Genomic DNA, 72,089 nt, shown 5'->3' with positions numbered 1-72,089 from the left:
TTGCTAAGTTCGGAAACTTTCTAGAGAAGGAGTTTATCTCGAAAGAAGTGAGTGGGAGGAAAGTAGAACTTGACGAGGTAACTGTACCTGCTCCCTTATTGGAAAGTAGTACATCACAGAAAACTGTTTCTCTGACACCTACGCCAGTTAGTGAGGAAGCTAATGATGATGATCATGAAACTTCAGAACAAGATACTACTGAACCTCGTAGATCAACCAGAGTGAGATCCGCGCCAGAGTGGTACGGTAATCCTGTTCTAGAAGTCATGCTACTAGATCATGATGAACCTACGAACTATGAAGAAGCGATGGTGAGCCCAGATTCCGCAAAATGGCTTGAAGCCATGAAATCAGAGATGGGATCCATGTATGAGAACAAAGTATGGACTTTGGTTGACTTGCCCGATGATCAGCAAGCAATTGAGAATAAATGGATCTTCAAGAAGAAGACTGACGCTGACGGTAATATTACTATCTACAAAGCTCGACTTGTCGCAAAAGGTTTTCGGCAAGTTCAAGGGATTGACTACGATGAGACCTTCTCACCCGTAGCGATGCTTAAGTCTGTCCGAATCATGTTAGCAATTGTCGCATTTTATGATTATGACATTTGGCAGATGGATGTCAAAACTGCATTCCTGAATGGATTTCTGGAAGAAGAGTTGTATATGATGCAACCAGAAGGTTTTGTCGATCCAAAGGGAGCTAACAAAGTGTGCAAGCTCCAGCGATCCATTTATGGACTGGTGCAAGCCTCTCGGAGTTGGAATAAACGCTTTGATAGTGTGATAAAAGCATTTGGTTTTATACAGACTTTTGGAGAAGCCTGTATTTACAAGAAAGTGAGTGGGAGCTCTGTAGCATTTCTGATATTATATGTGGATGACATATACTAATTGGAAATGATATAGAATTTCTGGATAGCATAAAGGGATACTTGAATAAGAGTTTTTCAATGAAAGACCTCGGTGAAGCTTCTTACATATTAGGCATTAAGATCTATAGAGATAGATCAAGACGCTTAATTGGACTTTCACAAACCACATACCTTGACAAAGTTTTGAAGAAGTTCAAAATGGATCAAGCAAAGAGAGGGTTCTTGCCTGTGTTACAAGGTGTGAAGTTGAGTAAGACTCAATGCCCGACCACTGTAGAAGATAGAGAGAATATGAAAGATGTTCCCTATGCTTCAGCCATAGGCTCTATCATGTATGCAATGCTGTGTACCAGACCTGATGTGTGCCTTGCTATAAGTCTAGCAGGGAGGTACCAAAGTAATCCAGGAGTGGATCACTGGACAGCGGTCAAGAACATCCTGAAATACCTGAAAAGGACTAAGGATATGTTTCTCATATATGGAGGTGACAAAGAGCTCATCGTAAAAGGTTACGTTGATGCAAGCTTTGACACTGATCCGGACGATTCTAAGTCGCAAACCGGATACGTGTTTACATTAAACGGTGGAGCTGTCAGTTGGTGCAGTTCTAAACAAAGTGTTGTAGCGGGATCTACATGTGAAGCGGAGTACATAGCTGCTTCGGAAGCAGCAAATGAAGGAGTCTGGATGAAGGAGTTCATATCCGATCTAGGTGTCATACCTAGTGCATCGGGTCCAATGAAAATCTTTTGTGACAATACTGGTGCAATTGCCTTAGCAAAGGAATCCAGATTTCACAAGAGAACCAAGCACATCAAAAGACGCTTCAATTCCATCTGGGATCTAGTCCAGGTGGGAGACATAGAGATTTGCAAGATACATACGGATCTGAATGTTGCAGACCCGTTGACTAAGCCTCTTCCACGAGCAAAGCATGATCAGCACCAAGGCTCCATGGGTGTTAGAATCATTACTGTGTAATCTAGATTATTGACTCTAGTGCAAGTGGGAGACTGAAGGAAATATGCCCTAGAGGCAATAATAAAGTTATTATATATTTCCTTATATCATGATAAATGTTTATTATTCATGCTAGAATTGTATTAACCGGAAACATAATACATGTGTGAATACATAGACAAACAGAGTGTCACTAGTATGCCTCTACTTGACTAGCTCGTTAATCAAAGATGGTTATGTTTCCTAACCATGAACAAGGAGTTGTTATTTGATTAACGAGATCACATCATTAGGTGAATGATCTGATTGACATGACCCAGTCCATTAGCTTAGCACCTGATTGTTTAGTATGTTGCTATTGCTTTCTTCATGACTTATACATGTTCCTATGACTATGAGATTATGCAACTCCCGTTTGCCGGAGGAACACTTTGTGTGCTACCAAACGTCACAACGTAAATGGGTGATTATAAAGGTGCTCTACAGGTGTCTCCAAAGGTACATGTTGGGTTGGCGTATTTCGAGATTAGGATTTGTCACTCCGATTGTCGGAGAGGTATCTCTGGGCCCTCTCGGTAATGCACATCACATAAGCCTTGCAAGCATTGCAACTAATGAGTTAGTTGCGAGATGATGTATTACGAAACGAGTAAAGAGACTTGCCGGTAACGAGATTGAACTAGCTATTGAGATACCGACGATCAAATCTCGGGCAAGTAACATACCGATGACAAAGGGAACAACGTATGTTGTTATGCGGTCTGACCGATAAAGATCTTCGTAGAATATGTAGGAGCCAATATGAGCATCTAGGTTCCGCTATTGGTTATTGACCGGAGACGTGTCTCGGTCATGTCTACATTGTTCTTGAACCCGTAGGGTCCGCACGCTTAAGGTTTCGAAGACAGTTATATTATGAGTTTATGAGTTTTGATGTACCGACGTTAGTTCGCAGTCCCGGATGTGATCACGGACATGACGAGGAGTCTCCAAATGGTCGAGACATAAAGATTGATATATTGGACGGCTATATTCGGACACCGGAAGTGTTCCGGGTGATTTCGGAGAAAACCGGAGAGCCGGAGGATTACCGGAACCCCCCGGGAGAAGTAATGGGCCATATGGGCCTTAGTGGAGAGAGAGAGGGGCTGCCAGAGGTGGGCCGCGCGCCTCCTTCCCCCTGGTCCGAATTGGACTAGGAGAGGGGGGGGGGCGGCGCCCCCCTTTCCCTCTCCCTCCCCACTTCTTTCCCCCTCCTAGTAGGAGTCCTACTACTAGGAGGAGGACTCCTCCTGGCGCGCCTATAGGGGCCGGCCGGCCTCCTCCCCTTGCTCCTTTATATACGGGAGCAGGGGGGCACCCCTAGACACAGAAGTTGATCTTCATGATCGTTCCTTAGCCGTGTGCGGTGCCCCCCTCCACCATATTCCACCTCGGTCATATTGTAGCGGTGCTTAGGCGAAGCCCTGCGACGGTAGAACATCAAGATCGTCACCACGCCGTCGTGCTGACGGAACACCTCCCCGACGCTTTGCTGGATCGGAGCCCGGGGATCGTCATCGAGCTGAACGTGTGCTAGAACTCAGAGGTGCCGTAGTTTCGGTGCTTGATCGGTCGGGCCGTGGAGACGTACGACTACATCAACCAAACGCTTCCGTTGTTGATCTACAAGGGTACGTAGATCACACTCTCCCCTCTCGTTGCTATGCATCACCATGATCTTGCATGTGCGTAGGAATTTTTTTGAAATTACTACGTTCCCCAACAAGTAGACCGACTCCTGCCTGCATCTACTACTATTACTCCACTCATCGACCGCTATCCAGCATGCATCTAGAGTATTAAGTTCATGGAAACAGAGTAACGCCTTAAGCAAGATGACATGACGTAGAGGGATAAATTCATGCAATATGATAAAAAAAACCATCTTGTTATCCTCGATGGCAACAATACAATACGTGCCTTGCTGCCCGTACTGTCACTAGGAAAGGACACCGCAAGATTGAACCCAAAGCTAAGCACTTCTCCCATTGCAAGAAAGATCAATCTAGTAGGCCAAACCAAACTGATAATTCGAAGAGACTTGCAAAGATAACCAATCATACATAAAAGAATTCAGAGAAGATTCAAATATTGTTCATAGATAATCTTGATCATAAACCCACAAATTCATTGGTCTCAACAAATACACCGCAAAAAGAAGATTGCATCGAATAGATCTCCACAAGAGAGGGGGAGAACATTGTATTGAGATCCAAAAAGAGAGAAGAAGCCATCTAGCTAATAAGTATGGACCCGAAGGTTTGAGGTAAACTACTCACACTTCATCGGAGAGGCTATGGTGTTGATGTAGAAGCCCTCCGTGATGGATGCCCTCTCCGGCGGAGCTCCGGAACAGGCCCCAAGATGGGATCTCATGGATACAGAAAGTTGCGGCAGTGGAATTACGGTTTTGGCTCCGTATCTGATCGTTTGGGGGTACGTAGGTATATATAGGAGGAAGAAGTACACCGGTGGAGCAACAGGGGGCCCACGAGGGTGGAGGGCGCACCTGGGGAGAGGCGCGCCCCCTACCTCGTGGCCTCCCTGTTGGTTGCTTGACGTTGGGTCCAAGTCTCCTGAGTCTTGTTCAGTGAGAAAATCACGTTCCCGAAGGTTTCATTCCGTTTGGACTCCGTTTGATATTCCTTTTCTTCGAAACCCTAAAATAGGCAAAAAAAACAGCAATTCTGGGCTGGGCCTCCGGTTAATAGGTTAGTCCCAGAAATAATATAAAAGTGGATAATAAAGCCCAATAATGTCCAAAACAGTAGATAATATAGCATGGAGCAATCAAAAATTATAGATACGTTGGAGACGTATCAAGCATCCCCAAGCTTAATTCCTGCTCGTCCTCGAGTAGGTCAATGATAAAAACGGAATTTTTGATGCGGAGTGCTACTTGGCATAATTTTAATGTAATTCTTCTTAATTGTGGTATGAATATTCAGATCCGAAAGATTCAAGACAAAAGTTTAATATTGACATAAAAATAATAATACTTCAAGCATACTAACAAAGCAATCATGTCTTCTCAAAATAACATGGCAAAAGGAAGTTATCCCTACAAAATCATATAGTCTGGCTATGCTCTATCTTCACCACACAAAATATTTAAATCATGCACAACCCCGATGACAAGCCAAACAATTGTTTCATACTTTTGACATTCTCAAACTTTTTCAATCTTCACGCAATACATGAGCGTAAGCCATGGATATAGCACTATATGTGGAATAGAATGGTGGTTTTGGAGAAGCCAAAAAGGAGGGAGAAGATAGTCTCACATCAACTAGGCGTATCAACGGGCTATGGAGATGCCCATCAATAGATATCAATGTGAGTGAGTAGGGATTGCCATGCAACGGATGCACTAGAGTCTAGAGCTATAAGTATATGAAAGCTCAACAAAAGAAACTAAGTGGGTGTGCATCCAACTTGCTTGCTCATGAAGACCTAGGGAATTTTGAAGCCCGTCATTGGAATATACAAGCCAAGTTCTATAATGAAAATTCCCACTAGTATATGAAAGTGGTAACATAGGAGACTCTCTATCATGAATATCATGGTGCTACTTTGAACCACAAGTGTGGTAAAGGATAGTAACATTGTCCCTTCTCTCCTTTTCTCTCATTTTTTTATTTGGGCCTTTTCTCTTTTTTTATGGCCTCTTTTCTTTCTTTTATTTTTCTTTTTCGTCCGGAGTCTCATCCCGACTTGTGGGGGAATCATACTCTCCATCATCCTTTCCTCACTGGGACAATGCTCTAATAATGATGATCATCACACTTTTATTTACTTACAACTCAACAATTACAACTCGATACTTAGAACAAAATATGACTCTATATGAATGCCTCCGGCGGTGTACCGGGATATGCAATGAATCAAGAGTGACATGTATGAAAGAATTATGAATGGTGGCTTTGCCACAAATACGATGTCAACTACATGATCATGCTAAGCAATATGACAATGATGGAGCGTGTCATAATAAACGGAATGGTGGAAAGTTGCATGGCAATATATCTCGGAATGGCTATGGAAATGCCATAATAGGTAGGTATGGTGGCTGCTTTGAGGAAGGTATATGGTGGGTGTATGATACCGGCGAAAGGTGCGCGGTATTAGAGATGCTAGCAATGGTGGAAGGAAGAAAAGTGAGTATAATCCATGGACTCAACATTAGTCATAAAGAACTCATATACTTATCGCAAAAATCTACAAGTTATCAAAGCAAAGTATTACGCGCATGCTCCTAGGGGGATAGATTGGTAGTAAAAGACCATCGCTCATCCCCGACCGCCACTCATAAGGAAGACAATCAAAAAATAAATCATGCTCCGACTTCATCACATAACGGTTCACCATACGTGCATGCTACGGGAATCACAAACTTTAACACAATTATTTCTCAAATTCACAACTACACAACTATCACAACTTTAATATCACCATCTTCATATCTCAAAACAATTATCAAGCATCAAACTTCTCATAGTATTCAACACACTCATAAGAAAGTTTTTACTATTCTTGCATACCAAGCATATTGTGATTATTTAAGCAAATTACTATGCTATTTAAGACTCTCAAAATAATATAAGTGAAGCATGAGAGATCAATAGTTTCTATAAAACAAATCCACCACCGTGCTCAAAAAAAGTATATAAATGAAGTACTAGAGCAAAACTATATAACTCAAAAGATATAAGCGAAGCACATAGAGTATTCTAACAAATTCCAAATCATGTATGGCTCTATCAAAAGGTGTGTACAGCAAGGATGATTGTGGTAAACTAAAAATCAAAGACTCAAATCATACAAGACGCTCCAAGCAAAACACATATCATGTGGTGAATAAAAATATAGCTCCAAGTAAAGTTACCGATAGAAGTAGACGAAAGAGGGGATGCCTTCCGGGGCATCCCCCAAGCTTTGGCTTTTAGGTGTCCTTAGATTATCTTGGGGGTGCCATGGGAATCCCCAAGCTTAGGCTCTTGCCACTCCTTGTTCCACAATCCATCAAATCTTTACCCAAAACTTAAAAACTTCACAACACAAAACTTAAAGTAGAAAATCTCCTGAGCTCCGTTAGCGAAAGAAAACAAAAGACCACTTCAAGGTATTGTAATGAACTAATTTTTTATTTATATTGGTGTTAAACCTACTATATTCCAACTTCTCTATGGTTTATAAATTATTTTACTAGCCATAGATTCATCAAAATAAGCAAACAACACACGAAAAACAGAATCTGTCAAAAACAGAATAGTCTGTAGTAATCTGTAGCTAGCACAAGATCTGGAACCCCAAAAGTTCTAAAATAAATTTCTGGACGTGAGGAATTATATATTAATCATATGCAAAAAGAATTAACTAAATATAACTTTCCAAATAAAAATGGCAGCAGTTCTCGTGAGCACTAAAGTTTCTGTTTTTTACAGCAAGATATCAAGACTTTCCCCAAGTCTTCCCAACGGTTCTACTTGGCACAAACACTAATTAAACACAAAAAACACAACCAAAACAGAGGATAGGTAAATTATTTATTACTAAACAGGAGCAAAAATCAAGGAATAAAAATAAAATTGGGTTGCCTCCCAACAAGCGCTATCGTTTAACGCCCCTAGCTAGGCATAAAAAGCAAGGATAGATCTAGGTATTGCCATCTTTGGTAGGCACTCCATAAGTGGCTCTCATAATAGATTCATAATGTAATTTAATTTTCTTTCTAGGAAAGTGTTCCATGCCTTTTGAGGGAATCCTGGATTAGGGGGTCTCCGGACAGCCGGACTATATCCTTTGGCCGGACTATTGGACTATGAAGATACGAAATTGAAGACTTCGTCCCGTGTCCGGATGGGACTCTACTTGGCGTGGAAGGCAAGCTAGGCAATACGGATATGTATATATCCTCCTTTGTAACCAACCTTGTGTAACCCTAGCCCCCTCCGGTGCCTATATAAACCAGAGGGTTTTAGTCCTTAGGACAACATACAATCATACCATAGGCTAGCTTCTAGGATTTAGCCTCTTTGATCTCGTGGTAGATCGACTCTTGTAATACTCATATCATCAAGAACAATCAAGTAGGACGTAGGGTATTACGTCCGTCAAGAGGGCCCGAACCTGGGTAAAACATCGTGTTCCCTGCCTCCTGTTACCATCCGCCTTAGACGCATAGTTCGGGACCCCCTACCCGAGATCCGCCGGTTTTGACACCGACATTGGTGCTTTCATTGAGAGTTCCACTGTGTCATCACCATAAGGCTTGATGGCTCCTTCGATCATCGCTAGCGATGCGGTCCAGGGTGAGGCTTTCCTCCCCGGACAGATCTTCATATTCAGCGGCTTTGCACCGCGGGCCAATTCGCTTGGCCATTTGGAGCAGATTGAGAGCTACGCCCCTGGCCATCAGGTCAGATTTGGAAAGTTGAACTACATGGCCGACATCCGCGGAGACTTGATCTTCGACAGATCCGGGCCCATGTCGGACGCATCGTACAGTCGTGACGAGCATGACGTAACTCTGCCGTCGGACGATGCTCGGGAGATCGCATCCGCAACTACTCCGTCCATCAATCCGGAGCAAGTCGCGCCATCCGAGGGCGGAGGGATGGACCCCGCCATGGAGGCCGCACTCTCAGTGGCGATAGAGCCGGATACCGACTTCACCCCTTACGAGAGCCGTGTCGCCGAACCACTGGATTCATCTCCGGCCACGGACTCCGAGCCGCTCACGTCCATGCCCGTCGAGTCCGACTAGGCGCCGATCATGGAGTTCACCTCCGTGGATATCTTTCAGCACTCACCTTTCGAAGATGTGCTAAATTCATTAAGGTCTCTCTCCCTGTCAGGAGAACCTTGGCCGAACTATGTCCGGCTAGAATGGGATGCGGACGACGAAGGAATTCGCTGCCCACCCACCACCCACTTACTAGCCACTGTCGACGACTTAACCGACATGCTCGACTTCGACTCTGAAGACTTCGACGGTATGGACGACGAAGTCGAAGACGAACAGGAACCACCGCCCTCAGGGCGCTGGACCGCCACCGCATCATATGATATATACATGGTGGACACCCCCAAAGAAGGCAATGGCGATGAGACAGCGGAGGATGACCCCTCCAAGAAGCAACCCAAGCGCCGACGTCAGCGGCGCCGCTCTAAGTCCCGCCACAACAAGAGCAGTGATACCGGCACAGGAGATAATAACACTCCGGATAGCGCCAAAGACAACAACAATCCCCTCCAACACGGTGTATAGTGATACGTCTCCAACGTATCTATAATTTTTGATTGCTCCATGCTATATTATCTATTGTTTTGGACTATATTGGGCTTTATTTTCCACTTTTATATTATTTCTGGGACTAACCTATTAACCGGAGGCCCAGCCCAGAATTGCTGTTTTTTGCCTATTTCAGTGTTTCGAAGAAACGAAATATCAAACGGAGTCCAAATGGAAAAAAACCTTCGGGAACGTGATTTTCTCACCGAACGTGATCCAGGAGACTTGGACCCTGCTCCAAGGAACAAAAGAGGCGGTCACGAGGATGGGGGCGCCCCCCCTAGGGCGCGCCTCCCTGCCTCGTGGGCCCCTCGGTGCTCCACCGACGTACTTCTTCCTCCTATATACACACACGTACCCCCAAATGATCAGAACAGGAGCCAAAAACCTAATTCCACCGCCGCAACTTTCTGTATCCACGAGATCCCATCTTGGGGCCTGTTCCGGAGCTCCGCCGAAAGAGGGCCGTCATCACGGAGGGCTTCTACATCATCATAGCCTCTCCGATGAAGTGTGAGTAGTTTACCTCAGACCTCCGGGTCCATAGTTAGTAGCTAGATGGCTTCTTCTCTCTCTTTGAATCTCAATACAAAGTTCTCCCCCTCTCTTGTGGAGATCTATTCGATGTAATCTTCTTTTTGCGGTGTGTTTGTTGAGACCGATGAATTGTGGGTTTATGATCAAGTCTATCTATGAATAATATTTGAATCTTCTCTGAATTCTTTTATGTATGATTGGTTATCTTTGCAAGTCTCTTTGAATTATCCATTTGGTTTTGCCAACTAGATTGGTAGTTCTTGCCATGGGAGAAGTGCTTAGCTTTGGGTTCGATCTTGCGGTGTCCTTTCCCAGTGACAGAAGGGGCAACACGGCACGTATTGCATCGTTGCCATCGAGGATAACAAGATGGGGTTTATTTCATATTGCATGAATTTATCTCTCTACATCATGTCATCTTGCTTAAGGCGTTACTCTGTTTTTAACTTAATACTCTAGATGCATGATGGATAGCGGTCGATGAGTGGAGTAATAGTAGTAGATGCAGAATCGTTTCGGTCTACTTGTCACGGACGTGATGCCTATATACATGATCATGCCTAGATATTCTCATAACTATGCTCAATTCTGTCAATTGCTCAACAATAATTTGTTCACCCACCGTAGAATACTTATGCTCTTGAGAGAAGCCACTAGTGAAACCTATGGCTCACGGGTCTATTCTCATCATATCAATCTCTATCACTTTAATCTTGCTTTGCTTTTTTACTTTGCCTTTACTTTTTACTTTGCATCTTTATACCAAAAATACCAAAAATGTTATATCTACCAGATCTCACTCTCGTAAGTGACCGTGAAGGGATTGACAACCCCTAATCGCGTTGGTTGCGAGTAGCTATCGTTTTGTGCAGGTACGAGGGACTTGAGCGTGGCCTCCTACTGGATTGATACCTTGGTTCTCAAAAACTGAGGGAAATACTTACGCTACTCTGCTGCATCATCCCTTCCTCTTCGGGGGAAACCAACGCAAGCTCAAGACGTAGCAAGAAGGATTTCTGGCGCCGTTGCCAGGGAGTCTACGCAAAAAGTCAACATACCAAGTACCCATCACAATCCCTATCTCTCGCATTACATTATTTGCCATTTGCCTCTCGTTTTCCTCTCCCCCACTTCACCCTTGCTGTTTTATTCGCCCTCTCTCTCTCTCTATCCTCCCTCTCTATTTGCCTATTTTTGCTCGCTTGCCTTTTTGTTTGCTCGTGTGTTAGATTGCTTGTTTGTCGCGATGGCTCAACCGAGATTTGGTGATCTCCACCTCAAAAGGTTAGAGGAGATCGAAACCAATGTTAGGAAGTTTATGGTTTTGCAATTTGAGCATAATAATTTCTTTAGAAACGAGCTTAAGGAACAAAAAAGTTTTATGAGTTATATGAATAAAGAGCTAGATGATATGTCTAAAGAATTTGATGGTATAAGATCCCAAATTGCTCGTCTAGAAAAAATGACTGCTGAAATTTCGGATATGCAAGCCACCTTAGTCAATAAGATGGCCGCTAAACCGAATGCCTATGAAAATCAAGATGAAGATCTAAAAGTTATTGATGTGTCTCCTATTAAATCTTTATTTTGCAATATGAATCTTGATGAAACTGAATATGATCTTCCTTTACCTAGAAGGCGTTCTAAAAATTCGGAGTATTTAGATCTTAATAATGAAATTGATGAAAGTGGGATTGAAAGAAATAAAAATCTAGATGTTGCTAAACCCACTATATTGGATTTAAAGGAATTTAATTATGAAAGTTGCTCTTTAATTGATTGTATTTCCTTGTTGCAATCCGTGCTAAATTCTCCACATGTTTATAGTCAAAATAAAGCCTTCACCGAACATATTGTTGATGCCTTGATGCAATCTTATGAAGAAAAACTTGAGTTGAAAGTTTCTATCCCTAGAAAACTCTATGGTGAGTGGGAACCAACTATTAAAATTAAAATTAAAGATCATGAGTTTTATGCTTTGTGTGATTCGGGTGCTAGTGTCTCCACTATCCCCAAAACTTTGTGTGATTTGCTAGATTTCCGCAATTTTGATGATTGCTCTCTAAACTTGCATCTTGCGGATTCTACTATTAAGAAACCTATGGGAAGGATTAATGATGTTCTTATTGTTGCAAATAGGAATTATGTGCCCGTAGATTTCATTGTTCTTGATATAGATTGCAATCCTCCTTGCCCTATTATTCTTGGTAGACCTTTCCTTAGAACGGTTGGTGCGATTATTGATATGAAGGAAGGGAATATTAGATTTCAATTTCCATTAAAAAAGGGCATGGAACACTTTCCAAGAAAGGAAATAAAATTACCATATGAAACTATCATGAGAGCCACTTATGGATTGCCTACCAAAGATGGCAATACTTAGATCTATCCTCGCTTTTATGCCTAGCTAGGGGCGTTAAACGATAGCGCTTGTTGGGAGGCAACCCAATTTTATTTTTATTCCTTGCTTTTTGCTCCTGATTAGTAATAAATAAATTATTTAGCCTCTGTTTTGGTTGTTTTTTTTGTGTTTAATTAGTGTTTGTGCCAAGTAGAACTATTGGGAAGACTTGGGGAAAGTCTTGTTGAACTTGCTGTAAAAAACAGAAACTTTAGCGCTCACGAGAACTGCTGTCATTTTTATTTGAAGTGTGATATTTAGTTAATTCTTTTTTCAGATGATTAACAGATAAATTACTCACGTCCAGCAATTTATTTTAGAATTTTTGGGGTTCCATATCTTGCGCTAGCTACAGATTACTACAGTCTGTTCTGTTTTTCGTGTGTTGTTTGCTTATTTTGATGAATCTATGGTTAGTAAAATAGTTTATAATCCATAGAGAAGTTGGAGTACAGTAGGTTTAACACCAATATAAATAAATAATGAGTTCATTACAGTACCTTGAAGTGGTCTTTTGTTATCTTTCGCTAACGGAGCTCACGAGTTTTCTATTTTGAGTTTTATGTTGTGAAGTTTTCATGTTTTGGGTGAATTCTTTTGATGGATTATGGAACAAGGAGTGGCAAGAGCCTAAGATTGGGGATGCCCATGGCACCCCAAGATAATCCAAGGACACCAAGAAGTCAAAGCTTGGGGATGCCCCGGAAGGCATCCCCTCTTTCGTCCACTTCCATCGGTAATTTACTTGGAGCTATATTTTTATTCACCAACATGATATGTGTTTTGCTTGGAGCGTCTTGTATTATTTGTGTCTTTATGTATTAGTATACCACAATCATCCTTGCTGTACACACCTTTTGAGAGAGCCATACATGAATTAAAATTTGATAGAATACTCTATGTGCTTCACTTATATCTTTTGAGCTAAGTAGTTTTGCTCTATGTGCTTCACTTATATCTTTTGAGCTAAGTAGTTTTGCTCTATGTGCTTCACTTATATCTTTTGAGCATTATAATTTTGCTCTATGTGCTTCACTTAGATCTTTTAGAGCACGGTGGTGGATTTTTTTAAAGAAACTATTGATCTCTCATGCTTCACTTAAATTATTTTGAGAGTCTCTTAATAGCATGGTAATTTGCTTAATAATAATATGCTTGGTATTCAAGATTTGTGAAACTTTCTTTTGAGTGTGTTGAATACTAAGAAAAGATTGAAGCATGATAATTGTTTTGAGATATGTTAGTGATAATATTAAAGTCATGCTAGTTGAGTAGTTGTGAATTTAAAGAATACTTGTGTTAAAGTTTGTGATTCCCGTAGCATGCACGTATGGTGAACCGTTATGTGATGAAGTCGGAGCATGATTTATTTATTGATTGTCTTCCTTATGAGTGGCGGTCGGGGACGAGCAATGGTCTTTTCCTACCAATCTATCCCCCTAGGAGCATGCGCGTAATACTTCGCTTTGATAACTTCTAGATTTTTGCAATAAGTATATGAGTTCTTTATGACTAATGTTGAGACCATGGATCATATGCACTCTCACCCTTCCACCTTTGCTAGCCTCTCTAATACCGCGCACTTTTCACCGGTATCATACACCTACCATATACCTTCCTCAAAACAGCCACCATACCTACCTATTATGGCATTTCCATAACCATTCCGAGATATATTGCCATGCAACTTTCCACCATCTAGTTCATCATGACACACTCCATCATTGTCATATTGCATATCCCGGTACACCGCCGGATGCATTCACATAGAGTCATATTTTGTTCTAAGTATCGAGTTGTAATTGTTGAGTTGTACGAAAAATAGAAGTGTGATGATCATCATTATTAGAGCATTGTCCCAGTGAGGAAAGGATGATGGAGACTATGATTCCCCCATAAGTCGGGATGAGACTTCGGACGAAAAATAAATAAAAGAGGCCAAAGAAGCCCAAATAAAAATAGGCCATAAAATAAAAAAGAGAAAAGGCCCAACTAAAAAAATGAGAGAAAAAGAGAGAAGGGACAATGTTACTATCCTCTTACCACACTTGTGCTTCAAAGTAGCACCATGATCTTCATAGTAGAGAGTCTCTCATGTTATCACTTTCATATACTAGTGGGAATTTTACATTATAGAACTTGGCTTGTATATTCCAATGATGGGCTTCCTCAAATTGCCCTAGGTCTTCATGAGCTAGCAAGTTGGATGCACACCCACTTAGTTTCTTTTTGAGCTTTCATATACTTATAGCTCTAGTGCATCCGTTGCATGGAAATCCCTACTCACTCACATTGATATCTATTGATGGGCATCTCCATAGCCCGTCGATATGCCTAGTTGATGTGAGACTATCTTCTCCTTTTTGTCTTCTCCACAACCACCATTCTATCCACCTATAGTGCTATATCCATGGCTCACGCTCATGTATTGCGTGAAGATTGAAAAAGCTTTGAAAAAGTTAGAGTATGAAACAATTGCTTGGCTTGTCATCGGGGTTGTGCATGATTTAAATACTTTGTGTGGTGAAGATAGAGCATAGCCAGACTATATGATTTTGTAGGTATAACTTTCTTTGGCCATGCTATTTTGAGAAGACATAATTGCTTTGTTAGTATGCTTGAAGTATTATTATTTTTATGTCAATATAAACTTTTGTCTTGAATCTTTTGAATCTGAATATTCATATCACAATTAAGAAGATTTGCATTGAAATTATGCCAAGTAGCACTCCGCATCAAAAATTCTCTTTTTATCATTTACCTACTCGAGGATGAGCAGGAATTAAGCTTGGGGATGCCTGATACGTCTCCAACGTATCTATAATTTTTGATTGCTCCATGCTATTATCTACTGTTTTGGACTATATTGGGCTTTATTTTCCACTTTTATATTATTTTTGGGACTAACCTATTAACCGGAGGCCCAACCCAGAATTACTGTTTTTTTGCCTATTTCAGTGTTTCGAAGAAACGGAATATCAAACGGAGTCCAAAACGAATAAAACCTTCGGGAACGTGATTTTCTCACCGAACGTGATCCAGGAGACTTGGACCCTGCTCCAAGGAACAAAAGAGGCGGTCACGAGGGTGGGGGCGCCCCCCCTAGGGCACGCCCCCTGCCTCGTGGGGCCCTCGGTGCTCCACCGAAGTACTTCTTCCTCCTATATATACACACGTACCCCCAAACGATCAGAACAGGAGCCAAAAACCTAATTCCACCGCCGCAACTTTCTGTATCCACGAGATCCCATCTTGGGGCCTGTTCCGGAGCTCCGCCGAAAGAGGGCCGTATCACGGAGGGCTTCTACATCATCATAGCCTCTCCGATGAAGTGTGAGTAGTTTACCTCAGACCGTCGGGTCCATAGTTAGTAGCTAGATGGCTTCTTCTCTCTCTTTGAATCTCAATACAAAGTTCTCCCCCTCTCTTATGGAAATCTATTCGATGTAATCTTCTTTTTGCGGTGTGTTTGTTGAGACCGATGAATTGTGGGTTTATGATCAAGTCTATCTATGAATAATATTTGAATCTTCTCTGAATTCTTTTATGTATGATTGGTTATCTTTGCAAGTCTTTTCGAATTATCCGTTTGGTTTGGCCAACTAGATTGGTAGTTCTTTCCATGGGAGAAGTGCTTAGCTTTGGGTTCGATCTTGCGGTGTCCTTTCCCAGTGACAGAAGGGGCAGCAAGGCACGTATTGCATCGTTGCCATCGAGGATAACAAGATGGGGTTTATTTCATATTGCATGAATTTATCTCTCTACATCATGTCATCTTGCTTAAGGCGTTACTCTGTTTTTAACTTAATACTCTAGATGCATGCTGGATAGCGGTCGATGAGTGGAGTAATAGTAGTAGATGCAGAATCGTTTCGGTCTACTTGTCACGGACGTGATGCCTATATACATGATCATGCCTAGATATTCTCATAACTATGCTCAATTCTGTCAATTGCTCAACAGTAATTTGTTCACCCACCGTAGAATACTTATGCTCTTGAGAGAAGCCACTAGTGAAACCTATGGCCCCCGGGTCTATTCTCATCATATCAATCTCTATCACTTTAATCTTGCTTTGCTTTTTTAATTTGCCTTTACTTTTTACTTTGCATCTTTATACCAAAAATACCAAAAATATTATATCTACCAGATCTCACTCTCGTAAGTGACCGTGAAGGGATTGACAACCCCTAATCGCGTTGGTTGCGAGTAGCTATCGTTTTGTGCAGGTACGAGGGACTTGAGCGTGGCCTCCTACTGGATTGATACCTTGGTTCTCAAAAACTGAGGGAAATACTTACGCTACTCCACTTCATCATCCCTTCCTCTTCGGGGAAAACCAACGCAAGCTCAAGACGTAGCATAGAGCTAGAGGACGAACAAGCTAGCCCTCCAGAACAGGCAGCAGATGGAGAACCAGAGGAGGACAATTACATGCCCCTTTCCGAAGACGAGGCAAGCCTCGGCGACGACGAGTTTATCGTGCCTGAGGACCCCGTCGAGCAAGAGCGCTTCAAGCGCCGGCTTATGGCCACGGCAAATAGCCTAAAGAAGAAACAACAACAGCTTCAAGTTGATCAAGACTTGCTAGCAGACAGGTGGACCGAAGTCCTTGCGGCCAAGGAGCATGAACTCGAGCGCCCATCCAAAAGTTACCCAAAACGCAGGTTGCTACCTCACCTCGAGGAGGAAGCATTGAAACCTCATTCACCAGTGTACGATGCGGCTGACCGGCCTCTACGCGGCCGAGCCAGAGAGGCGTCTCAGCCTAAAGTTCAGACCGCACCCCGTCGCCACTCAGTCAAAAATACTAAGGCCCGGGGCAACACAGAGGACCTGCAAGATATCTTGGACAGTAAGGCAAAAACTGCAAGGTCAATATACGGGACACGGGCACGTGCGCCCACACGGGACGATGATCGTCGCATCGGATACACCAAGAGTAAATCTGGCCGGGCCGAATACAACAGACAAGACTCATACGAACTATGTCGGGATATAGCTCAGCACAGAGGTGCCGCACACCCCCTATGCTTCACTAATGAAGTTATGAATCATGAATTCCTGGAGGGTTTCAAACACGTTAATATCGAATCATACGATGGCACAACAGATCCCGCTGTATGGATTGAGGATTTCCTCCTTCACATCCACATGGCTCGCGGTGATGATCTACATGCCATCAAGTACCTCCCACTAAAACTCAAAGGACTAGCTCGGCATTGGCTGAATAGCTTGCCAGCAGATTCCGTTGGCAGTTTGGAGGATCTGGAAGATGCATTTCTTAACAACTTCCAGGGCACTTATGTGCGGCCACCGGATGCTGATGACTTGAGCCACATAACCCAGTAGCCAGGGGAATCGGCCAGACAATTCTGGACACGGTTCCTGACTAAGAAAAATCAAATTGTAGACTGTCCAGATGCAGAGGCCCTAGCGGCATTCAAGCATAACATCCGTGACGAGTGGCTCGCCCGCCACCTCGGCCAGGAGAAGCCGAAATCTATGGCAGCCCTCACGACACTCATGACCCGCTTTTGCGCGGGCGAGGACAGCTGGCTGGCTTGCAGCAACAACACATCGAGGAATCCGGATACCTCGGATACCAAAGATGCTAATGGTAGGCAGCGTCATAATAGACCAAAGCGCCACAATAACGGTGATAACACCAAAGATACGGAAGTTAATGCCGGATTCAGAGGCTCTAGATCCGGTCAGCCAAAAAAGCCATTTAAAAGAAATACTCCGGCTTCATCCAGTCTGGATCGCATACTGGATTGCTCGTGTCAAATCCACGGCACTCCCGACAAGCCAGCCAATCACACCAACAGAGAATGCTGGGTGTTCAAGCAGGCCGGCAAGATAAATGTCGAGAACAAGGACAAGGGGCTGCATAGCGATGACGAGGAGGAGCCCCGGCCGCCGAACACAGGAGGACAGAAGGGGTTTCCTCCTCAAGTGAAGACGGTGAACATGATATACGCAACCCACATTTCCAAGAGGGAGCGGAAGCGTGCACTAAGGGACGTCTATGCGATGGAGCCCGTTGCCCCAAAGTTCAACCCATGGTCTGCTTGTCCGATCACCTTCGATCGCAAGGACCACCCCACTAGCACCCGTCATGGCGGATCCGCCGCACTGGTCCTAGACCCCATCATTGACGGATTTCGCCTCACTCGAGTCCTTATGGACGGCGGCAGCATCCCGAACCCGCTTTATCAGGATACAGTGCGAAAAATGGGTATCGATCCCTCAAGGATCAAACCCAGCAAAACCACCTTTAAAGGCGTCATCCCAGGTGTAGAGGCCCATTGCACAGGCTCAATCACACTGGAAGTGGTCTTCGGATCACCGGATAACTTCCGAAGTGAAGAGTTAATCTTCGACATCGTCCCGTTTCGCAGTGGCTATCATGCACTGCTCGAACGGACAGCATTTGCAAAATTCAATGCAGTGCCACATTACACATACCTCAAGCTCAAGATGTTAGGACCTCGCGGGGTCATAACAGTAAATGGAAACACAGAACGCTCGCTCCGTACGGCAGAGCACACCGCGGCCCTTGCAGTAGAGGCACAAAGTAGCTTGTTCAGGCAGACCACTCATTCGGCGTCACAGCCCCCGGACACCTTCAAGCGAGTCCGGAACAATCTGCAACATGATCGCCTAGCACGATCAGAGCTTGCCTAGCAATCCGGCCCCCGTCCTAGTCCCAGTGCAGCGATGAAATTCATGCCGCGTGTACATAACTACGCATTAAAAATACCATGGACATAGGCGGGGGCACAATCAGGACACGCCCCGCATTATGGCTTAACCACACCAGGGGTTGTATACCTTTGACATTCCTTTTCTCTTTAAGGGCCTAACTCTTTGGAAGCCCTTTCCGGCAGTCCGATTCCCGGACACATGCCGGAAACAACAACCAAGGCGGCAAGAAGCTAAGATGAACACGGGAACCGCCATGTGTTCTGTAGTAATACTTGATATACCCGCTTTTCACTATTTATGCGTAGCTTGCCTTGGGATAGGACATTTCAAATTGTCCTACTTTATGCTTATTGCACTACTTGTACTAGTACGCTTTGACGTATTATTCAAATAAAAATGCATATTATTAATCTGTCATTGCATTATTTAAGTTTTTCACTTTCTCTTATATGTCCATTTACGACATTCCGCACCTGCACGCTCGGGTACGGTCAGTATGCCAGGGGCTCTCGTTTACCCCGTAATACGGTGCAAGAAGTCCGAACACTTTCGACAGTGCGGCACCCCGAACTTATAGCATTATATGCATCAGCTTCGAATCCCGGCTCCCATGCTTTGGTACCTTACGTTCCGCTATATAGGCTAAAGTAGCGGTGGGAGAACTACTGCGATTGTGTCCCAGTTCTTCCGGACGAGCACCTCAGTAGAGAAAGCCAAAAACTGACTGTCATGATAAGGCGAGAGACTGGTCGCTGTTCGAGAGGTCTCAAGTCCTTAAAGACTTTTTCCGCTTCGGGTGAGGAGTCGGCCTTATCTGGCTTAGGCGTGTATAGCGCCCCAAATTCGGCCCTCCGAATACCAGGGGCTTCGCCAAAAATTTAAAATCATAGACTTCTATGGCTAAGTGAGAGTGATAAAGCATTATAGTCCGATTGCCTGGTTCGTTGTGCTGAACACCTCCCTGGAAGGACCCAAAATTGGGGTAAAGAGTGTTCAGATTTACCCCGAACACCCCAGTACTAGTTACATGGGGGTAGAAGCCGACGACTGGCCAACTCTTAGATTTTATAAACGGCCACACAGAAGGTAATATCTTAAATTAAGAAAGCATCGCATGGCGCAAAAGAACTCGTTTCATATTACAGGATCACATGGGCATGTTCATTCAAAAATTACATCCTTGGCACACTCATCTGCCACTAAGCGGGAACCCTTCAGGACGCTCTCATAGTAATTCTCGGGGCAGCAATGCTCCTTGCCCTCCGGCGGCCCCTCCTACACCAGCTTCACGGCGTCCAGCTTCGCCCATTGCACCTTCGCCCGGGCAAAAGCCCTGTGTGCACCTTTGATGCAGACGGACCACTTGATGACTTCAAGCCGTGGGCAGGCTTCCACCAGCCGCCTCACCGGACCGAAATAGTTGCCGAACAGGGGCTCGCCAGGCCACATCTGGACTATAAGGTCCCTCATGGCCTGTTCGGCCGCCTTGTGAAGTTCGACCAACTGCTTCAGCTGGTCGCTCAAGGACACGGGGTGTTCGGTCCCAGTATACTGAGACCAGAACAACTTCTCCATTGAGCTCCCCTCCTCAGCCCGGTAAAACTCCACGACATCCAGCACACTGCGGGGAAGATCTGCAAACGCTCGTGGAGAGCTCCGAACTCGGATAAGAAAAAGGAAAGTCTCCTTCACATGCTTGCTTTGCATATTGAATGCCTTACCCGCTGCTATCTTCTTCGCCGCATCAATCTCCTGGAGGGCCTTGTGGGCTTCGGCCTTGGCGCTCCGGACGCTTTCAAGCGCCTGCGCGAGCTCGAACTCTCGCGTCTTGGAGTCAAACTCCAAGGACTCGTGCTTTTTGGCGAGAGCCTCGAGCTCTTGCTGCACCTCACCCACTCGGGCTTCTTATTTATCCCGTTCAATGCGTTCTTTGGCCGCTTTGTCTTCGGCCTCGGACAACGCTTTCCTCAGGGTCTCCACCTCGGTCGTGGCCCCTGACAAATTCATGATGATCCTATTACTTTACACCCGAACTTCTTTTTAACTATATAAACAGGGGTATATCTTACCTTTGCTCTCTTCGAGCTGCCCCTTGGTAAGGCCGAGCTCGTCCTCGGACCGCTTAAGGGCCTGCTTCAGCGTAGAGACCTCCACAGTACGTGCGGCAGCGGCCAGCAGGGAAGCCTGCACATACACATAGACATACTCTAATTAGACTCCTGAGTTATCATTTGATCCTCTATTTGGCTTTTCTTTGCGAACGCCGAACAGAGCATTAGGGGCTACTATCTATGCGGTAATATTTTCTTAACTTTTGAATGCTTACCTCAAAGCCTGTTAGGAGGCTGGCGCAAGCTTCGGTCAGTCTGTTTTTGGCGGACTGAACCTTCTCGACCACTGCACTCATGATAGTGCGGTGCTCTTCTTTGATGGAAGCGCTGCGAAGCGCTTCCAGCAGGTTGTCCGGTGCCTCTGGTTGGACAGAGGACACCGGCACGGATGGTTGGCCCCCCTTGACGGGGGACCGCCTGCCGGAGTCCGGAACCATCAAAGGTTCCGGCGCAGTGTCCGACTGGGGCCCGAACTCGAAGCCCGTAGGAGCCTCGCTCCCTTGGTACCCAGGGTCCAGGAGGTCGCGTGAGGCACCCCCAGGATCACCTCCCCTTGGCCCGGTGCCTTTTGAGACAACACCTTGGTGTTGTCCGTAGGGCGAGGGGTGGAGGCCGTCGGAGGAGAACCGTTGTTCATATCCGATGAGCCCAAAGAGCCGCTCGACGAGGGTACGTCGAGATGAGCTCGGGCCGGACTGCATAATCATTCTAAGGAAAGGTCTACCAAAAATAATAGGACATGAAGGATTGCAATCTATGTCAAGAACGATAAAATCTACGGGCACATAATTCCTATTTGCAACAATAAGAACATCATTAATTCTTCCCATAGATTTCTTAATAGTGGAATCCGGAAGGTGCAAGTTTAGAGAGCAATCGTCAAAATCACGGAAACCTAACAAATCACACAAAGTCTTTAGAATCGTGGAAACACTAGCACCCAAATCACATAAAGCATAGAACTCATGGTCTTTAATCTTAATTTTAATAGTTGGTTCCCACTCATCATAAAGTTTTCTAGGGATAGAAACTTCCAACTCAAGTTTTTCTTCATAAGATTGCATCAAGGCATCAACAATATGTTTAGTAAACACTTTATTTTGACTATAAGCATGAGGAGAATTTAGAACAGATTGCAACAAGGAAATACAATCAATCAAAGAGCAATTTTCATAATTAAATTCCTTGAAATCCAAAATAGTGGGTTTAGCAACATCTAGGGTTTTAATTTCTTCAATCCGACTTTCATCAAATTTAGCATCAAGATCTAAAAACTCCGAATTTTTGGAACGCCTTCTAGGTAAAGGTGGATCATATTCAGTCCCATCATTATCAAGATTCATATTGCAAAACAAAGATTTAATAGGGGACACATCAATAACTTTTAGATCTTCATCTTTATTTTCATAGGAACTTGCACTCATCAATGGAAATTATCATGGCTTTGAGAGACTCATTGATATCATGCTTAGGAGGAATAGATCTAAGTTTCAAAGAATCAACATCAAGAGAAATTCTATCAACGTTCCTAGCCAACTCATCAATCTTAAGCAATTTTTCTTCAATCAAAGCATTGAATTTTTTTTTGCAAAGTAATAAATTCTTTAATATTAGATTCAAAATCAGAGGGCATCTTATTATAATTTCCATAAGAATTGTTGTAGGAATTACCATAATTATTAGAGGGATTACTAGGATAAGGCCTAGGATTAAAATTTCCTCTATACGCGTTGTTACCAAAATTGTTCCTACCAACAAAATTCATATCCATAGATTCATTATTATCCTCAATCAAAGTAGACAAGGGCATATCATTAGGATCAAAAGAAACACTTTTACTAGCAAATAATTTCATAAGTTCATCCATATTTCCACTCAAAACATTAATTTCTTCTATCGCATGCACCTTTTTATTAGTAGATCTTTTAGTATGCCATTGAGAATAATTAACCATAATATTATCTAGGAGTTTAGTAGCTTCTCCTAAAGTGATTTCCATAAAAGTGCCTCCCGCGGCCTAGCCTAAAGCAAAATTCAATCCGGCATAAAATTTTTGTATAATCATCCACAAATTCAAACCATGAGTAGGGCAATTACGTATCATTAATTTCATCCTCTCCCAAGCTTGTGCAACATGTTCGTGATCAAGTTGCTTAAAATTCATAATATCGTTTCTAAGGGAGATGATCTTAGCGGGAGGAAAATACTTAGAGATAAAAGCATCTTTGCACTTGTTCCAAGAATCAATACTATTTTTAGGCAAAGACGAAAACCAAGCTTTAGCACGATCTCTAAGCGAAAAAGGAAATAGCTTCAACTTAACAATATCATTGTCCACATCTTTCTTCGTTTGCATATCACACAAATCAACGAAGCTATTTAGATGTGTAGCGGCATCTTCACTAGGAAGGCTGGAAAACGGATCTTTCATGACAAGATTCAACAAAGCGGCATTAATTTCACAAGATTCAACATCGTAAGAGGAGCAATCGGAGTGCTAATAAAATCATTGTTGTTGGTATTGGTAAAGTCACATAATTTAGTGTTATCTTGAGCCATCGTGACAAGCAAGCAATCCAACATACAAGCAAACAAGAAGCAAGCGGGAAAAAACAGGCAAATAGAGAAAGAGAGGGAGGATAGAGAGAGAGAGAGGGCGAATAAAACTGCAAGGGTGAAGTGGGGGAGAGGAAAACGAGAGGCAAATGGCAAATAATGTCATGCGGGAGATAAGGGCTGTGATGGGTACTTGGTATGTTGACTTTTGCGTAGACTCCCGGGCAACGGCGCCAGAAATGGCTTGTTTTCGGGAGTCAAATCTTGACTTGCGCGAACCTCCCCGGCAACGGCGCCAGAAATTCTTCTTGCTACCTCTTGAGCACTGCGTTGGATTTCCTTGAAGAGGAAAGGATGATGCAGCAAAGTAGCGTAAGTATTTCCCTCAGTTTTTGAGAACCAAGGTATCAATCCAGTAGGAGGCTGCGCGCGAAGTCCCTCGTACCTGCACAAAACAAATAACTCCTCGCAACCAACGTGATAAGGGGTTGTCAATCCCTTCACGGTCACTTACGAGAGTGAGATCTGATAGATATGATAGAATAATATTTTTGGTATTTTTGTGATAAAGATGCAAAGTAAAATAAAAGCAAAGTAAAAAAGCAAAGGAAATAACTAAGTATTGGAAGATTAATATGATGAAGATAGACCCGGGGGCCATAGGTTTCACTAGTGGCTTCTCTCAAGAGCATAAGTATTTTACGGTGGGTGAACGAATTACTGTTGAGCAATTGACAGAATTGAGCATAGTTATGAGAATATCTAGGTATGATCATGTATATAGCCATCACGTCCGAGACAAGTAGACCGAATCCTGCCTGCATCTACTGCTATTACTCCACTCATCGACCGCTATCCAGCATGCATCTAGAGTATTAAGTTCATGGAAACAGAGTAACGCCTTAAGCAAGATGACATGATGTAGAGGGATAAATTCATGCAATATGATAAAAACCCCATCTTGTTATCCTTGATGGCAACAATACAATACGTGCCTTGCTGCCCCTACTATCACTGGGAAAGGACACCACAAGATTGAACCCAAAGCTAAGCACTTCTCCCATTGCAAGAAAGATCAATCTAGTAGGCCAAACCAAACTGATAATTCGAAGAGACTTGCAAAGATAACCAATCATACATAAAAGAATTCAGAGAAGATTCAAATATTGTTCATAGATAATCTTGATCATAAACCCACAATTCATCGGTCTCAACAAACACACCGCAAAAAGAATATTACATCGAATAGATCTCCACAAGAGAGGGGGAGAACATTGTATTGAGATCCAAAAAGAGAGAAGAAGCCATCTAGCTAATAACTATGGACCCGAAGGTCTGAGGTAAACTACTCACACTTCATCGGAGAGGCTATGGTGTTGATGTAGAAGCCCTCCGTGATGGATGCCCTCTTCGGTGGAGCTCCGGAACAACCCCCAAGATGGGATCTCGTGGATACAGAAAGTTACGGCGGTGGAATTAGGGTTTTGGCTCAGTATCTGATCGTTTGGGGGTACGTAGGTATATATAGGAGGAAGAAGTACGTCGGTGGAGCAACAGGGGGCCCACGAGGGTGGAGGGCACGCCTGGGGGTAGGCGCGCCCCCTACCTCGTGGCCTCCCTGTTGGTTGCTTGACGTAGGGTCCAAGTCTCCTGAGTCTTGTTCGGTGAGAAAATCACGTTCCCGAAGATTTCATTCCGTTTGGACTCCGTTTGATATTCCTTTTCTTCGAAACCCTAAAATAGGCAAAAAAATAGCATTCTGGGCCGGGCCTCCGGTTAATAGGTTAGTCCCAAAAATAATATAAAAGTGGATAATAAAGCCCAATAATGTCCAAAACAGTAGATAATATAGCATGGAGCAATAAAAAATTATAGATACATTGAAGACGTATCATAGCCTCGCCCGCAGTGGCGGGTCAACAAGTCTCCAGGTGGACTGACAGGGCTCCAGCGGGTCAAACGGGGGTTCAGCACAGCGCGAGGCGGATTCCGAGGCGAGAGCAGCAGTGGTAGAGGTGACTCAGAGTGACAGCGGTAAGGCCGGGCCGCAGTTGACGACGCGAGGCAGGTGACTCGTAGCTAGATGGAAAAGGTTTGAAAACAGTCGGATGATTTCCTGGTTTGTCAGCCGCCTCGCGCGCCGTCTGATCGGACGCAATCATGTGGCACCAAGCGCGCTCGGAGCGCTCCCATCCTAGTTACTACTCCCTCCGTCCGTGGAGTACGTAGCATATAGCCTGCTCGCATAAAGGTACGTGGTCCCGTTTTTTTTCTTTTTACATCACACTTAGTAGTGCTTTGCCAGGTATCAACATATATGATGCTGCAAATAATCTCAAAATAATATATTTTTTAAACAAAAATCTTAAGATGAAGCACTTAGCAAGCATCAAACAAGGATTCCAACACCATTTTCTTGACACTGGTCATGGATATTTGTTGGATTTGGTACTAGCAAGTTCAAGGAGTCATGGTTGCTTTGGATATAGCAATGTTTAGAGTAGCGTCCTTGATGCCGTGGCTGTTCAAGCATCCCCATCACAACAATTGTGGAGCAGCTGGGTTGCCGTTGTAGTATTGTTGAAGTAGTCGTGCCATTGTCGTCGGAGCAGCACCACGGCCGGTAAGCATGCCATCACAACATCATCGAAGTACGCTGTTGTCGTTGTAGTATCGTCGAAGTAGTCGGACCATTGTCGTCGGACCACCGCTATGGCAGGTAAGCATGCCATTGCAACATCATCAAAGTACGTCATCGCAGCATCACCATGGTCGTTGAAGCACGCCATCGCAGCATCGTCGTGACCATTTGAAGCATGCCACCGTCACAGTTGGTTACTGCATCGTCGTGGCTGTCGAAGGACCCGTTGCAGCCGCTGAAGCATGACGTCGCAACATCGTCGAAGCGGTCGGGTTGCCATGTAGCATCGCCACGGCTGTCGAAGCACGCCACCGCAACATCATTGAAGTAGTCAGGTTGTCGTTGTAGCTTGCCGCAACCGTCAAAGCACACCGCGGTCGTCAAATCATGCCACCACAACATCATTGAAGTAGTCAGGTTGTCGTTGTAGCTTGCCGCAACCGTCAAAGCACACCACGGTCGTCAAATCATGCCATCGCAACATCATTGAAGTAGTCAGGTTGTTGTCGTCGTAACTTGCCTCAACCGTCAAAGCACACCGCGGTCGTCAAATCATGCCATCGCAACATCATCGAAATAGTCGGGCTGCTAGGGCAACATCGTCGAAGTAGTCGGGTTGTCGTTGTGGCATTGTGGCGGCCGGCGAAGCACAGAGCCGTTGTGCCATCCCCGCAGCCGTCGAAGCACGACGTCGCAACATCATTGAACCAGCCAGGTTGCCATCGTAGCATCGTCGTGGCTATCGAAGCACCTGCCGCATCCATCGAAGCACGCCATCGCGACATCATTAAAGTAGCCAGGTTGTCGTCATAGCATCACCGCAACCGTCAAAGCACACCCCGGTCGTCAAAGCAAGTCGTCGCAACATCGTTGAAGCAGTTGGGTTGTTGGCGTAACATCATCGAAGTAGTCGGGTTGTCGTCACAGCATAGTCCCGGTTGCCGAAGCACAGAGCCGTCGTGCCATCCCCGCGGCCCTCGAAGCATGTCGACGCAACATCGTCACGTTTCGGCAACCTTGAGGCAACACAAAGACGCTCCCATAACACCGGCTTTCGGCACGCCTCGCATCACGACGGCGGCCCCCTCGTAGCACGGGACCACACGAGTCGATACTGCAGACCAGATACGCTATGTTGCAAGGTCAACCACCGTTGTTTCTGTTTGTTGCAAAGTCGGCCGTGCGACGCTGGAAAGCTGGTTCCATCTAGTACAGAAGAAATCTGAAAACATGGCTTTTCTAGTCTATTTGTTGTTGCGACTGTTAAAAAAGGTATTTTAGTTTAATGATGCTTTTGCAACAGTCTATGTGATTAATAGTAAATATTGAATTATTTTTCATTGTTTTTCCCGTATTTTTTTGTTGTTACAATAGCTGCTATGTTTAATTGCAAAAATACGACCAAGTTTTTGTTTTCTTCTACTTTTTCCATCAATCCGTGAAATGCAATCAAGTGAAACCCTGCAAAGTGAAATGCAATCAAGATGTGAGACATACATGGCTACAGACTTGGCAACATTGACTAGAGCAAGGTGCATGTAAAGTGTTGCTGCGACCAGTCACGACCAGAAGAAAGAAAATAAGGACTGGCCAGTATGCTCGGTGGAAAGCGACACATGCATGTAAGTTCCCACGGACAGATCCAACGGATCAATCTAACGGTGGTTCAGACGGCTGATCTTACACACATATAAGTCGGATGATTCCTAGCACGCGCCACTAGATGCAATGACGGCTTGCAGCCGCAGGTTTGACTTAGAATAGACCGGCGGGCGGCGTATAAAATACTTTCAAAGAATTTCCTGTAAGCGTCGTATTCTTCTTGTTTCATTTGCCTTCAGCATGCAAGGAGCAAAAGTAGTGCTCGGTAAATTGATTTTTGGTCTTCACGTGGTTGTTGATGCTGATGCCTACATGAATTTGCACTAGTTTGCTTGTGTCATCCGTCATAATACTACTAGTATAATGGAACACGGCGGCTCAGGCGGATTGCAGCTTGTGTCCGTCACGCACACGTAATATGCAGCAGATTTGACCCATGACTTGATGTGTTGATAATAACAGTTTATCTCGATGCTCACGTCGGTCGCAGCAGAGATCTGTTTCTCGGCGGAAACTTGCGTTTGGACCGATTCCGTGGTGTACAACACACTGCCCAAACAAAGAAAATTCTCTAAACTCCTGTCAGACTTAGCGATTTGCGGCGATGCAGAGGCAAAAACTGATCTTCGGTTGGATTCGATGGATCGCCGAGGTCGGGTTCGGTATAAACAGCCTCATATGTGATATATGTGAGTTGTTTGGTTGTCGATCGCCGAAGGCAGTTTGGTTGCCGTAGTGAATAGTAGTTGTATTGCATAGACATCTCAACCCAGCCTGGCTGCCTGGCTATAGAAAAACAGCCTCATATGTGATATATGTGAGTTGTTTGGTTGCCTGTATATGGACTTCCTGTATTAAGGGATCAACTTTGGCACGTTGTTTGGTTGCCTGCATTGTCTCAACGCATGCAACTACACGTTGTTTGGTTGCCCGCATGGGGTATGATTAAGAGCTAGCACTTGCACTTAGCACACAGGGTTAAGAGATAGCAGAGAAAGTGGGAGAAGAAATGCAGTGTGCATCGGACCATGGCGACTGCGGTGGATAGTGGTCGTGGCGACGTGGCCGATATGACATGCATGGAGTTGTGGACGAGCGACCCCATCGGCGGCACGGTGAGCGACACCGTCGACGAACTAGTCGCGGTGCTCGCGCAAAGACAGTGGACAGAGGAGGAGAATGCAGTGCTCGCGCCATGGTATCGTCCGTGTAGTAGGACGAGAGAGGAGGCCGAGATGATCGACGCCGGAACGACTCCAGTGTAGTGGGACGAGAGAGAGGAGGCCGAGATGATCGACCCCGTCGGTGGCAGAGAACAGAGGAGAAGAACTTCGTTAGTGTGTGCGCCATGACGGCTGAACTGCAGTAGGATCATGGAGAGAAGGTCGAGATGAACGACGGCGACGATGACACTACTGCAGCAAGATGCGAGAGAGGAGACCGAGAGAAACCACGCCGACTAGAGAAATAATTAAGCAGTGTCTTAAATCACAGTACACATATCCATATGTACATCCATGAGAAATATATAGATCTTCTCGTCTACGATCGTCGAAACAGGAAACTTGCAACACGAATGTTGTGCAGAACGGCGAGATTAGGCTGTTGGTCAAAGGAAATTTCAAACAATCGATCGTGTGCGACAAATTTGATAAAATTTGTCCAAAACAGCTCCAAACGGGAACAAGAGATTGAGGATGTACGGTCGACGAAACTACAAACCGATCGCCTGAATGGAACCGTAGCATCGATGTGCATCTTTTTCATGTAGAGCTTACCTCGAATCGAAGCACCGTTGTGTAGATTAGAGGGACATGGAAAAGAGGAGATTAGAGAGGAGCTTATTGGAGGTTGAAGAAGACACCACGTAAACAGCTCGCATCCCTCCCATTTCTCCTCGTGCAAGGGCCCGCTCGCTGCGCTTCCGCTTGGCCTGGCTTCAGAGAAACTGCCGATTCCTGGGTTTCCAGCGAGCCAGGCCCAGCGGTACTTTAAGAAGCGTGCGATGCAGGCCCAATAGTATATGCAAGCTACCAAACAAGCCGGATCCTTCCTGCGCGGGCATGGTTGGACATTATGCGGGCAACCAAACACGCCCTAAATTGTTCTCATCTCAAAATCACGTATATGCCGTTTCGACTGCTTGCCATGGAGACGGCGTAAACTCTTCTAAATTGGTTCTTCTTCATTCAAAAAATTGCAAACTTCTCGATCCCTAAGAAAGATCCCTTCAAAAACTCATCATCACCGTGCGCGGGCCCCATGGTGGGCGCCAACTGTCATGGATTTGTCACGACAGATGTCCTCGCTGAAAGGACTTAGTCGTGAGGCCAACACATCTATGTGGTAGCTTCAGAGGGGTTGGTCGGGATGAGAGACGCAAGGCGGATCAACACACAAGACAAGGATTTAGATAGCTTCGGGCCCTGGGAAATATCATCCGGTAATAGCTCTACATGCTGTTTGTGGCTAACTCTCATTATACTCATGAGGGAGTCGTCGTATAAGCCGGATCCCCTTTAGTTGTGTCTAGCCTTAGAGATTATTTTTTTTGTCCCTCTTGGGGTGCCCTGCCCCTCCTTATATATGTTGAAGGGGCGGTTTACATGACTAGTCCTAGTAGGATTAGGATTACTCTATTACAAGTGGAGTCCTAGTCTTGCTTCCTTTGTAGGAGAATATTCCTTATGTCTTTCCTCTTAATCCGGCCCACTATCATATGAACCGGCCTACTGGGCCTTGGGCCTTGTCGTCCGTCTGACCCGTCTGCCGGGTCACCAGTGAGTCGTAATGTTTAGGCGGGTTGCCGTAAACCGCCAGGTCCGGGTGGGTCACCAGTGAGTCGCTAAGTCCAGCCGGGTCTCTGGTGAGTCGCCAAGTCTGGCCGGGTCATACCGCGGGGTATATCCCCGACAGATTATGAGGAAGAATCTGATCATGAGGAAGCTGAGGAATCTGAGGAGTCGAACTCTGGTGTGGCGAGCTTAGCCCTTGCTACTGAGTTCTTCAGCAAGTCCATCTTCAACCCTGAAGAAAATGGAAACTCCTCCAACACTGAGGGCTCTGATGATGACTATGCTCCCACTTATTGCTTTATGGCAAAAGGTGCAAAGGTAACCTCACATGCAGCTTGCTATGATACTTCTAGTGAAGATGACTCTGAGTGTGAATCCAAACCTAGTTATAAAAAACTTGCTAAAATCGCATCTGAGCAACAAAATTCTATGGAAAAGATTAAAAAACTGCTAGACAAAAGCGTTGATCCGTTGGATGAAGAAATGGATCGTGGTCAAACTTTGTCTATAGACCTTAGACATCTTCCTACAACGTATGACGAACTTCAAAGTAGTCATGTGTCCCTCTCAGCTGAACATGAGAAGTTGTCTTATGAATTTCTTGAAAGGAAGCAAGCTCTCGAGAAGCTGAGAGGGTCCCATGATGATCTTGAAAAAGAAAATGATTCATTGTTCGCACAATAGATCAGTACCACTCTGGAAGAATTTGTTGCACCTTGCTTAAAATGTCTAGAACATGAAAATGCAAATTCTTCAGCTGAATGTTCAAATGCTTTAGTTACTGCAATACCTTCAACTATCTTTGTGGTATCAATTTCCTGATATGAGGAAACCACAAGTGTTACTATGAAAATGCAGGGTTAAAGGAATTGTATGTCACATACATGTACAAAAGCCTTAAAGGGCATCAAACCCTTTGTGATGTGCTAAAGAAGCAGGTAAGAACCCTAGGAAAGAGGGTATTGCTTTTGAGAGAAAGCTTAATGCTGATGGATCGTACTGGAAACATGAGCAGTATCCCAAAACCACCTGGGTTGCAGCAAAAGGACCTCCTGTAGATCCATCAACTTTATCTGGTTACAACTGTGATACTTCATATTCCTCAGATGAGTCATTTGACTCTACTTGCAAACTGTTAAAAAACCAAAATGGTGAAGTATTTGCCAGATTTGTTGGTACTAACTGCAAGAATGGCCCCCCAGCGAAGAAAATTTGGGTGCCAAAAGGCCTTCTAGAAAATCTTCAGGTGAATGTCGTCATGACACCATAGATAAAGAAGACAAATCCCAAGGCGAGTTCTTCACATGGACCAAAGTCATCAAATGGTCGCAAACCCACTTATGGTCGTGCTAATGCTTTTGTTTCATAGGGAACAATCATCAGTTTGATGAATATGTGCATTATTCTTTGAACCACTATGTTCAAAAATCCTCGAAGAATTTCTCTACATATTCATTTGAATACACTAACCCCCCTGTGAAGAGAAATGTGTATTCTTCAATGCCTAGATTCTCAATCAATGCGCTTTGATACATTGCTTCTCAGCCACCCATACAGATGTGGGTGGTTAAGAAGAACAACTAATCTCTTCTACAGGCTCAGGTCTTCAGACAAATATGACTGTCTGATGAAATTGTTGAAGACCTAACAAATGATTGTTGGGATGCAAGCTAATCATGATGAAATGAATTCCTCATCTCTCACGTCCCACATGCTACTGAAATTACTATCACTTGATAAAAATCTCTGGCAAATTTGATTATCGTATTCTTCACTCTGAAGTATATGAATTTGTAGGTCAGACTAATACTTCTACATGATGAAACACCCAAAGCCACTAAATGTATTCTGGATAGTGGTTGCACGAATCACATGACTAGTGATAGGAATTTACTCATCGATGCTCCTCTTACTTGTCTCATCTGAATCATATCACATACACCGACAAAGAGAAAAACAAGGTATTGGGTCTAGGTAAGGTGATACAGATGCAAAAATTGATGCTGTCGAATCCCTTGGATACAACCTCATGTCTGTCTCAATGCTTTGTGATCTTGATATGATTGTCATATTTGGAAAATATAGATGCATTGTGTTGTTGGATTCTGACAAATCCAAATTCTTTGAAGGCATTAGGAGAGGTGACTTGTACATTGTATATTTATCTATAGGTCCTCAGCCTGCCACATGTATATCGGCAAAAACTTCAGAATGTTGGCTATGGTATCGATGACTTGGACAAGCTAGCATGAGGAATTTCAGCACTCCCGTCAAGAAAAAGCATATCATTGGTGTCGAGGGCGTCAAATTCATGAAGGATAATCTTTGTGGTGCTTGTGAGTCTGGGAAGATGACGTGATCCAAGCACCCCTCGAAGACAATCATGACCACCACTCGGCCCTTTGGATTACTCCTTGTGGATTTGTTTGGCCCTACTCATTCTGCCACACTAACCAATGCAACATCACTCTATGGACCTGTCATAGTTGATGATTACTCTTGTTACACCTGGGTGCATATCATCATGTTTAAGACTGAAGTGCAGGATGTCTTGAGACAATTCTAAAATCTGGCCATGACAAATTATGGTGTCAAGATCAAGCACATCAGGAGCGACAAAAATGGCACCGAGTTCAAGAACACAAATCTTGATGACTATCTTGACGAACTTGGTATCACTCACGAGCTATCTGCTTCCTATACGCCTCAACAGGATGGAGACGTGGAGAGTAAGAACAGAATACCCATCGACATGGCTCGCACTATGCTTGATGAGTACAAGACTCCTCGTCGTAGGTGGCCTAAAGCAATTGATACCGCATGTCACATCATTAACTGGGTATTGTTGGGGAATGTAGCATGCAATTTCAAAAAAAATTCCTACAATCACACAAGATCTATCTAGGAGATGCATAGCAACAAGAGGGGGGAGAGTGTGTCCATGTACCCTCGTAGACCGAAAGCGTAAGCGTTAGGTTAACGCGGTTGATGTAGTCGAATGTCTTCACGATCCAACCGATCCAAGTACTGAATGTACGGCACCTCCGTGTTCAGCACACGTTCAACTCGATGACGTCCCTCAAACTCTTGATCCAGTATAGGGTCGATGGAGAGTTCCGTCAGCACGACGGTGTGGTGACGGTGATGGTGATGTGATCCACGCAGGGCTTCGCCTAAGCACTACAACGCTATGACCGGAGGAGTAAACTACGGAGGGGGGCACCGCACACGGCTAAGAGAACTATTGATGTGCCTTTGGGGTGCCCCCCACCCCCGTATATAAAGGAGGGGAGGAGGAGGAGGCCGGCCAAGGGGCGCGCGCCATGGGGGGGAATCCTACTAGGAGTAGGATTCACCCCCCTTTCCTTTCTTTCACCGGAGGTAATAGGAAGGAGAGGAAGAGGGAAAGGGAAAGGGGGGCCGCGCCCCCTCCTCCTTGTCCTATTCGGACTCCCTAGGAGGGGGCGCGCGCCACCACATGCGGGCTTCCCTCTCTCTCCCTTTAGGCCCATGTAGGCCCAACACTTCCCCGGGGGGTTCCGGTAACCCCTCGGTACTCCAGAAAAATACCTGAATCACTCGGAGCCATTCTGATGACCAAATACTACCTTCCAATATATGAATCTTTACCTCTCGACCATTTCGAGACTCCTCGTCGTGTCCGTGATCTCATCCGAGACTCCAAACAAACTTCGGTCACCAAAACACATAACTCATAATACAAATCGTCATCGAACGTTAAGCGTGCGGACCCTGCGGGTTTGAGAACTATGTAGACATGACTGAGACACATCTCCAATCAATAACCAATAGCGGAACCTGGATGCTCATATTGGTTCCTACATATTCTACGAAGATCTTTATTGGTCAAACAACATAACAACATACGTCATTCCCTTTGTCATCGGTATGTTACTTTCCCGAGATTCGACCATCGGTATCATCATACCTAGTTCAATCTTGTTACCGGCAAGTCTCTTTACTCGTTCCGTAATGCATCATCCCGCAACCAACTCATTAGTCACATTGCTTGCAAGGCGTATAGTGATGTGCATTACCAAGAGGGCCCAGAGATACATCTCCGATACTCGGAGTGACAAATCCTAATCTCGATCTATGACAACTCAACAAACACCTTCGGAAACACCTGTAGAGCATCTTTATAATCACCCAGTTACGTTGTGATGTTTGATAGCACACAAGGTGTTCCTCCGGTATTCGGGAATTGCATAATCTCATAGTCAGAGGAATATGTATAAGTCATGAAGAAAGCAATAGCAATAAAACTAAATGATCATTACGCTAAGCTAACGGATGGGTCTTGCCATCACATCATTCTCTAATGATGTGATCCCGTTCATCAAATGACAACACATGTCTATGGTCAGGAAACTTAACCATCTTTGATTAACGAGCTAGTCAAGTAGAGGCATACCAGGGACACTCTGTTTGTCTATGTATTCACACACATACTAAGTTTTCGGTTAATACAATTCTAGAATGAATAATAAACATTTATCATGATATACGGAAATATAAATAACAAATTTATTATTGCCTCTAGGGCATATTTCCTTCAGTCTCCCACTTGCACTAGAGTCAATAATCTAGATTACATAGTAATGATTCTAACACCCATGGAGTCTTGGTGCTGATCATGTTTTGCTCGTGAGAGAGGCTTAGTCAATGGGACTGCAACATTTAGATCCATACGTATCTTGCAAATCTCTATGTCTCCCTCCTTGACTTGATCACGGATGGAATTGAAGCGTCTCTTGATGTGTTTGGTTCTCTTGTGAAATCTGGATTTCTTCGCCAAGGCAAATGCTCCAGTATTGTCACAAAATATTTTCATTGGACCCGATGCAATAGGTATTACACCTAGATCGGATATGAACTCCTTCATCCAGACTCCTTCATTTGCTGCTTCCGAAGCAGCTATGTACTCCGCTTCACACGTAGATCCTGCCACAACGCTCTGCTTGGAACTGCACCAACTTACAACTCCACCATTCAAAATAAATATGTATCCGGTTTGCGACTTAGAGTCATCCGGATCAGTGTCAAAGCTTGCATCAACGTAACCATTTACGACAAGCTCTTTGTCACCTCCATAAACGAGAAACATATCCTTAGTCCTTTTCAGGTATTTCAGGATGTTCTTGACCGATGTCCAGTGATCCACTCCTGTATTATTTTGGTACCTCCCTACTAAACTTATAGCAAGGCACACATCAGATCTGGTACACAGCATTGCATACTTGATAGAACCTATGGCTGAGGCATAGGGAATGACTTTCATTTTCTCTCTATCTTCTGCAGTGGTCGGGCATTGAGTCTGACTCAACTTCACACCTTGTAACACAGACAATAACCCTTTCTTTAACTGATCCATTTTGAACTTCTTCAAAACTTTATCAAGGTATGTGCTTTGTGAAAGTCCAATTAAGCGTCTTGTTCTATCTCTATAGATCTTGATGCCCAATATATAAGTAGCTTCACCGAGGTCTTTCATTGAAATTTTTTTATTCAAGTATCCTTTTATGCTATCTAGAAATTATGTATTATTTCCAATCAACAATATGTCATCCACATATAATACTAGAAATGCTACAGAGCTCCCACTCACTTTCTTGTAAATACAGACTTCTCCAAAAGTTTGTATAAAACCATATGCTTTGATCACACTATCAAATCGTATATTCCAACTCTGAGAGGCTTGCACCAGTTCATAAATGGATCACCGGAGCTTGCACACTTTGTTAGCACCTTTAGGATCGACAAAACCTTCTGGTTGCATCATATACAACTTTTCTTTAAGAAATCCATTAAGGAATGCAGTTTTGACATCCATTTGCCAAATTTCATAATCATAAAATGTGGCAATTGCTAACATGATTCGGACATACTTAAGCATCGCTACGGGTGAGAAGGTCTCATAGTAGTTAACTCCTTGAACTTGTTGAAAATCTTTCGCAACAAGTCGATCTTTGTAGACAGTAACATTACCGTCAGCGTCAGTATTTTTCTTGAAGATCCATTTATTCTCTATGGCTTGCCGATCATCGGGAAAGTCAACCAAAGTCCACACTTTGTTCTCATACATGGATCCCATCTCAGATTTCATGGACTCAACCCATTTCGCGGAATTTGGGCTCATCATCGCTTCCTCATAGTTCGTAGGTTCGTCATGGTCAAGTAACATGACCTCCAGAACAGGATTACCGTACCACTCTGGTGCGGACAGTACTCTCGTTGACCTAGGAGGTCCGGTAGTAACTTGATCTGAAGTTTCATGATCATCATCATCAGCTTCCTCACTAATTGGTGTAGGCATCACTGGAACTGATTTCTGTGATGAACTACTTTCCAATTCGGGAGAAGGTAAAATTACCTCATCAAGTTCTACTTTCCTCCCACTCACTTCTTTCGAGAGAAACTCCTTCTCTAGAAATAATCCATTCTTAGCAACGAATATCTTGCCTTCGGATTTGTGATAGAAGGTGTACCCAACAGTTTCCTTTGGGTATCCTATGAAGACACATTTCTCCGATTTGGGTTCGAGCTTATCAGGTTGAAGCTTTTTCACATAAGCATCACAACCCCAGACTTTAAGAAACGACAACTTAGGTTTCTTGCTAAACCGCGGTTCATATGGTGTCGTCTCAACGGATTTAGATTGTGCCCTATTTAACGTGAATGTAGCCGTCTCTAAAGCATAACCCCAAAACGATAGCGGTAAATCGGTAAGAGACATCATAAATCGCACCATATCTAATAAAGTGTGGTTATGATGTTCGGACACACCATTACGCTGTGGTGTTCCAGGTGGCATGAGTTGTGAAACTATTCCACATTGTTCCAAATAAAGATCAAACTCGTACCTCAAATATTCTCCTCCATGATCAGATCATAGAAACTTTATTTTCTTGTTACGATGATTTTCCACTTCACTCTGAAATTCTTTGAACTTTTCAAATGTTTCAGACTTATGTTTCATTAAGTAGATATACCCATATCTGCTCAAATCATCTGTGAAGGTCAGAAAATAACGATACCCGCTACGAGCCTCAACACTCGTAGTCTTAGTCATCTTGCCCATGAGGCATGGTTCGGAAGCATCAAGTGATTCATAATCAAGTGATTCCAAAAGTCCATCAGCATGGAGTTTCTTCATGCGCTTTACACTAATATGACCTAAATGGCAGTGCCACAAATAATTTGCACTATCATTATTAACTTTGCATCTTTTGGCTTCAATATTATGAATATGTGTATCACTACGATCGAGATTCAACAAAAATAGACCACTCATCAATGGTGCATGACCTTAAAAGATATTACTCATATAAATAGAACAACCATTATTCTCTGATTTAAATGAATAACCGTCTTGCATCAAACAAGATCCAAATATAATGTTCATTCTCAACGCTGGCACCAAATAACAATTATTTAGGTCTAAAACTAATCCCGACGGTAGATGTAGAGGTAGCTGATACGTCCATTTTGCATCATGCTTTTATATCAATATTTATTGCATTATGGGCTGTTATTACACATTATGTCACAATATTTATGCCTATTCTCTCTTATTTTACAAGGTTTACATAAAGAGGGAGGATGTCGGCAGTTGGGATTCTGGCTGGAAAAGGAGCAAATATTAGAGACCTATTCTGCATAGCTCCAAAAGTCCTGAAACTTCATGGATGATGTTTTTCAAATATAAAAAACATTGAGCACAAGAACTTCACCAGGGGGGCCACACCCTGCCCACGAGGGTGGGGGCGCGCCCTACCCCCTGGGCGCTCCCCCTACCTCGTGGGCCCCCTGGTGGCCCTCCGGTGACCATCTTCTGCTATATGGACTCTTTAGATGGGAAAATAATCATAAGCCATCTTCTCGGATGAAACTCCGCCGCCATGAGGCGGAACCTTGGCGGAACCAATCTAGGGTTCTGGCGGGGCTGTTCTGCCAGGGAAACTTCCCTCCCGGAGGGGGAAATCATCGCCATCGTCATCACCAACGCTCCTCTCATCGGGAGACGGCAATCTCCATCAACATCTTCATCAGCACCATCTCATCTCAAAACCCTAGTTCATCTCTTGTATCCAATTCTTGTCTCCAAGTCCGGGATTGGTGCTAGTAGGTTGCTAGTAGTGTTAATTACTCCTTGTAGTTGATGCTAGTTGGTTAATTGGTGGAAGACCATATGTTCAGATCCTATATGCACATTAATACCCCTATGATTATGAACATGTTTATGCTTTGTGAGTAGTTACTTTTGTTCCTGAGGACATGGGAGAAGTCTTGCTATTAGTAGTCATGTGAATTTGGTATTCGTTCGATATTTTGATGAGATGTATGTTGTCTTTCCTCTAATGGTGTTATGTGAACGTCGACTACATGACACTTCACCATTGTTTGGGCCTAGAGGAAGGCATTGGGAAGTAATAAGTAGATGATGGGTTGCTAGAGTGACAGAAGCTTAAACCCTAGTTTATGCGTTGCTTCATAAGGGGCTGATTTGGATCCATATGTTTCATGCTATGGTTAGGTTTACCTTAATACTTTTGTTGCATTTGTGGATGCTTGCAATAGAGGTTAATCATAAGTGGGATGCTTGTCCAAGTAAGGGAAGCACCCAAGCACCGGTCCACCCACCTACCAAATTATCAAAGTATCGAACGTGAATCATATGAACGTGATGAAAACTAGCTTGACGATATTCCCATGTGTCCTCGAGAGCGCTTTACATCATATAAGAGTTTGTCCAGGCTTGTCCTTTGCTACAGAAGGATTGGGCCACCTTGCTGCACTTTATTTACTTTTGTTACTTATTGCTCGTTACAAATTATCCAATCACAAAACTACCTGTTACCACTTATTTCAGTACCTGCAGAGAATACCTTGCTGGAAACCGCTTATCATTTCCTTCTGCTCCTCGTTGGGTTCGACACTCTTACTTATCGAAAGGACTACAATAGATCCCCTATACTTGTGGGTCATCAAGACTCTTTTCTGGCGCCGTTTCCGGGGAGTGAAGCGCCTTTTGTAGGTGGAATTTGGTAAGGAAAAATTTATATTGTGTGCTGAAATTTACTGTCACTTGTTACTATGGAAAGTAATCCTCTGAGGGGCTTGTTCGAGATATCTTCACCCCAACCAGTAGAGCAAAGAGTTGCTCCTCAACCTACTGAACCTACTGAAAATGAAAATGCTTTCTTTGAAATTCCTTTGGGTATGGTAGAAAAACTGCTAGCTAATCCTTTTTTAGGAGATGGAACAAAACATCCTGATGAGCATCTAATATATGTGGATGAAGTTTGTGGATTATTTAAGCTTGCAGGTGTACCCGTAGATGTTGTTAAGAAGAAGGTCTTCCCTTTCTCTTTGAGGGGAGATGCATTGACATGGTATAGGCTATGTGATGATATGGAGTCTTGGAACTACAAACGATTGAAATTGGAATTTCATCAAAAGTTTTATCCTATGCATCTTGTTCATTGTGATCGCAATTATATATGTAGTTTTTGGCCTCGCGAAGGAGAAAGCATTGCTCAAGCTTGGGGGAGGCTTAAATCAATGTTATATTCATGCCCCAATCATGAGCTCTCAAGAGAAATGATTATTCAAAAAATTTATGCTCGGCTTTCTGGTAACAATAGCACCATGCTTGATACTTCTTGTGTTGGCTCTTTTATGACGAAGACTATTGAATTCAAATGGGATTTATTGGAAAGAATTAAACGCAACTCCGAAGATTGGGACCTCGACAATGGTAAGGAGTCAGGTATGACACCTAGTTTTGATTGTGTTAAATCTTTTATGGATACCGATATTTTTCATAAATTTAGCACTAAATATGGACTTGACTCTGAGATAGTAGCTTCTCTCTGTGAATCTTTTGCTGCTTATGTTGATCTCCCCAAGGAGAAGTGGTTTAAATACCATCCTCCCATAGAAGTAAAAGTAGTTGCACCTATTAAAGTTGAAGAAAAGACTATTACTTATAATGATCCTATTGTTCCTACTTCTTATGTTGAGAAACCACCTTTCCCTGTTAGGATAAAGGATCATGCTAAAGCTTCAACTGTGGTTCGTAAAAGCAATATTAAAACATATACACCTCCTGAGCAAGTTAAAGTTGAACCTAATATCGCTATTGTTAAAGATCTCTTGTCTGATAATATAGATGGGCATGTTATTTATTTCTGTAATGAAATTGCTAGAATTGCTAAACCCTGTGATACAGATAAGCCTAGACCTGTGGTAGGCATGCCTGTTATTTCTGTTAAAATAGGAGATCATTGTTATCATGGCTTATGTGATATGGGTGCTAGTGCTAGTGCAATACCTTATTCTTTATACCAAGAAGTTATGCGTGATATTGCACCTACTGAGATGGAAGATATTGATGTTACAATTAAACTTGCTAATAGAGATACTATTTCACCAATGGGAATTGTTAGAGATGTTGAAGTCTTGTGTGGGAAAACTAAATATCCTGCTGATTTTCTTGTTCTTGGTTCCCCACAAGATAGTTTTTGTCCCATCATATTTGGTAGACCCTTCTTAAATATTGTTAATGCTACCATAGATTGCAAAACAGATGTTGTTACTGTCAGTTTAGATGATATGACTCATGAATTTAATTTTTCTAAATTTAGTAGACAACACCGTGAAGAAGAATTACCTAGTAAGGATGAAATTATTGGTCTTGCTTCTATTGCCGTACCTCCTAATGATCCTTTAGAACAATATTTGCTAGACCATGAAAATGATATGTTTATGAATGAAAGAAGGGAATTAGATGAAGTATTCTTTAAACAGGAACCTATTCTGAAAAACAACTTACCTGTTGAAATATGCTTATCTTGATGAGAAAAGGATATACCCTGTTATTATTAGTGCTAACCTTTCAGAACATGAAGAAGAGAGATTATTGAAAACTCTGAAGAAGCACCGTGCTGCTATTGGGTATACTCTTGATGATCTTAAGGGCATTAGTCCCACTCTATGTCAACATAAAATTAATTTGGAAGAAGATGCTAAACCAGTTCATGATCATCAACGCCGTCTGAATCCTAAAATGAAAGAAGTGGTAAGGAAGGAGATACTAAAGCTCCTTGAGGCAGGTATAATTTATCCCGTTGCTGATAGTAAGTGGGTAAGTCCTGTCCATTATGTCCCTAAGAAGGGAGGTATTACTGTTGTTCCTAATGATAAAGATGAATTGATTCCTCAAAGAATTATTACTGGTTATAGGATGGTAATTGATTTCTGCAAATTAAATAAGGCTACTAAAAAGGATCATTACCCCTTACCTTTTATCAATCAAATGCTAGAAATATTATCCAAACATACACATTTTTGCTTTCTAGATGGTTATTCTGGTTTCTCTCAAATACCTGTGTCAGCCAAAGATCAATCAAAGACTACTTTTACATGCCCTTTTGGTACTTTTGCTTATAGACGTATGCCTTTTGGTTTATGTAATGCACCTGCTACCTTTCAAAGATGCATGATGGCTATATTCTCTGACTTTTGTGAAAAGATTTGTGAGGTTTTCATGGACGACTTTTCTGTCTATGGATCTTCTTTTGATGATTGCTTGAGCAACATTGATCGAGTTTTGCAGAGATGTGAAGAAACTAATCTTGTCTTGAATTGGGAAAAGTGCCACTTTATGGTTAATGAAGGTATTGTCTTGGGGCATAAAGTTTCTGAAAGAGGTATTGAAGTTGATAAAGCCAAGGTTGATGCTATTGAAAAGATGCCATGTCCCAAGGACATCAAAGGTATAAGAAGTTTCCTTGGTCATGCTGGTTTTTGTAGGAGGTTCATCAAGGACTTCTCAAAAATCTCTCGGCCTCTGACTAATTTATTACAAAAATATATACCATTTGTCTTTGATGATGATTGTGTAGAAGCATTTGAAATACTTAAGAAAGCATTGATCTCTGCACCTATTGTTCAGCCACCTGATTGGAATTTACCCTTTGAAATTATGTGCGATGCTAGTGATTATGTTGTAGGTGCTGTTCTAGGACAAAGAGTTGATAAGAAACTAAATATTATTAAATATGCTAGTAAAACTCTAGACAATGCTCAAAGAAATTATGCTACTACCGAAAAAGAATTCTTAGCAATTGTATTTGCCTGTGATAAGTTTAGACCTTATATTGTTGATTCTAAAGTAACTATTCACATTGATCATGCTGCTATTAAATATCTTATGGAAAAGAAAGATGCTAAACCCAGACTTATTAGATGGGTTCTCTTGCTACAAGAATTTGATTTACATATTGTTGATAGAAAAGGAGCTGAGAACCCCGTTGCAGACAACTTGTCTAGGTTAGAAAATGTGCTTGATGACCCACTACCTATTGATGATAGCTTTCCTGATGAGCAATTAAATGTCATAAATACTTCTCATACTGTTCCATGGTATGCTGATTATGCTAATTACATTGTTGCTAAGTTTATACCACCTAGTTTCACATACCAGCAAAAGAAAAAGTTCTTTTATGATTTGAGGCATTACTTTTGGGATGACCCACATCTTTATAAAGAAGGAGTAGATGGTGTTATTAGACGTTGTGTACCTGAGCATGAACAGGAACAGATCCTACGGAAGTGTCACTCCGAAGCTTATGGAGGACACCATGCTGGAGATAGAACTGCACATAAGGTACTGCAATCTGGTTTTTATTGGTCTACCCTTTTCAAGGATGCCCATAAGTTTGTCTTATCTTGTGATGAATGTCAAAGAATTGGTAATATTAGTAGACGTCAAGAAATGCCTATGAATTTATTCACTTGTTATTGAACCATTTGATGTTTGGGGCTTTCACTATATGGGACCTTTTCCTTCCTCTAATGGTTATACACATATTTTAGTTGTTGTTGATTACGTTACTAAGTGGGTAGAAGCTATTCCAACTAGTAGTGCTGATCATAACACTTCTATTAAAATGCTTAAAGAAGTTATTTTTCCAAGGTTTGGAGTCCCTAGATATTTAATGACTGATGGTGGCTCACATTTTATTCATGGTGCTTTCTGTAAAATGCTTGCTAAATATGATGTTAATCATAGAATTGCATATCCTTATCACCCTCAGTCTAGTGGTCAAGTAGAATTGAGTAATAGAGAACTCAAATTAATTTTGCAAAAGACTGTTAATAGGTCCAGAAAGAATTGGTCCAAGAAACTAGATGATGCATTATGGGCCTATAGAACTGCATATAAAAATCCTATGGGTATGTCTCCGTATAAAATGGTCTATGGAAAAGCATGTCACTTACCTCTCGAACTAGAACACAAGGTGAGGGAGTCCTGGATTAGGGGGTGTTCGGGTAGCCGGACTATACCTTCAGCCGGACTCCAGGACTATGAAGATACAAGATTGAAGACTTCGTCCCGTGTCCGGATGGGACTTTCCTTGGCGTGGAAGGCAAGCTTGGCGAGGCGGATATTCAAGATCTCCTACCATTGTAACCGACTTTGTGTAACCCTAACCCTCTCCGATGTCTATATAAACCGGAGGGTTTTAGTCCGTAGGACAACTTCATCATACAACAATCATACCATAGGCTAGCTTCTAGGGTTTAGCCTCCTTGATCTCGTGGTAGATCTACTCTTGTACTACCCATATCATCAATATTAATCAAGCAGGACGTAGGGTTTTACCTCCATCAAGAGGGCCCGAACCTGGGTAAAACATCGTGTTCCTTGCCTCCTGTTACCATCCGGCCTAGACGCACAGTTCGGGACCCCCTACCCGAGATCCGCCGGTTTTGACACTGACATTGGTGCTTTCATTGAGAGTTCCTCTGTGTCGTCGCTTTTAGGCCCGATGGCTCCTTCGATCATCAACAGCGATGCGGTCCAGGGTGAGACTTTTCTCCCCGGACAGATCTTCGTCTTCGGCGGCTTCGCACTGGGGCCAATTCGCTTGGCCACCTTGAGCAGATCGAAAGCTACACCCCTGGCCATCAGGTCAGGTTTGGAAGCCTAAACTACATGGCTGACATCCGCGGGGACTTGATCTTCGACGGATTCGAGCCACAGCCAAGCGCGCCGCACTGTCTCGATGGGCATGATATAGCTCTGCCGCCGAACAGCGCTTTGGAGGCCGCACACGCACCGGTTTCGACCATTGATTCGGAGCCTACTGCGCCGATCGAGGATCAGCGGTTGGATGCTGCCTCAGGGGCTGCGATCTCAGAGGCGATCGAGCCAAACTCCAGCCCCGCACTCCGCATGGCCCGTGACTCCAAGGAGCCGGATTCCTCTCCGAACTCCGAGCCCCCCGCGCCCTGCCGATCGAATCCGATTGGGCGCCGATAATGGAGTTCACCGCCGCGGACATCTTTCAGCACTCGCCCTTCGGCGACATCCTGAATTCTCTAAAGTCTCTCTCTTTATCAGGAGAGCCCTGGCCGGACTACGGTCAGCAAGGTTGGGATACGGATGATGAAGAAATTCAGAACCCACCCACCACCCACTTCGTAGCCACTGTCGATGACTTAACCGACATGCTTGACTTCGACTTCGAAGACATCGACGGCATGGACGACGATGCAGGAGACGAACAAGAACCAGCACCTGTAGGGCGCTGGAAGGCCACCTCGTCATATGACATATATATGGTGACACTCCAAAGGATGGAGACGGCGATGGAACAGCGGGGGACGATACCTCTAAGAAACAGCCCAAGCGCCAGCGTCAGCGGCGCCGCTCTAAATCCCGCCAAAGCAAAAATGGTGATTCCGGCACGGGAGATAATACTACTCCGGATAGCGCCGAATAACACCCCCTCCAGCAAGATTCAGCACAGGAGGACAAAGAAGCCAGCCCTCACGAGAGGGCGGCGGACCAAGAGGTTGAGGACGATAATTATATGCCTCCCTCCGAAGACGAGGCAAGCCTCGACGACGACGAGTTCGTCGTGCCACAGGATCTCGCCGAACAAGAGCGCTTTAAACGCGGGCTTATGGCCACGGCAAGTAGCCTCAAGAAAAAGCAGCAACAACTTAGAGCTGATCAGGATTTGCTAGCTGACAGATGGACTGAAGTCCTTGCGGCCGAAGAGTATGAACTCGAACGCCCCTCCAAGAGTTACCCAAAGCGCAGGCTGCTACCCCGACTAGAGGAGGAAGCACCTACATCACCAGTGCATGACATGGCCGACCGGCCACCTCGTGGCCGCAATAGAGAGGCCTCTTGGCCCTCCACTCAAGCCATGCCCCAACGCCGCGTCAAGCATACTAAGGCACGGGAAAATGCGCCCGACCTGCATGACATACTGGAGGACAAGGCAAGGCAAACAAGATCGATCTATGGATCACGCAGGCGCCCCACGGCACGTGACGGTGATCGTCACTCCGGATGCAATAAATCCGGCCGAGCCGAACTCAACAGACAAAGCTCCTTCGAGCTGCGTCGTGATATAGCCCAATACAGAGGCGCCGCACACCCACTATGCTTCACAGATGAAGTAATGGATCATAAAATCCCTGAGGGCTTCAAACCCGTAAACATCGAATCGTACGATGGCACAACAGATCTTGCGGTATGGATCGAGGATTATCTCCTTCATATCCACATGGCCCGCGGTGATGATCTACACGCCATCAAATACCTCCCACTCAAACTTAAGGGACCGGCCCGGCATTGGCTTAACAGCTTGCCAGCAGACTCAATCGGTTCTTGGGAGGACCTGGAAGCCGCATTCCTTGACAACTTCCAGGGCACTTATGTGCGACCACCAGACGCCGATGACCTAAGCCACATAATTCAGCAGCCAGAGGAATCGGCCAGGCAATTCTGGACACGGTTCCTAACAAAGAAAAACCAGATAGTCGACTGTCCGGACGCAGAGGCCTTAGCGGTCTTCAAGCATAATATCCGTGACGACTGGCTTGCCCGGCACCTGGGACAGGAAAAGCCGAAATCTATGGCAGCCCTCACGACACTCATGACCCGCTTTTGCGCGGGAGAAGACAGCTGGCTAGCTCACAGCAACAACTTAACCAAGAACCTTGGTAATTCGAATACCAAGGACAAAAGTGATAGGTCACGTCGGAACAAACAAAAGCGTTGCGTTAACAGCGACAACAATGAGAATACGGCAGTTAATGCCGGATTCCGAGGCTACAAATCCGGTCAACGGAAAAAGCCATTCAAAAGAAATACTCAGGGCCCGTCCAGTTTGGACTGAATACTCGACCGCTTGTGCCAGATACATGGCACCCCCGAAAAGCCAGCCAATCACACCAACAGGGATTGTTGGGTGTTCAAGCAGGCAGGCAAGTTAAGAGCCGAAAACAAAGACAAGGGGCTGCATAGCGACGACGAGGAGGAGCCCAGGCCGCCGAACAACAGTGGACAGAAGGGATTTCCCCCGCAAGTGCGGACGGTGAACATGATATACGCAACCCACATCCCCAAGAGGGAGCGGAAGCGTGCGTTACGGGACGTATATGCGTTAGAGCCAGTCGCCCCAAAGTTCAACCCATGGTCCTCCTGCCCGATCACCTTTGATCGAAGGGACCACCCCACTAGCATCCGCCATGGCGGCTTCGCCGCATTGGTTCTAGACCCAATCATTGACGGATTTCATCTCACAAGAGTCCTCATGGACGGCGGCAGCATCCTGAACCTGCTTTACCAGGATACAGTGCAAAAAATGGGCATAGATCCCTCGAGGATCAAGCCCACCAAAACGACCTTTAAAGGCGTCATACCAGGTGTAGAAGCCAACTGTACAGGCTCAGTCACACTGGAAGTGGTCTTCGGATCTCCGGATAACTTCCTAAGCGAGGAGTTAATCTTCGACATAGTCCCGTTCCGTAGTGGCTATCACGCACTGCTCGGGCAAACCGCATTCGCAAAATTCAACGCGGTACCGCACTATGCATACCTCAAGCTCAAAATTCTAGGCCCTCGAGGAGTAATCACGGTCAATGGGAACATTGAACGCTCCCTCCGAACGGAGGAGCACACGGCAGCGCTTGCAGCAGAAGTACAAAGCAGCCTCTCTAAGCAGTTCTCCAGTTCGGCCTTCAAAAAGCCAGACACTGTCAAGCGCGCCCGGAGTACCCTACAACAAGACCGCCTGGCACGTTCTGAGCTAGCGTAGCAATGCGGCCCCAACCCTAGCCCTCGCGATATAGCGAAACCAGTGCTTCGCGTACATAACTATGCTCTTGAAATACCATGGGCACAGGGGAAGGGGCACTATCACGGCACGCCCGAAATACAGCTTAAACCGCACCAGGGGCTGCCAAATTCCTTTTTTTCTTACTCTCGGGACTCCATACTTCGGACGACCCGTTCGGCAATTCAACTGCCGCACAAACGATGCAAGATCCAGGAACGCACACAAGCCACGCCGCATTATGGAACTTCCAGGTGGTCTCTATTGCGAGCAGTATACCTGTTTTTTTAATACAATTCCGCGGCCTGCCCCTGGCCAGGACATGTTAAATAGTCCAATTTCTTTTTCTTATCGCACTATTTGTATCATTCCGCTTTCATAGCAACCTTTCTATAAACAATGCATAGCTTTTGTCTATTTTTTGCATTATCCTCTTTTTATATATATGTTTATTAATAACATGTTGCATCCGTACATTGTGGTACGGCAAAAATACACCAGGGGCTTCAGTACCCATCAATATGGCGTGAGAAGTCCGTACACTTTCACAAGTGCGGCACCCCGAACTTATAGCACTATATGCATCGGCTCCGAATCATGATTTGGGCCAATAGTTGGGTTTGCCCGGCTCCTATGTTTTGGTGCCTTACGTTCCACTATATCGGCTAAGGTAGCACTAGGAGAACTACTGCAATTGTGCCCCAGTTGAGCTGGGCTGAGCACCTTAGTAGAGAAAGCTAAAACTGACTGTCATGATGAGGCGAGAGACCGGTCGCTGTTCGAGAGGTTTTTCGAGTCCTTAAAGACTTATGCCGCTTCGAGCGAGGAACCGGCTTTGTCCGGCCAAGGCGTGGATAGCGCCCCGAACTCGGTCTTCCGAATACTAGGGGCTTCGCTGAAATTTAAAATTATAGAGTTCTATGGCTAAGTGAGAGTGTTCAAGCATTATAGTCCGATTGCCTTGTTCGTTGTGCTGAGCGCCTCCCTCAACGGACCCAATCATGGGAAAAAGAGCACTCAGGTTTATCCCGAACACCCCAGCACTAGTGGCATGGGGGCAGAAGCCGACGACTGGCCATCTCTCAATTTTTTGATAAACGGCCGCACAGAAAGTAATATTTTAAATTCAAGCATTGCTTAGCACATATGAACAAGTTTTCAGCGCACAGGATAACACGAGCGAGTTCATTCAAAAATTACATCCTTGGTACATTCATCCGCCATAAGGCGGGCACCAGCCAGAACATCCTTGTAATAGTTCTCGGGCTTGCGATGCTCCTTCCCCGGCGGCGGCCCGTCCCTCACTAGCTTCTCACCATCCAGCTTACCCCAGTGCACCTTTGCACGGGCAAGGGCCCTACGGGCTCCTTCGATGCAGACGGAGCGCTTGATGACCTCGAGCCTGGGACAAGCCTCCACCAGCCGTCGCACCAGTCCGAAGTAGCTCCCAGGCAGGGCCTCTCCAGGCCATAGCCGAACTATGAAGCCCTTCAGGGCCTGTTCGTCCGCCTTGTGGAGCTCGACCAGCTGCTTCAGCTGGTCGCTCAAGAGCACAGGGTGTCCGGCCTCAGCGTACTGAGACCAGAACACCTTCTCTATCGAGCTGCCTTCCTCGGCTCGGTAGAATGCGGCGGCATCGGATACGTTGCGGGGAAGATCTGCGAATGCCCCTGGAGAGCTCCGGGTTCGGGTAAGTAACAAGTAGTTTACTTTTATATGTCTGCTTTGCATAGAGAATGCCTTACCCGCCGCTATATTTTTCACCGCATCCAATTCCTGGAGGGCCTTCTGGGCTTCGGCCTTGGCAGACTTGGTAGTTTTAAGGGCCGCAGCAAGCTCGGACACTCACGTCTTCGAGTCAAGCTCCAAACTCTCATGTTTTTTCATGAGAGCCTAAAGCTCTTGCTGCACCTCGCCGACCTGCGCCTCAAATTTCTCCCGCTCGGTGCGCTCCGTGGCCGCTTTCTTCTCGGCCTCGGACAGCGCCTGCTTGAGGGTCGCCACCTCAGTTGTGGCCCCTACAAATAAGCAGTATACTCCTGTCATTTTTTGCAATTGCATCTTCTTATAGGCATTTTTTCTATAAGGTATCTCTTACCTTCTTTCTCCTCGAGCTGCCGTTTGGCAAGGCCGAGCTCTTGCTCGGTCCGCTCGAGGCCCTGCTTCAGGGCACCCACCTCCGCAGTCAGTGCGGCGGTGGCCAGCAGCAAAGCATGCATACGCATATTGACTCCTTTTTAGTTAGACTCCTGCGATATTTAATGGATCCTCTATTCGGCTTTTCTTTCCGAACGCCAAACAGAGCATCAGGGGCTACTATCTATGCGGTAATATTTTTACATATTTTTACTTACCTCGAAGCCTGTTAGAAGGCTATCACAAGCTTCAGTCAATCCGCTTTTGGCGGACCGAACCTTCTGGACCACCGTACTCATAATGGTACGGTGCTCCTCGTCGATGGAGGCGCCCTTAAGCACCCCCAGCAGATTGTCCGGCGCCTCCGGTTGGGCGGAGGACGCCAGCTCAATAGGCTTGCTCCTCTTGGCAGGAGTTCGCCTGCCGCGGTCTGGAATCGTTGATGATTCTGGCACGGTGTCCGGCTTAAAGCCAGACTTGGAGCCCTGGGGGTCTTGTCCCCTTTACTCCTGGAGTCTGGGAGGTCGCCTCGTGGCTCCTCCTGGACCACCTCCTCTTGCCCCGGAGCTTGTCGCGATGCCACTTCAACGTCATCCGCAGCACAGGGGGAGGCAGCGGGCGGAACTGAATTCACGTCCGATGAATCCAGGGAGCCGCTCGACGACTCGTCGAGCCCGTCCTTGGGCGGGCTGCATGATTATATTCGACATTAGGGAAAGCTGTGCAACAAAAGGAATATCATGAGTTACTCTGGTATCCGAACACTTACGATTTCGCCGGACGCTTGGCCCTGTCCGGCCACTCCTCTTCGTCCTCATCGGCGCCGGGGGCGTAGTCCGGTGGAGGGGTTTTCCTCTTCTTGGACCCCTCGGCCTCCCCTACTGGGGTGGCCTTCCTCTTCTTTCCTCCCCCCGCTGGAGGGGGAGAGGTTTCTTCTTCCTCCTCCTCGTCTTCACGGGAGGAGTGCGTCTCGGACTCGTTGGACGACGAGTCCGACACCACCATATGCCGGGAACTCTTTCGAGTCCCCGTGGCCTTCTTCTTCTTGGCCTTCTTCTCCGGAACCACATAAGGTGCCGGAACCAGCAGCTTCATTAGGAGAGCAGGGGCTGGGTCTTCGGGCAAGGGAGCCGGACAGTTAATCAGTTCGGACTTCGCCTGCCAATCCTGTCAAAGGTGAGGGAGTTTAGATCCCGCATAGAGTCAAACTATGAAGAAAACTTAACATCCTGTAAAAGATGAAAATATTTTACCTCGTCAGCAGGACGCTGCGAGCTGAATCCGCGGTCTTCGGAGGCGGATGTGGGAGCCTCGACGCCTTTGGTTAGCCCCTTCCATACATCTTCGTACGTCGTGTCGAAGAGCCCGCTCAGAGTTCGGTGCTGCGCCGGGTTGAACTCCCACAAATTGAAGTCCCGTTCTTGACATGGAAGGATCCGGCGGACGAGCATGACCTGGACTATGTTGACAAGCTTGAGCTGCTTGTTCACCAGGGACTGGATGCATTTTTGCAGTCCGGTCACCTCTTCTTCGTCGCCCCATGACAAGCCCGTCTCCTTCCAGGACTTGAGCCGCGTAGGGGGTCCGGATCGGAATTCAGGGGCTGCGATCCACTTCGGATCGCATGACTCGGTGATGTAAAACCACCCTGACTGCCACCCCTTCAAGGTCTCCACAAAGGAGCCCTCGAGCCATAGGACGTTGGCTATTTTGCCCGCCATGGCACCTTCGCACTCCGCCTGGTTGTCGCGCACCACCTTTGGCTTGACGTTGAAGGTCTTGAGCCAGAGGCCGAAATGGGGGCGGATGCTGAGGAAAGCCTCGCACACGACGATAAACGCCGAGATATTGAGGATGAAGTTCGGGGCCAGATCATGGAAATCTAGGCCATAGTAGAACATGAGCCTGCGGACAAATGGGTGGAGAGGAAAACCCAGTCCGCGGAGGAAGTGGGGAAGAAATACTACCCTCTCATGGGGCCTTGGGGTGGGGAGAAGCTGCCCCTCCTCAGGAAGCCGGTGCGCGATGTCTTTGGACAAGTATCCGGCCTTCCTTAGCTTTTTGACATGGCCCTCCGTGACGGAGGAGACCATCCACTTGCCTCCCGCTCCGGACATTGTTGGAGAAGGTTGAGGTAGGAAGTGCGGGCTTGGGCGCTGGAGCTCGGGTGCGCAGAAGATGGATAGGCAAAGGAGGAAGAAGGCGTAGGTAAAAAGGTGGATCCTTATCCCCTTATATGGGCGGATGCGACTATGCGTCTCCACCAGCCTAGTAAAACTCGCTTGCCTCCCAAGCACCGTGATAAATGGCGCGGTTGGGTTACCCACGTCCGTATTGATGAGAATCCCGTAAATGGGGGACACGATCTCTGCTTTGACGAGACGTGCCAAGGAAACCGCCTCGCAAAACACGTTGAGGTGGAAAGGTGAAAACGATTCGAATAAAGGCTTGGCCGTAGTGTGATGTCATGCTGCGGAATACGTCAGCAGATTAGATTTGTGTTAATATTATTCTCTCTGTGGCAATACGTGGAAACTTATTTTGCAGAGCCGGACACTACTCTTGGTGTTTACAAACTTTTATGAATAATTTGGAGGAGGAACCCGCCTTGCAATGCTGAAGACAATCTACGCGTCGGACTCGTCGTCATTGAAGCCTGGTTCAGGGGCTACTGAGGGAGTCCTGGATTAGGGGGTGTTCGGGTAGCCGGACTATACCTTCACCCGGACTCCAGGACTATGAAGATACAAGATTGAAGACTTCGTCCCGTGTCCAGATGGGACTTTCCTTGGCGTGGAAGGCAAGCTTGGTGATGCGGATTTTCAAGATCTCCTACCATTGTAACCGACTTTGTGTAACCCTAACCCTCTCCGGTGTCTATATAAACCGGAGGGTTTTAGTCCGTAGGACAACTTCATCATACAACAATCATACCATAGGCTAGCTTCTAGGGTTTAGCCTCCTCGATCTCGTGGTAGATCTACTCTTGTACTACCCATATCATCAATATTAATCAAGCAGGACGTAGGGTTTTACCTCCATCAAGAGGGCCCGAACCTGGGTAAAACATCATGTTCCTTGCCTCCTGTTACCATCCAGCCTAGACGCACAGTTCGGGACCCCTACCCGAGATCCGCCGGTTTTGACACCGACACAAGGCTTATTGGGCTATTAAAGAACTTAATTATGATTTTAAACTTGCCGGTGAGAAGAGGTTATTTGATATTAGCTCACTTGATGAATGGAGAACCCAGGCCTACGAAAATGCCAAGTTATTTAAAGAAAAAGTTAAAAGGTGGCATGATAAAAGGATACAAAAGCGTGAGTTTAACGTAGGTGATTATGTATTGATATACAACTCTCGTTTAAGATTTTTTGCAGGAAAACTTCTCTCTAAATGGGAGGGTCCTTACGTTATCGAGGAGGTCTACCGTTTCGGTGCCATAAAAATCAACAACTTCGAAGGCACACATCCGAAGGTGGTGAACGGTCGAAGAATCAAACACTATATCTCAGGTAATCCTATAAATGTTGAAACCAATGTTATTGAAACCGTAACCCCGGAGGAATACATAAAGGACACTTTTCGAAACGTTTCAGACTCCGAAAAGGAATAGGTATGTGGTACGGTAAGTAAACCGACTCCAAAACAGTTTTTAAGGCAATATTTCTCTGTTTTGGAATATTTAGAAAAATAGAAAAATAAGCAGCAATCCGGAAAGGACACGAGGGCTCCACGAGGGTGGAGGTCGCGCCCTACCCCCCTGGGCGCGCCCCCCTACCTCGTGGGCACCTCGTGTGCTCTTCGGACTCCATTTTCTTACAGGACACGTATTTTGGTCGGTAAAAATTCATTATATAACCTCCCGGGGTTTTCACTCCCGTATCACGCAAAAATCTTTTGTCTTTGTTTCGAATTGTTTTCTGTTAGGGTTCTCAAGGCCAGTCACTATGTCGTCTCCCTCCTCCTCCAACCATGAAGGCAACGATGCTTGGCTAATGAAGATAGAGCTGAAGAGAGAAGAACCTATGGAGATCAACAAGGATGAAGGGATCAAGAAGGCCATGGAGGACCAAGTTCCAGCAACAGAAGACACCCTCCAACTGGATCACAATCTTCTTACCCCAACATAAATCGAAGCTTTCAAGATGATTGAGTTGGCTCGTATACAAAATAAGTATCTCACACGTGAAAATATTTTGTTGAAGGAGCATATCATCGCACTCAAGGGCATCATCCGCAAACTAGAAGACCTCCTACGCTCGATGTGCGACTATCCATCATCAACAACTCCCCCTTCTTCACCAATAAAGGAGACATAATCACCTGGGTATGGGCACTCCACTTGGCAACTGCCAAGCTTGGGGGAGTGCCCCGGTATGCTATCACCATCACTTTTATCTTTACCGTTTTTCTTAGTTCGATCCTTTTGGTAATACCTTGATCTAGTAGAATAAAAGTTCTTAGTATGATCTAGTTGTGAGTTTTGCTTTATTATCCTTCTATGTAATCGAGTCTGTGAGCTATATAATAAAGATTAGTGTTGAGTCAAGGGCTTGATTATTTTGCCATGATCCTAAGTGAATAAAAGAAAAGAGAAAGAAATAAAAAGAAACAAAGAGATCATGTGACTCTTATGGAGAGTAATGAATTCACATAGAAAGAGTATGATGAATAAAAGTTATTGAGAGTTAACAAACATAGTTTTGGTCATCGTTGCAATTAATAGGAAGTAATAAAGAAAGAGAGGTCTTCACATATAAATATACTATCTTGGACATCTTTTATGACTGTGAGCACTCATTAAAATATGACATGCTAAAGAGTTGACATTGGACAAGGAAGACAACGCAATGGGTTATGTTCTCTTACATCTAAGATAAATTATATTGTCTTGGATCCTCCAACATGTTGAGCTTGCCTTTCCCCCTCATGCTAGCCAAATTCATTGCACCAAGTAGAGATACTACTTGTGCTTCCAAACACCCTTAAACCAGTTTTGCCATGAGAGTCCACCATATCTACCTATGGATTGAGTAAGATCCATCAAGTAAGTTGTCATCGGTGCAAGCAATAAAAATTGCTCTCTAAATATGTATGATTGATTGGTGTGGAAGAAATAAGCTTTATATGATCGTGTGATATGGAAGTAATAAAAGCGACAGACTGCATAATAAAGGTCCATATCACAAGTGGCAATATAAAGTGACGTTCTTTCACATTAGGATTTTGTGCATCCAACCATAAAAGCGCATGACAACCTCTGCTTCCCTCTGCGAAGGGCCTATCTTTTACTTTTATCTCCTACATTGCATAAGAGTCATGGTGATTTTCACCCTTCCTTTGTACATTTTATCCTTTGGCAAGCACAATATGTTGGAAAGATCTTGGTATACATGGCTAATTGGATGTGAGTTTTCATGAACTATTACTATTGACATTACCCTTGAGATAAATGTTGGGAGGCAAAACTATAAGCCCCTATCTTTCTCTGTGTCCGATTAAAACTCCATGCCCATAAGTATTGCGTGAGTGTCAGCAATTGTGAAAGATTATATGATAGTTGAGTATGTGGACTTGCTGAAAAGCTCTTATACATTGACTCTTTCCTATGTTATGATAAATTGCAATTGCTTCAATGACTAAGATTATAATTTGTTAGTTTCCAATGAAGTTTACGATTCACACTTGATATTGTGATTGAATTATTACTCTAGCATAAGAAATCATATGACAAGAATTATATAAGTTGCTGTTCTAAGAATGATCATGATGCCCTCATGTTCGTATTTTATTTTTATCGACACCTTCATCTCTAAACATGTGGACATATTTTTCGGTTTCAGCTTTTCGCTTGAGGACAAGCGAGTCTAAGCTTGGGGGAGTTGATACGTCCATTTTGCATCATGCTTTTATATCAATATTTATTGCATTATGGGCTGTTATTACACATTATGTCACAATACTTATACCTATTCTCTCTTATTTTACAAGGTTTACATAAAGAGGGAGGATGCCGGCAGCTGGGATTCTGGCTGGAAAAGGAGCAAATATTAGAGACCTATTCTGCACAGCTCCAAAAGTCCTGAAACTTCACGGCTGATGTTTTCCAAATATATAAAAAAAACATTGAGCGCAAGAACTTCACAGGGGGGCCACACCCTGCCCACGAGGGTGGGGGCGCGCCCCCCTACCTCGTGGGCCCCCTGGTGGCCCTCCGGTGACCATCTTCTGCTATATGGACTCTTTCGATGGGAAAATAATCATAAGCCATCTTCTCGGACGAAACTCCGCCGCCACAAGGCGGAACCTTGGCGGAACCAATCTAGGGTTCTGGCAGGGTTGTTCTGCCGGGGAAACTTCCCTCCCGGAGGGGGAAATCATCACCATCGTCATCACCAACGCTCCTCTCATCAGGAGAGGGCAATCTCCATCAACATCTTCATCAGCACCATCTCATCTCAAAACCCTAGTTCATCTCTTGTATCCAATTCTTGTCTCCAAGTCCGGGATTGGTGCTAGTAGGTTGCTAGTAGTGTTAATTACTCCTTGTAGTTGATGCTAGTTGGTTAATTGGTGGAAGACCATATGTTCAGATCCTATATGCACATTAATACCCCTCTAATTATGAACATGTTTATGCTTTGTGAGTAGTTACTTTTGTTCCTGAGGACATGGGAGAAGTCCTGCTATTAATAGTCATGTGAATTTGGTATTCGTTCGATATTTTGATGAGATGTATGTTGTCTTTCCTCTAGTGGTGTTATGTGAACGTCGACTACATGACACTTCACCATTGTTTGGGCCTATAGGAAGGCATTGGGAAGTAATAAGTAGATGATGGGTTGCTAGAGTGACAGAAGCTTAAACCCTAGTTTATGTGTTGCTTTATAAGGGGCTGATTTGGATCCATATGTTTCATGCTATGGTTAGCTTTACCTTAATACTTTTGTTGTATTTGCGGATGCTTGCAATAGAGGTTAATCATAAGTGGGATGCTTGTCCAAGTAAGGGCATCACCCAAGCACCGGTCCACCCACATACCAAATTATCAAAGTACCGAACGCGAATCATGTGAACGTGATGAAAACTAGCTTGACGATATTCCCATGTGTCCTCGGGAGCGCTTTACATCATATAAGAGTTTGTCCAGGCTTGTCCTTTGCTACAAAAGGATTGGGCCACCTTGGTGCACTTTATTTACTTTTGTTACTTATTGCTCGTTACAAATTATCCTATCACAAAATTACCTGTTACCGCTTATTTCAGTACCTGCAGAGAATACCTTGCTGGAAACCGCTTATCATTTCCTTCTGCTCCTCGTTAGGTTCGACACTCTTACTTATCGAAAGGACTACGATAGATCCCCTATACTTGTGGGTCATCAGTAGCGTGCCGATGGCGATCACATCAACCTTGGAACCATTTCTGACGCGCATCGTCACCTCGTCCTTAGCCAATCTTCATTTAATCTGTAGCCCCTGTTTCGAGTTGCAAATATGAGCAACAAAACCAATATCAAATACCCAGGTGCTACTACAAGCATTAGTAAGGTACACATCAATAACATGTATATCAAATATACCTTTTGAAGGAAATATTCCCTAGAGGCAATAATAAAGTTATTATTTATTTCCTTATATTATGATAAATGTTTATTATTCATGCTAGAATTGTATTAACCGGAAACATGATACATGTGTGAATACATAGACAAACAGAGTGTAACTAGTATGCCTCTACTTGACTAGCTCGTTGATCAAAGATGGTTATGTTTCCTAGCCATAGACAAAGAGTTGTCGTTTGATTAACGGGATCACATCATTAGGAGAATGATGTGATTGACTTGACCCATTCCATTAGCTTAGCACTTGATCGTTTAGTTTGTTGCTATTGCTTTCTTCATGACTTATACATGTTCCTATGACTATGAGATTATGCAAATCCCGTTTACCGGAGGAACACTTTGTGTTCTACCAAACGTCACAACGTAACTGGGTGATTATAAAGGTGCTCTACAGGTGTCTCCGAAGGTACTTGTTGGGTTGGCGTATTTCAAGATTAGGATTTGTCACTCCGATTGTCGGAGAGGTATCTCTGGGCCCACTTGGTAATACACATCACTTAAGCCTTGCAAGCATTGCAACTAATGAGTTAGTTATGGGATGATGTGTTACGAAACAAGTAAGGAGACCTGTCGGTAATGAGATTGAACTAGGTATTGAGATACCGACGATCGAATCTCGGGCAAGTAACATACCGATGACAAAAGGAACAACGTATGTTGTTATGCGGTTTGACCGATAAAGATCTTCATAGAATATGTATGAGCCAATATGAGTATCCAGGTTCCGCTATTGGTTATTGACCGGAGACATGTCTCGGTCATGTCTACATAGTTCTCGAACCCGTAGGGTCCGCACGCTTAAAGTTCGATGACGGTTATATTATGAGTTTATGGTTTTTGATGTACCGAAGATAGTTCGGAGTCCCAGATATGATCACGGACATGACAAGGACGAAATGGTCGAGATGTAAAGATTGATATATTAGACGACTATGTTCGGACACCAGAATGGTTTCGGGGAGTTTCGGGCATATACCGGAGTACCGGGGGGTTACCAGAACCCCCCGGGGAGACTAATGGGCCTATTTGGCCCTAATGGAGAAGAGGAGGGGCATCCAAAGGGCAGCCGCGCGCCCCCTCCCCCCCCAGTCTGAATTAGATAAGGAGTGGGGCGCCGCCTCCCTTTCCTTTCCCCCTCTCTCCTTCCCTCTCCTCTCCTACTCCCACATGGAAAGGGGGGGGGTCCTACTCCCGGTGGGAGTAGGACTCCTCATGGGGCGCGCCTAGGGTGGCCGGCCCCCTCCTCCTCCTCCACTCCTTTATATACGGGGAGGGAGGCACCCCTTGGAGACACAACAATTGATCTCTTGGATCTTTTATCCGTGTGCGGTGCCCCTCTCCACCATAGTCCACCTCGATAATATCGTAGCGGTGCTTAGGCGAAGCCCTGCGACGGTAGAACATCAACATCGTCACCACGTCGTCGTGCTGACAGAACTCTCCCTCAAAGCTCGGCTAGATCGGAGTTCAAGGGACGTCATCGAGTTGAACGTGTGCAGAACTCAGAGGTGCCGTGCCTTCGGTACTTTATCGGTCGGATCATGAAGACGTATGACTACATCAAACGCGTTGTGCTAACGCTTCTGCTTTCGGTCTACGAGGGTACGTGGACACACTCTCCCCTCTCGTTGCTATGCATCACCATGATCTTGCGTGTGCGTAGGATTTTTTTTGAAATTACTACGTTCCCCAACACCTTTCACTTTGCCATCCTTCTTATCCGCCAAATACTTGGGGCAGTTCCGCTTCCAGTGACCAGTCCCTTTACAGTAGAAGCACTCAGTTTCAGGCTTAGGTCCAGACTTGAGTTTCTTCCCTTGAGCAGCAACTTGCTTGCTATTCTTCTTGAAGTTCCCCTTCTTTCCTTTGCCCTTTTTCTTGAAACTAGTGGTCTTGTTAACCATCAACACTTGATGCTCCTTCTTGATTTCTACCTCCGCGGCCTTTAGCATCGCGAAGAGCTCGGGAACTGTCTTTTCCATCCCTTACATATTATAGTTCATCACAAAGCCTTTATAGCTTGGTGGCAGTGATTGAAGAACTCTGTCAATGACACTATCATCAGGAAGATTAACTCCCAGCTGAGTCAAGTGGTTATGGTACCCAGACATTCTGAGTATGTGTTCACTGACAGAACTATTCTCCTCCATCTTTCAACTATAGAACTTGTTGGAGACTTCATATGTCTCAACTCGGGCATTTGCTTGAAATATTAACTTCAACTCCTGGAACATCTCATATGCTCCATGACGTTCAAAACGTCTTTGAAGTCCCGATTCTAAGCCGTAAAGTATGGCACACTGAACTATTGAGTAGTCATCAGCTTTGCTCTGCCGGAGTTGCTCCTATAGCGGGTCTTGCACCTAGCGGTGCTTCCAGGATGTAATTCTTCTGTGCAGCAATGAGGATAATCCTCAAGTTACGGACCCAGTCCGTGTAGTTTCTATCATCATCTTTCAACTTAGCTTTCTCTAGGAACGCATTAAAATTCAAGGGAACGGTAGCACGGGCCATTGATCTACAACAACATAGATATGCAAAAAACTGTCAAGACTAAGTTCATGATAAATTAAAGTTCAATTAATCATATTACTAAATAACTCCCACTTAGATAGACATCCCTCTAGTCATCTAATGATCACGTGATCCATATCAACTAAACCATGTCCGATCATCACGTGAGATGGAGTAATTTTCAATGGTGAACATCGTTATGTTGATCATATCTACTATATGATTAACGTTCGACCTTTCGTTCTCAGTGTTCCGAGGCCATATCTGCATATGATAGGCTCGTCAAGTTTAACCCGAGTATTCTGCACGTGCAAAACTGGCTTGCACCCGTTGTATGTGAACGTAGAGCTTATCACACCCGATCATCACGTGGTGTCTCGGCACGACGAATTGTAGCAACGGTGCATACTCAGGGAGAACACTTGTACCTTGAAATTTAGTGAGGGATCATCTTATAATGCTACCGTTGTACTAAGAAAAATAAGATGCATAAAAGATAAACATCACATGCAATCAAAATATGTGACATGATATGGTCATCATCATCTTGTGCCTTTGATCTTCATCTCCAAAGCACCGTCATGATCTCCATCGTCACCTGCTTGACACCTTGATCTCCATCGTAGCGTTGTTGTCGTCTCGCCAACTATTGCTTCTACGACTATCGCTACCACTTAGTGATAAAGTAAAACAATTACATGGCGATTGCATTTCATACAATAAAGCGACAACCATAAGGCTCCTGCGAGTTGCCGATAACTTTTATAAAACATGATCATCTCATACAACAATTTATATCTCATCACGTCTTGACCATATCACATCACAACATGCCCTGCAAAAACAAGTTAGACGTCCTCTACTTTCTTGTTGCAAGTTTTACGTGGCTGCTACGGACTTCTAGCAATAACCGTTCTTACCTACGCATCAAAATCACAACGATTTTTCATCAAGTGTGTTGTTTTAACCTTCAACAAGGACCAGTCGTAGTCAAATTCGATTCAACTAAAGTTGGAGAAACAGACACCCGCCAGCCACCTATGTGCAAAGCACGTTGGTAGAACCGGTCTCATAAACGTGGTCATGTGATGTTGATCCGGGCCGCTTCATCCAACAATACCGCCGAATCAAAATAAGACATTGGTGGTAAGCAGTATGACTATTATCGCCCACAATTCATTGTGTTCTACTTGTGCACATCATCTACGCATAGACCTGGCTCTGATGCCACTGTTGGGGAACGTAGCATGCAATTTCAAAAAAATTCCTACGATCGCGCAAGATCTATCTAGGAGATGCATAGCAATGAGAGGGGTAGAGTGTGTCCACGTACCCTCGTAGACCAAAAGCGGAAGCGTTAGGTTAACGCGGTTGATGTAGTCGAACGTCTTCACGATCCAACCGATCCAAGTACCGAACGTATGGCACCTCCGTGTTCAGAACACGTTCAGCTCGATGACGTCCCTCAAAATCTTGATCCAGTAGAGGGTCGAGGGAGAGTTCCGTCAGCACGACGGCATGGTGACGGTGATGGTGATGTGATCCGCGCAGGGCTTCGCCTAAGCACTACAACGCTATGACCGAAGGAGTAAACTGTGGAGGGGGCACCACACATGGCTAAGAGAAATGTTGGTGTGCCTTTGGGGTGCCCCCCGCCCCCGTATATAAAGGAGTGGAGGAGGAGGAGGCCGGCCAAGGGGCGCGCGCCATGGGGGAGTCCTACTAGGAGTAGGATTCGCCCCCCCCCCCTCTTTTCCTTTCTTTCACCGGAGGAAATAGGAATGAGAGGGAGAGGGAAAGGGGGGCCGCACCCCCTCCTCCTTGTCCTATTCAGACTCCCTAGGAGGGGGCGCGCCCACCCCCTGCGGGCTTCCCTCTCCCTCCCTTTAGGCCCATGTAGACCCAACACTTCATCGGGGGGAGGGGGTTCCGGTAACCCCTCGGTACTCCGAAAAAATACCCGAATCACTCAGAACCATTTGGATGACCGAATACTACCTTCCAATATATGAATATCTACCTCTCGACCATTTTGAGACTCCTCGTCATGTCCGTGATCTCATCCTGGACTCCGAACAAACTTTGGTCACCAAAACACATCACTCATAATACAAATCGTCATCAAACATTAAGCGCGTAGACACTACGGGTTCGAGAACTATGTAGACATGACCGAGACACGTCTCCGGTCAATAACCAATAGCGGAAACTGGATGCTCATATTGGCTCCCACATATTCTATGAAGATCTTTATCGGTCAAACCGCATAACAACATACGTCATTCCCTTTGTCATCGATATGTTACTTGCCCGAGATTCGATCGTCGGTATCTCAATACCTAGTTCAATCTCGTTACCGGCAAGTCTCTTTACTCGTTTTGTAATGCATCATCCAGCAACTAACTCATTAGTCACATTGCTTGCAAGGCTTATAGTGATGTGCATTACCGAGAGGGCCTAGAGATACCTCTCTGATACACAGAGTGACAAATATTAATCTTGATCGACGCCAACTCAACAAACACCATCGGAGACACCTGTAGAGCATTTTTATAATCACCCAGTTACGTTGTGACGTTTGATAGCACACAAGGTGTTCCTCTGGTATTTGAGAATTGCATAATCTCATAGTCAGAGGAATATGTATAAGTCATGAAGAAAGCAATAGCAGTAAAACTAAACGATCATTATGCTAAGCTAATAGATGGGTCTTGTCCATCACATCATTCTCTAATGATGTGATCCCGTTCATAAAATGACAACACATGTCTATGGTCAGGAAACTTAACCATCTTTGATTAGCGAGATAGTCAAGTAGAGTCATACTAGGGACACTCTGTTTGTCTATGTATTCACACATGTACTAAGTTTTCAGTTAATACAATTCTAGCATGAATAATAAACATTTATCATGATATAAGGAAATATAAATAACAACTTTATTATTGCCTCTTGGGCATATTTCCTTCAGGTATATTTTCACGAATTCCTTAAGAAGATTTCATATGAGCTTCCCACTAACAAGAAACCCAATTTTAGTTATTTCAAAGTTTTCGGTGTTAAATGCTGGATTAGAGATCCTCATCACAATTCGAAATTTGCACCGAAAGCACATGAGGGTTTTTATGCTTGGTTATGGAAAGTACTCGCACACCTACAGATTCTTCAACACCTATCACAACAAGGTTGTTAAAACTATAAATGTGCAGTTCGATGAAACTAATGGCTAGCAAAGAGAGCACATGTCTCGTGTACTAGATGAAATGCCTCGTGGGGAATCCATCAAGCTGATGGACACTAGTGAAATTGTGCCCCATGAAGAATTAGTTGTTGATAAAGTGATTATTCCACGTCGTGAAGAAACTCCTGACCATGTTTGTACATGAGTTATTAGCTCTGTTGTACGTTCGTTATCACGCTTTTTACACATAAATTAGAATGGATATTTTTTTCAACAACTTTTCTTCCTCAAATCAAAAGTTACCACGAAGGTTTACATAGGTTGTCAGGTTTAAATTGTCTCGTACCAATGACTCAAAAGATTAGGCTTGGGTCTAGACATGGCCGAGCCAGGCTGGCGATTGGGGGGGGGGGGGGGGGGGGGGGGGGGGGGGGGGGGGGGGGGGGGGGTTGATGTGGGTTGTGTTGGTGTAGACCTGTAGTAGACCACTCAACTTAGAAAACGCTTGTATTAAAAAATGTATGTGACATTAGAAAATGTTCCCGTGTTCCAAAGCATGTATGTGGTATTAAAACAAATGTTATATAATGTAAAGCAAATTTCATGTAATTCACGAGAATGTTTCGTACCATTTAAAATATGTATGTTACATTTTAAAAATGTATATAAAATAGGTATATGATCATGTGGGGATTGTTATGAAATGCAGCTTAGCATTATCTTAAGGCCAAAGCCATCATATATACAAGTACAGGGGAGGCCAAAGGCCAAAATACAGAAAGCCAAAAGACATCATAAATATAACTCTAACACCCCCCGTCAAACTCATGGTGGATTTGCAACACTGAGTTTGGAGAGGTAAAATCCATGTTGCGCTCTAGTCTAGGCCTTCGTGAAGAAGTCCGCTAGCTGTAACTCAAAAGGCACATACTGAAGAGCAACAACATGATCCTGCACAGCAGCACGCACAAAGAAAGCATCAACACCAATATGCTTGGTAAGCTCATGCTTAACGAGGTCCCGCGCGATACTGATAGCACCTGTACTGTCTGACAGGAGTGTAGTAGGTGTAGTAACGGAAACACCAAAATCCTCGAGTAACCAGCGTAACCAAGTCACCTCTGCGGTGAGAAGAGCCATAGCTCGCAACTCAGCCTCAGCACTCGAACGGGAAACTGCAGTCTGTTTCTTTGTCTTCCAGGCAATGAGAGAACCACCAAGAAAAACACAGTAAGCGGAAAGGGAATGACGATCCGAAGGATCACTAGCCCAGGTAGCATCCGAATAGGCCTGGAGCTGTAACGAGCTGGAACGAGGAAAGAAGAGACGGTGAGAGATCGTGCCACGAAGATATCGTAGAACACGAAGAAGGTGACTATAGTGAACCGAAGTGGGAGAAGAAACAAACTGACTCAGGATATGGACGGGATAGGAGATATCTGGACGAGTGACGGCGAGATAGACAAGACTGCCAACAAGATGACGATAACGAGTTGGATCGGACAAGGGTTCACCATGGGAAGCACAAAGGTGAACATTAAGCTCCATAGGAGTCTCAGCAGTGCGCTCATCACTAAGAGCCGCCCGAGTAAGAAGATCCTGGATATACTTTTCTTCGAAAATAAAAAAGCCATCAGAAGTGGAGGAAACCTCAATCCCAAGAAAGTAACGAAGAGGACCAAGATCAGACATAAGAAACTGCTCACTAAGACGGGCCTTGACAAAGGCAATGTACTCAAGATCGTCGCCAGTGATGATCATGTCATCAACATATAGAAGAAGAAGAGTGCGACCACAAGAGGAAAGGTGGACAAACAACGCTGGATCATGAGCACTGGGAGATAAACCAGCTGCAGTCACCATAGAGGCAAAACGCTCAAACCAAGCGCGAGGGGCTTGCTTAAGACCGTAGAGAGAGCGACGAAGGCGACAAACCATGCCATCGGGAACAGAATACCCAGGTGGTGGTTGCATATAAACCTCCTCGCGCAACTCACCGTTAAGAAAGGCATTCTTAACATCAAGCTGAGACACGGACCAATGGCGAACAGAGGCTACAGCGAGAAGTGTGCGGATAGTGGTCATATGGGCCACAGGAGCAAATGTCTCATCGTAATCACGACCATGCTCCTGCTGAAAACCACGAGCCACAAGACGAGCTTTATATCGCTCAAGAGAACCATCAGAGTGAGTCTTAATCTTATAGACCCACTTACAAGTGATGGGACGAACACGGGGAGGAATAGAGACCAGGTCCCACGTGCCATTGTGCTCAAGGGCAGCAATCTCCTCTGCCATCGCAAACTGCCATTCAGGATGAACAATAGCATCTCGATAAGAAGTCGGCTCAAGAACGGTCGAAAGACCATAGTGAGAAGGAGAATATCGGTCAGGGGGCGTTCAAGGCCGAGAACGAAGACCATAAGTCGGGTGAGAGGAGGAAGAAGACACACCAGAAGTAGAGGGCACATCTGTAGACTTATCCACAACACGTGAATGACGAGTATAATGGAAAGGAAAGGAGGAAAGAGGTGGAATCACTGGAGGTGAAGACGGGGAATGTATTGGTGAGGAAGGTGGAGAAGGGGAAGGTAAGTGATGAAGGTGTAGAAGGGGAAGGTATCAGTGTTGAAGGTGGAGAGTCATGCGATGAGGGAGGAGAAGAAACCGTAGGAGAGGACGGGGTCGGATCTGCAACAGCGAAACACGGAGTAGGAATACTGGGCACAAAGGGTGGTGTGTCTGGAAATGTAAGAAAAGAGATGTCCTCCGTAGAAAAAGCCGAGGAGGATGGACGCGGGTAGAAGGGGCAGGATTCATCAAAGGTCACATCTCGGGAAATACGCATTCGGTGACCGACAGGATCCCAACACCGATAGCCCTTATGCTCATCACTATATCCAAGGAAGACACACTCAACAGACTAAGCGGTCAGTTTGGTGCGTTCACGAGGGGCAAGCAAAACATAGCAAACGCAACCAAACAAACGAAGCGCCGAATAATCAGGAGAACGACCAGAAAGACGCTCGAGAGGAATACCACCCTGTAGAGCAGCAGAAGGCTGAATGTTGATGAGATAGGTGGAAGTGGTAATAGCCTCAGCCCAGAAGTGAGGCAGCAATCATCATTGCACGCGTCGTCTCAAGAAGGTGACGATGCTTGTGCTCAGCCACACCATTCTGAGCATGAGCACCAGGGCAAGAGAACTGAGTAAGAGTACCCTGCTCAGCAAGAAATCCTCGCAATGCATGGGAGATATACTCACCAGCTGAATCTGCACGAAAGACACGAATAGGAGTGGAAAACTGGGTATGAACCATGGCAGTGAATTTTTTGTATATAGGTAAGACCTCACTACGAGAAGACATGAAATAGATCCAAGTGTATCGAGAAAAATCGTCTATAAAGATAATATAGTAGCGATGACCCCCTTTTGAAGCGAAGGGAGCCGAACCCCAAACATCCGAGTGAACCAGACCAAAGGAACGCTCGGACACTGACTCACTGTGAGGGTAGGATAGCTGAATCTGCTTACCAAGCCTACAACCCAGACAATCCAACGAAGCGTTACCGGAGACAGACCCCAAAACACCACGATGAACCAAAGACGAGAGACGAGAACCACATAAATGGCCAAGACGATGATGCCATTGCTGAAAAGAGCTGGTAGATGTAGCTATAGGGGTTGCGATACTGGTGGTGGTGGCAGCGGAGGGAAGATGAAGCCAATCAAGCTCCCAGAGACCATCAGAGCGTCGAGGGCCAACACCAAGAAGAGTGCCCGTGCGACGATCCTGGACAGAACATGAGTCGAAGTCGAGAATGACCCTACAACTAGAGTCAATAATCTGACCACCAGATATGAGCTGCATGGTAAGTCGAGGAACATGAGCGACAAAGGGAACATGAAATGAAGAAGTGTTAAGAGTGCCTCGACTAGCTACAGGGAGGGGAGTGCCATCAGCCGTAAGAACACGAACATGAGACTCGACAGGTTGAACGGAGGTCAAAGTGGAAGAATCATAAGTCATATGAAAAGACGCTCCAGTATCAAGAATCCATGGGGATTTACCTGAATGAGTAGAAGGTGGTTTCTCGGTGCCAGAAGAGTCAGCCACAGAACCTGCAGAAACCGTCGGTGAAGAATCCCAAGCATCAAGCAGGCATTTCAGCTGTGCAATCTCATGTGCAGAAAGAGACACGGCAGAAGAGGTTGAGGTAGAAACACATGCCGAGGAAGAGCGGTCACCACCTCCAATGGAAACCGCATGTAAAGTCGATGTAGAGAGATCACCGCACGCGGAAGCCGCGAGAGGAGTCAGCGTAGAGCAACCACCACCGCGCGCGGAAGCCACGGGAGGAGTCGACACGGAGCGACCATCACCGTGCACAGAAACCACGGGAGGAGTCGGCGTAGAGCGACCGCCACCACCCGTGAAATCCGTGTGTAGAGTCAACTGAGAGTAGCGAGTCGACGAATAATGACCATCACAGCTGGCTGAAGACGTCATAGAGGACAACACCAGAGGCAGACGAGCACCAAGCACCGATGGGTGGATCATATGCGAGATAGGATCAATATAGGGAACACCGTCGGTAGTCTGTGGGCAGCGACGAAAATGCAGGCCCGACGGAAAGGACATGTCTCTCTCTTTTTTTACACACTAAAGGTTAACGAACGGAATTAGTCCAAAAGGCCAACATGAACCCAGCGGGCCGAACGAAGCAGCAGCAGCCGCGTTCACCTGGGAGGCAGGCAGGCAGCGAACCGAACCAGAAGCAGCAGCGGCGGCCAGGGTGCACGCATGGGCAGCGGCGGCCAGGGCGCACGCACGGGCAGCGGCAGGATCGAGGGCGGCCAAATCAGGAGCGCTTCCCGATCTGGGCGTCCAGCGACGGCTCGCGGCCAGGGAGCAAAAAGAGCGGCGGCGGTCCGACCTCAGAGAGCCGAAGGCCCGGCGACGGCGATGGCTGGACCTCGAGCGCCAGCCAGAGGCGCGGCGGCGGCAGGAATCGGCGGCTGAGGTGATCGCGAGCCTGATGAAGGCAGAGATCGAGCACCGGCGATAGAGAGATCGACCTCCGGCGAGGGAGATGAACGGCCTAGGGGGCGGCGCGCCCTGATCCGCCCCGGCAGCCGCGCGAGTCGCCAGGAGGCGGGCTCCTCGGATCGTGGGCAGCCGGGCGGGACAGTTGGTGGTGAGGCGGCAGTGGAGGTCGTGGAATAGGGGAGATGGGGTAGTGGGGTGGTTGTGGTCGTAGCCGGACGGCGGCGGTCGAGCACGAGCTGCACGTGCGAGAAAAAAAATTAACCTAGGCTTTGATACCATGTTATGAAATGCAGCTTAGTATTATCTTAAGGCCAAAGCCATCATATATACAAGTACAGGGGAGGCCAGAGGCCAAAATACAGAAAGCCAAAAGACATCATAAATATAACTCTAACAGGGATGATGTGGGCTGTGCTAGCATAGTAAATCGATACGATCTAAAAGGATTGCTCGCGGTTCTACGATCCACATCAAATAGTAAATAGAACATTCGTATTTGTTGCAATTTTTCAGGCGTTCGCCACATACATTTCCCCCTTAAAATGTTTATGCATTGTAAAAAAAATGTTCACTCAAATTATAGAAAATGCTTGTGATATTCAAAAAAATGTATGTGACATTTAAAAAATATTCCCGCGTTTTAAAGCATGTACATGATTTTTTTTAAATGTTATATAATTTAAAACATATGTTCATGTATTTCATAAAAAATGTTTTGCACTGTTAAATAAACTTATGATACATTTTTAAAATGTTCCCACATGTAAAAATTTGTTTGTCAGATTTTAAATATATGTTTATATAATGTAAGAAAAGTTCACATAGTTTCTAGAAAAATTATCATTCAAAAATATATTTCAAAGTGTATTTGAGAAAGGTTTAACATGTATTAAAAAATGTTGAAAATCATGTATTTGAGTAGATGTTAATCATGTATTTGAAAATTTTTAAACTTGCATGAAAATGTTTAACATGTATAAGAAAGAAGTAAAATGTGTATGAAAAATGTAGGCATCAAACATATATTTGGAAAAAAAACATCAACCATGTTTTGAAAAATTAACATGTATAAAAAATGTTCTTGGTGTATAAAAATGATTAAAAAAATAGGTATGAAAAACTATACTCTTTTTTACCTGGAAACAGCAGGAGAGGCTCCTATTGTGATATATTAAAACATAGTAGAGTCACATACAATGTACATGCTCTTGAGGGAAGTCCCTCAAGGAGGCAGAAACCAAAAGAGAAACTAGAAGAAGCTAGTCCAAATAAGGGGTGTCTGAAAATAGACCAGTGGAGAGGCAACAATCACGAAGAGAGGGCAAACAAGGTGATTTAGTCCCAATAAGCTTTGTCCACTCTAAATTTGAGCCAAAGGAGATGAAAAATTATACTTGTGCTAAAAAAGGGAAACTAGTTGAAGAAAAAACTTTGAAAAACGAAGAAAGAAACAAAGAAAAATCAATGGAAAACAAGGGGAAAGGAAAAAAAGAAAAATCAAAGAAAACCAAGGGAAAACCGAAAAAAGCCAGTGCAAAAATAGTAGAAAAAAAATGACTAAGGAATTCTTTCGCAAGGAATCCACATGAAAAAACACTTGCGTGGCAGCTACAGTACTGTGTCGGACCAGTAGCGCCGTAATAGAGGCGGTTGCGGTGATACTTATTTATGTCTCACAGCAGGGAGAATTAGCCGCGAGAGCTATTTCTCACTTGTATGGAGATGGTCGCTTCTCTCATGTCACGTGCTGCTTGAGCAGGCCGGCCCATTAGAGTAGGATTCACATGTTGTAAGTTCGCTCCGCTCCTGTTTTTTCAAAAAAAGAAATCATTTTTTCTTTGGTTCTTTTTGTTTTTCACCATGTTTTTTTTCTTTGTAATAAGATGTGTTTTCTTTGCTTTCCACAGGTTTCTTTGCTTTTGTCGGGTTTTACTGGTTCATTCTATTAATAACTGAATTTGAAATGATATACTTAAGGTATCCTTAAGTTTTTTTTTATATTCCGATGAAAACTTTAGTTCTTATAAAGGATTAAATCCTTTTCCTCCCAATAGCATATTGAGGAAGAATATACATTCTGGCGATTTGTATCCAAAGACTAATTTAAATTGCATCCAAAATAAAAATTGGATTATGAGTACAGAGTTGCGAAGCATAATTTTGCATTGGATTAAGTATTCCAATTTTGAAAATATGAGTAAAGGATCTATGGATGAAGATACAAAAAAGTTGATTTCCAATCGTAACTAAATCTTCTTAAAATAAGGAATAAGGAAGCCAAATAGCTAAAATACAATAGTTTTGGTTTACTAAAATCATCCGCATATTGTTTCAGCTCGGTGGAAACCCAATTCTTTTCCTCAGGATCTCTTGAATGAAATTAGGGAACGAAGTAAGTAGATTAGATGGATTTATATAGAATTTCTATCTCCTACTCTATAAGGATCATCTAGAAAGCGGAGAGCTTTGGTTCCATTCAAATAGAAAAGCTGGCATAGAGTAGATCAGTTTTTTTTCATTCTTCAAGAACTTCATATCTTGCCGAGATCTTCATCCCTAAACATACTTGACAATAGTGCAATTACTATGGCTCGGCAATAAGAAAACTTACAAAAAGTACAAATTATAAGAATTGCAAATCTTTCTTATTTACTCTTTACTTTATTTTTTCTATTTAAAGTTGATCAATTTACATAATGTATCTATAAACAAAGTAATAAATATACTTAAAAACAAAGTAGGAATTCGCAAAATGGATAAAATCATTGCAGATATTATAGGGAAGTCTAGAGATATCCTATTTGAAGGAGGACGGGATTCAAATCAGGGAAAGAATCCTTTCTTCTATTGATTTGATAGAAATTCGTTTTTCTTTTCCTGTCTGTATGATTTTGATTTCCGATGAATGAGCCTTTGGTAATGCTTTTATCTCTATTCTATGTCGCAGGCGCCTATCCAGTCTATAAACAAATACTAATTAGCATTTCACCCCTAACCACAACTCATCATCTGATTCTTCAACATCGGTCGCTTCGGACCTCTGCTTAGTTTCATCCAGCTTCATCCTGGTCATGGATAGATCACCCAGGTTCGGGTCCATAAGCAGTGACAATCGCCCTATGAAGACTCGCTTTCGCTACGGCTCCGGTGGGTTCCGTTCCCTTAACCAAGTCACTGCTTATGAGTCGCCGGCTCATTCTTCAACAGGCATGCGGTCAGAGATTTCTTCAGTTTTATTTCTTTCTTTGATTTTTTTGTTTCTTTCTTTGTTTTTCATTGACTTTATTTTGGTTTCTTCATTTATCTCTCTTGTTCACTTGATTTCTTCGGTTTTTATTCCATTTTATGTATTTTAAATAGTTTTTCTTCAGTTTTAGACCCTTTTTGACTTATTATTTTTGTTTTGCATGTGTTGTTTGTATCTTTTTTCCTAGGTTTTTTATGTACATGTTTCATGTAAATGTACACGAGAAACATTCTTTTTACTAGTCTGCCCCCTCGGCGAGTAGTTGCTTCCTGGGCAGTGGGCTTACTAGTCTGGCCCCTCGACGAGTGGTGGCTTGCAGCAGGTTTATAGGAGGCATTCCCTAAACGGCGCCTTAGGCGCCGCTTAAAATATAAACCGTACAGGGCGCATCCCCTTGTACACTATGTCCAGTTAGGAGGCCGACTCAATTGTTTTTCTGTTTGATTGTTTTTCGTGTTTTCACAAGAATTTTGATGTTTTATTACTCTTTTTTTTGAATTGCACAAACGTTTTTTCAAATTATATTTTTTGTAAATTGATGATATTTTTTCAGTTATTGTGATTTTTCTTCAAATCGAGGAACCTTTTCAAAATCAGTGATTTTTTTTCAAAGTCGATCATTTTGCCCCAAATTTGGCTC

The sequence above is a fragment of the Triticum urartu genome, chromosome 5, assembly GCF_003073215.2.
Source record: "Triticum urartu cultivar G1812 chromosome 5, Tu2.1, whole genome shotgun sequence".
NCBI lineage: Eukaryota > Viridiplantae > Streptophyta > Magnoliopsida > Poales > Poaceae > Triticum > Triticum urartu.
This window is presented reverse-complemented; position numbering follows the sequence as displayed.